At 40.5% G+C, this 66,912-nt stretch overlaps 1 protein-coding gene across 1 annotated transcript; it reads left to right on the top strand.

The window, feature by feature from the left end:
- The first annotated feature begins 1,585 nt into the window (after window positions 1-1,585).
- AP1S3 (adaptor related protein complex 1 subunit sigma 3) lies at window positions 1,586-25,479 on the top strand. The gene is made up of 5 exons (XM_035008332.1): window positions 1,586-1,591; window positions 8,254-8,432; window positions 10,449-10,557; window positions 17,597-17,734; window positions 23,508-25,479. The coding sequence occupies exons 1-5, from the start codon at window positions 1,586-1,588 to the stop codon at window positions 23,541-23,543; spliced, it is 468 nt and encodes a 155-aa protein (XP_034864223.1). The 3' UTR covers window positions 23,544-25,479.
- The last annotated feature ends 41,433 nt before the right edge of the window (window positions 25,480-66,912 follow it).

Raw genomic sequence — 66,912 nt, forward strand, 5'->3', positions numbered from 1 at the left:
ATCCTGGAGTCCCGGGATCGAGTCCCGCATCGGGCTCCCTGCTCGGCAGGGGGTCTGCTTCTCCCTCTGACCCTCCCCCCTCTCATGTGCTCTCTCTCTCAAATAAATAAATAAAATCTTAAAAAAAAAAATACTGATTGTGATGCACTGAGTTTGTCAGCCTGTTTTAAAAGCAATGCTCTAGTTAATGTGAATAAAGCCTAAACTATTGGCTCACGCTTTTGCTCATTCTCCCTTTCTTTATTTCATTGCCAGAATTAAAAGCATTGTTTTGAAGTTACAGAAAAATAACTACCAGGGTCCCCACTTTAGTAGGGCAACAATGACCATTTTTGCATGTTCTTTCCCTACCCTCCTTGTCATTATGCAGGCATGGTCCCATGGCCAGGACACCTGCTGTGAGCTCCCGCCGAGGGGGTGGGGTGGGGGGCAGGGGGTCCTGCAGGATCTCTTGAATAGCCAGTACTGTGCAATCTCCTTGAGGTATAGTTTTATTTGTTGAAAACACTTTGACATTTACTTAGTATTTGACCTTCAGATAGAATGCTGACTGATTTTTATTGAACTTGTTAATATTCTTTTCATTAAGCATTTTTTTTCTAATTATAAAATCATGCATATGAATTTGGGAAATTCCAGGCGAGTACAAAGAAGAAAATAACATTTATAATTCCACTCTTCCAAGATAAACACTATGAACAATTTCGTGTCTTTCTTTTATATAATGTCTCTGTAAGTATAAATTGTTGCTGTAATCCTCCGTGTACTATTTTATATTCTTTTTTTTTAAAGATTTTATTTACTCATTTGAGAGAGCATGAGAGCGAGATTGAGAGAAAAAGTCGGGGGAGAGGCAGAGGGAGAAGCAGACTCCCTGCTGAGCAGGGAGCCCGATGTGGGACTCCATCCCAGGACCCTGGGATCATGATCTGAGCCGAAGGCAACCGCTTAACCAACTGAGCCACTCAGGCGCCCTATATTCTTTTTTTTTTTTTTTTTTGATGTAACATTATACTGTAGGACTTCTCACTTACCGAAATCATTTAACAAATAGCATTTCAAAATTTCTCTATTATTGGTAATTTAGGTAGTTTACAGTTTTATTGTTTGTGTGTTACTATAAAGAACTACAGTAAGCATTAACACCAAAATGTTTATCTGCATTTTAAGGCACATCCTTAATACAGATTTAAACCGTAGGCTTATTGAGTCAAAAGGTGTGGGCACTTTTTGGACTCGACACTGACGGCTGAGTCAAGGTTGGGATTCTAAAGAGGACCGTTGTTTTTTAAACATGAGAGAGACTTAGAATTATTCAGTATCTACATGTAAGAAGTTTCAGAAGAGAGGGCCAGTGTCAGAATGCTGAATCCACATTCCCGAAGACATAGGTGAGGGTGGACGGCCAGGACAGAAGATAATATTGTGTTCTTTGACATAGGGAGAAAGTAAGTTGGCAGGGGTGGGGGTGAGGGTGACTGAGTTTGTCCACGTGGGTGTGTACTGGTGTGGGAGGAGCCAAGGAAACCCTGTGGAATGATTTTTATTCTCTTGACTTTTATCTTCCCAGAGTCAGGGAGTAAGGATGGAGGTAAGGAATAGGAGGGGCTTGGTGGTGACTTCCAATAACCCCTGTGGGGAACAGAAGGGGGAGTTGCTTAGCAACCCTTTACGTGAAGAGGTTGATGGAGAGTTTCCAAGTACCACTGGAGATTTCACTGAGCTGGATCATCGTACCCCTAAAGTAGTACCAATCTGTAGGGTCTTCTGTGATTTTTCTCAGGAGTGCCTGATACCTCGGTAGAGAAGCAGAGATGAGAGTGGATGGGCTGATCTGGGTTGGGAGTCTGTAGGGTGGATGCAGAAGAAAAGGGGCGAAGGCGGTGAGGACTCCAGAAGTAGTGTTGTTTAAGTGATGTATCATGAATTCCAGGGCACCAGAGGAAGGGCCTGTCAAGTGGATGGAATGGGAGGAAAGGAACGTATTCTGTGGGCTTATATTTGCAGCTCAGATCCTGCAATACAAGCCAGCCCTGAATAGGGGGTGTTTGTGAGGTGACAGTGTTGGGGATAGGAAAAGGTTCCTGGATGCCTCTCTTCTTGGAAGCTAGTTGTGGTTCTACAACTCCCTACTCAGGAGCAGGGAGATTTACAAACATTAAGAACCCAAAGTGCTACTGGATGCTTTCACCTTTTATCTTCAATGAGAAGGAAGATGGTAACACTGGTTCAAAGCAGGCTAAGTAGATTGGTATTGGTCTGCTTTGTGCTTCCTGCAAGGCCTAAGGGTATCTCCCGGGACATGCTTCAGAAATAAAATTACAAAAATGCCCAGAGTAGTTTGCATTCTGGGTCAAAGTGACAAATTCAGGCTATACTCAATTAGGTCAAGGATTATACTAGTGGACACTCTGAGAACAAAGAATGCTTGGATTAACCAGACGTGTTTGGATTTAAAGGATCATCTGGTACAGAACCAGACCCCTCAGAAGGGCTTCTGGGAAAGGAATGGGAGATCTTGGTAAAGCTAAGTGTCCACCTGAGGCCAAAACAGTTGGGCTAAATTTAAGAACTTAACCTCGCTCAACATACTTCATTGGATTTTATGGTTATTTCTGGAGTTAGCATTTTCCAGAAGGGTATTACCAGTCAGCCTCTCCATTACTCCTCTTATCTCAGCAGTACTATGGAAGGGGAATGTCTGGGTGTTATTTTCTGAAGTCAGAAGAAGTTTGTTTATGACATCACTTGAATGTAAGTTGGCTTTTTGTAAATATTGAAAAAACCCTTCCAATTGCTTTCTTCCTACTCTTGAGAGTAAATTAATTAATAAATTAGCTAATGCTAATCAATAAAGGTGTTTGATTAACCTCTTGAAACATATTATTCAAATATGTCTTGAATGACTAAACTGATAAATTGGGTAAAATTGCTGGAGGTGATGAACTCTTGTGAGTCACTACAATTCATTCTGCTGGTTCTCTCAAGCCACACCGCTAACTCTGGACGTGACAGACACCAGACACCACAAACACAAGCTATGTTCTGTCTCGGAGCAGAACTCGAGAGGGCTAAATCTCTCAACACTGTCTTATGCAAGGCAATTATGGGATAAATTTGAATCAATTTGTTGCTTCTTTTGAATTTAGAATGTATTTGTATATTTTATATGGGCTTTACAGATGTGTGTATCAGGTTCCCGATCATCCTTTCTCTTTGAACTCATTGTTAGAATAAAGATTTGCTCTTTGTTCATTGCCCTACATTGTTGATCCACGTTTAAGAGGGGAGGCGCCTGATGGTGAGAGACTGTTGCAATGTAGAAGAACTAGAAAGTAATCCACAATGAAACTCAGCCCTACTTCCAGCCTCTCACTGGAACTTTGGGGATTGATCAGAGTGCCCTCAATTAAAAGTAACATTTAGCCTATGGAGAAATCTGGGAGGAATCACAACAAGCATGATTTTGAGATCTGGAAATAGAACCAATAAGAAGACAACATGAAACCAGGGTTATTTCTCCTGGAAGGAAGACAATTCATGGTAACCTGAAAGGCTATCTTCAAATATGTGTAGAGTTAGTTATTACTCCTGAGGTTGTGATATCCTGTCTTTTAATTTACTCTGTGGATAAAATCAGGGAAAAATGGCTTAAACTGTAACAGAAGAGATTTAGGTTAGATGGGAAGAAAAAATCTTTTCTGAGAGGAAATGCAAAGTGAGCACTAAGAAAAATGTGTGGATTTCATTTCTCTAGCGAAAGTCTGACCATTTGCTAGACATTGAGTTGAATAGACTTATCCATTGGTAATGATCCAAAGCTGAGCCTTGTTCTCAAGATCCTGAGGTTTTATGGTTCTATCACCATTCCACCTTGTACTTTTATTTATTTTTAATTTTTTTTCCACCTTGTACTTTTAGAATGTCACTTTTAGGATGATCTCTTCTTAGACATAAAAATACCTTTCTCAATTTAATTCTTAGAAAACAGTGACTGTGTTCCCTTACTGAATTATTTATACCTGTGCTGATAGTGAAATGGGTATTTAAGAAAATGCTCTGTTCTCAGCAGATATTTAAACTTCCACACTGAGGGTGATGTTTCTTAAAGTTGCTAGATGAGCAGAGCTTTCACACTTGCTTTCTCCTCACTTGCGATGTCTTGGTTCTCAAGTCTTTATTCTAAGAAATGTTTTCTTTTTTTTTCTTTTATTATGTTACGTTAGTCACCATACATTACATCATTAGTTTTTGATGTAGTATTCCATAATTCATTGTTTGTGTATAACACCCAGTGCTCCATGCAATACGTGCCCTCCTTAATACCCATCACCGGGCTAACCCATCCTCTCACCCCCCTCCCCTCTAAAACCCTCAGTTTGTTTCTCAGATTCCATAGTCTCTCATGGTTCGTCTCCCCCTCCGATTCCCCCCCCTTCATTTTTCCCTTCCTACTATCTTCTTCTTCTTCTTCTTTTTTTTTAACATATAATGTATTATTTGTTTCAGAGGTACAGGTCTGTGATTCAACAGTCTTACACAATTCACAGCGCTCACCATAGCACATACCCTCCCCAATGTCCATCACCCAGCCACCCCATCCCTCCCACCCCCCACCACTCCAGCAACCCTCAGTTTGTTTCCTGAGATTAAGAATTCCTCATATCAGTGAGATCATATGATACTTGTCTTTCTCTGATTGACTTATTTCGCTTAGCATAATACCCTCTAGTTCCATCCACGTCATTGCAAATGGCAAGATTTAGTTGTTGTTTTTTTTTTTGGCTGCATAATATTCCATTGTATATGTATACCACATCTTCTTTATCCATTCATCCGTTGATGGACATCTTGGCTCTTTCCATAGTTTGGCTATTATGGACATTGCTGCTATAAACATTGGGGTGGACGTACCCCTTCAGATCACTACATTTGTATAATTTGGGGTAAATACCCAGTAGTGCAATTGCTGGGTCATAGGATAGCTCTATTTTCAACTTTTTGAGGAACCTCCAGGCTGTTTTCCAGAGTGGATGCACTAGCTTGCATTCCCACCAACAGTGTAGGAGGGTTCCCCTTTCTCCGCATCCTCACCAACATCTGTCGTTTCCTGACTTGATATGTTTTCTTTCTAAGACAGGATATAACTTTATTAAGGAAGACCTCAAATTCTATAGGTTTGAGGTAGGAGGAGCTCTGAGGAAAGAGCCTGGTTGCTTTTGGTCCTCAGATATCACCACCTAGTGAGTTTTTATGACCTATGCCCTGATATTCAGAGCCAAACCTCTTCAATAAAAGGAGGTGAATATTTTATTTATAAAATGTTTTTAAAATATTTGCAAAAAAAAAATAAATAAATAAAATGTTTTTAAAGGGGCGCCTGGGTGGCTCAGTCGGTTAAACATCTGCCTTCAGCTCAGGTCATGATCCCAGAGTCCTGGGATCCAGTCCCTCCTCATGGGGCTCCCTGCTCAGCGGGGAGCCTGCTTCTCCCTCTTCCTCTACCACTCCCCCCCTTATGCTCTTTCTCTCTCTCTCTCTCAAACAAATAAATAAAATCTTTAAAAAAAAGTTTTTAAAATTTTAATTATTTTGGCTTCCAGTATATATCATTCTCCCCTCCATAACACACTTAACCCCTACTGAATTTTATTTTTTTTAAAAGAAAAGAAAGCAAAAACCTGATGAAATAAATTATGATTCTTTTTTTTTTAAGATTTTATTTATTTATTTGTCAGAGAGAGACACAACAAGAGAGGGAACACAAACAGGGGGAGTGGGAGAAGGAGAAGCAGGCTTCCCGCGGAGCAGGGAGCCTAATGCGGGTTCGATCCCAGGACCCTGGGATCATGACCTGAGCCAAAGGCAGACGCTTAATGACTGAGCCACCCAGGCGCCCCGAAATAAATTATGATTCTAAACTACTTCTCACATGGTGCCTTGAGAAAACTTAATCTCCCATCAAATAAATATTATACCATCTGACAATTTCTGAAAAGCATCTCTGCTGAACCTCCAAGGTACCAAAGTAAATTTCTACATGTTATGGTGTCTTCCATTCATTTAAATCTTTTAAAATGCATTGAAATATAAATCCTTATTTAAAATACACGTTTTGAAACTTAATTGAAAATAAGATTGGGTTGCTTCCAAACATAGCCAACACACTATCTAAATTGTTAACAAATCTATTAGGATGACAAAGACAATTGTTACATGAGATGGTCTATTCTAAAGCTCTCAGCCAAGTTAGCCACAAAGTGGGGTAAAGAGCTTACATTTAAGACTTCGTTTGATCTTCAACAAAGCTGCCAAGAACACACAAAGGGGAAAGGAAAATCTTTCAATAAGTGGTGTTGGGAAAACTGGTTATCCACATGAAAAAGAATGAAATTGGATCCTTCTGACACTCCCTATTAAAAAAATCAACTCAAAATGGATTAAGATTTAAATGTAGGATCTGAAACTGCAAAACTACTAGAACAAAGTAGAAAGAGAAAGCTTCGTTCTGGGCAACGATATTTTGGATATTACCCCAAAAGCAAGGGGAACAAAAGCAAAAATAGACAAGTGAGGTTACATCAAACTAAACAGCTTCTTCACAGCAAAGGAAACAATCAACAGAATGAAGCGGCCACCTGGAAGAAAATATTTGTAAACCATATATCTGTTAGGAGGTTAATATCCAAAATATAGAAGTAACTCAAACCAGTCAATAGCAAGAAAATAAATAACCTGATTAAAAAATGGACAAAGGACCTGAACAGGTATTTCTTCAAAGAAGACATACAGATGGCCAACAGGTATATGAAAAGATGCTCAACATCATTAATCATCAGAGAAATGCAAATCAAAACCATAGGAGATCACCTCCCATTGGTTAAAATGACTGTTACCAAAAAGACAAAAGACAATAGTGTTGGTGAAGATTTGGAGAAAAGGGAACGCTGTTGGTGGGAATGCAAACTGGTGTAGCCATCATGGAAAACAGTATGGAGGTTCCTCAAATAATTAAAAATAGAAGTACTATGTGATCCAGCAATCCCACTTCTGGGTGTATTTTCAAAGGAAATGAAATCAGTATCTTGAAGAGATATCTGCACTTCCAAGTTCATTGCAGCATTATTCACAATAGCCAAGATACGGAATTAACCTAAGTGTCCATCGATAGATGAATGGATAAAAAAAATGTGGTATATATGTGTGTGTGTTTTGTGTGTGCGTGTGTGTGTGTAATGGAATATTTTCAGTCATAAAAAAGAAAGAAATCCTGTCATTGGTGATATCATGGATAAACCTGGATGACATTATGCTCAATGAAATAAGCCAGGCATAGAAAGACAAATACTGCATGATCTCACTTATATGTGGAATCTGAAACATTAAAAGTCATAGGGGCATATAGAGTAGAACCATGATTCCCAGGAGTGGGGAGGTGGGGGAAATGCGGAGATGTTTGTTGAAGAGCACAAAGTTGCAGTTATAAGATGAATAGTAAGTCTAGAGATCTGCTGTTCATGATGATGACTATAGTTAATAATACTGGATTGACTACTGGAAATTTACGAAGAGATTAGATTTCAGGGGCTGTAATCACACACACACAATGGCAACCATGTGAGGAGATGAAATGTTAATTAGCTTGACTATAGTAGTAACTCCACTCTAGATATGTGTATCAGATCCCTCTCTTGTATGCCTTCAATATATACAATTTTTATTAAAAAACAAAAAGACTGAGAATGTAGCCCCTTTCTTGCTTTCTCACCCTTTCCTAGTGCTTTATCTTCCTTTGCCTCCTTTCTCTCCCTTTCCCCCCCCTCTATTATCACTATGTTGCCATAGTTTTGACATGGAACTGGGATGCAATTTTTAAAGTAAACTCTTCCACTGTTATTAACACTTTATTTTTGCCTTGTGAAGGAAGATTTTATTGTTTTCTTAAAAGAGTTACATTCTTCCTTTGTATATTTTTCTGCCTATAATAAATTTGTGACTCCCAAAAGGGATAATTTTTTAAACTCTTATCTTTCCCCTCTAATACCAATAAGCCATGTTTGGGACGCACACATTTCTTTGTTCTCGGATGGGTTAAATGTAATTTTCAAATGAGATAGTTTTCATGCTGGTGAGAATTTTTTCATTTGTTCAGAATTATCATCATTTGTAAACCCTGCCATTTAATTTCCAGTGTCTATGTAGAATGATTTAGCTGATCAAATTCTGTTTTTCTCTGTCCTTTATTTGTTCTAGATACATTTCATATTGCTTTTCAGTCGACAGGGGAAATTACGGCTGCAGAAATGGTACACGACTCTCCCTGACAAAGAGAGGAAAAGGATCACCCGGGAAATTGTTCAGATTATTCTCTCTCGTGGTCAGAGGACAAGCAGCTTTATTGACTGGAAGGAGCTAAAACTTGTTTATAAAAGGTGTGAGTAACTTTATGAAAACTGTCTTTCTCATTATTGCTTTGGATTGTTTAATCCTGAACATTTTTTATTACAGCACCAGTTGCATCACTTACTGAAATCTTTGGAGCCTGGAACCCCAATATTTGTATCAGGAGACTAGCAAAAAAGAACTCTCATTTATTGAAAGGCTTTCCATGTGCCAGGATGGATTCTAGGGATGTAATCTACATGTGGATAATGTACAAGTGCATTCAAGAAATAGCTTCTGGGCACCTATTACATTTCCAGCACTTCTAATGACAGTGGATGCCGTAACAAATGACAGAAACAATGCTGCTCTTACGGGGCATACTCATCGGTTAGGCAAACAAAACCTTATCTGTTAGTAATACATGCTATGGGACAAAATGCAGGTTAAGGTGCTAGAGGGAAGGGCAGCTCTTATTATTGCCATTATTACTCATATTTGCAGAGGAGGAAACTGAAGCCACAGAGAGTTTCTAAGTAATTAGTCTTCAGTCACAGGAACTAAGGGGCAATTGGGAGAGTCAGGATTCAAATCCATATCCTTCTGGCTTTATTATTTTTTTTTAAAGATTTTATTTATTTGAGAAAGAGCACATGAGCAGGGTGGGGAGGGGCAGAGGGAGAGGGAGAAGCAGACTCCGTGTTGAGGAGGGAGCCCGAGTTGGGGCTCGATCCCAGGACCCTGCGATCATGACCTGAGCTGAAGGCAGTCGCTTAACAGACTGAGCCACCCAGGCGCCCCTCCTTCTGGCTTTAAAACTTACATATCCTCTCATTATTGCACCTGCTTGCCATAGCAGGACCATACTGGTGAGCAACTTTAGTTTATGGGTAAGGAAACTGAGACCCTAAGAGGTCAAGCCATTTTGCTCATAGAGGCCCAGATAATTCATGTCTAAGCCTGGACCAGAACCTAGCTGACCTGACCCTGCATTCAACATCCTCCTGCCACTCCCAGAAAGAAAATGCACATTAGGAAGGCTCTTGCAAAAGGTGTTTATAAAACCTGAAAGGCAAAAGCAGAGGCCAGTTGGCAGGCTATATTTAATGGAGTAAATTATGAAGAAGTGCCCGGGCAAAGCTGCTTCCGCCAGGTCCAAGTTTATTAAAGCATTTAGTACTAGCATCCGGAGAGATGTCAGTGAAGGCCCCTTTTAATAAGCATCCCAGGGACGGCAAGGCAGAGTCCCAGGAAGCACTTGTCAACAAGAAGCTTGTCCCTACTCTCTGCCTGCTGGCTTTTTAAAACTTTGAGTTCATTTGTGATTTAAGCCATTGTATAAAGAATAGGCTTTAGCAGTTCTCTCAACAGATATTTGCAGCTCCTGGGAACATGAGCAAGGCAGACTCAGCACCTGCCTTTGGGAAGCCAGTGACCTAGTGGGGCAGAGACAAGCCATGAAATGGGCAGTGAAGAGCACTAGGTGCTCTGTTGGGGGAGGCACAGGTGTGCAGAGCCCGGCATCCAGTCCCGTCTGTGAGGTTAGAGATTTCCCGGAGGAAAGACATCCAAGCTCAGAGCTAAGGCGGGGAGTTGGCATTAACCACACAGATGGGTGTGGGAAAGAGGATTTTAGGCAGGAGGATAGACTGGATGGGCTGAGGGTGGGTCAAATACAGAAGGAGTGTGAGGTGAGAGCCTGGGTCGGGGGCTTGAAGTTTAGAAAGGATGGTTCACAAGCAGGGGAGGGGCATGAACAGACACCCCCATTACTCTGGACCAAGGACTCTGTCTTCCTGATAACAGTTCCTCAGGGTAAAATGGTGTTGAGAGTCTTTCATATAATTAACTGAAATAACCCAATGGCCACTCTGTTTTTATATATTCTCTTTCACATATTGGGAGGCTATTGGATGTGATGAATGATGACTTCTTTCTTGGATTTGGATGGGGAGAGTCTCTGGAGAAGAGGGAGCTTCGCATATTCCCTGCAGAAAACACCATCTTCAGGTTATTGGATGTGTCATCGTATTTTACTTTTCTTTCTTCGTGTTTTTCCTTTCAAGGTATGCTAGTTTATATTTTTGCTGTGCTGTAGAAAATCAGGACAATGAGCTCTTGACACTAGAGATTGTGCATCGTTACGTGGAGTTGCTGGACAAATACTTTGGAAATGTAAGTGTCCAAACTGGTCTGTTTGGAATTAGTCCCCTTTTCAGCTCTATGTCAGTTCTGTCTTTATCGCATTCCTTCTCTCTCTCAAGTCTAAAATATGAATTGCATTTGCACAAGGATCAGAATATGAGGCATTCTCCCCCTTCCTGTGATTCTTTGTAAACAAAGGTTCCAAAGCTTTCAGAGGCAGGCCGTGTCTCTCTCTGTCTTCAGACACAACCACCCTAGAGAGCTCATTCAGTGAACAAGAATTTAGTTGTGAAGGCTTCCTTGATGTTTTCCTCCTCATTCTTCATCATCTGTCATCTCTCTTCTATTTTGACTTTTTAATCCCCTCTCTGGCTTCTTTTACTAAGCTCCAGGTGTTCTTTAATACTATTTATACGTGAAAAAAAAAAAAAAAGCCAAACAAACAAGGAAACCAAAATCCTTTTCCTTCCTATTGCTATTTAACCTCCATGCATTTACTGCCAAGTAGTATCCTGTATGAGGTGCCCCATCCTTAGAACTCATTCACTTTTACAGCTCGGGCTCCATCTTTATGGCTCCCAGGAAATCATAAAGTTACCACTGGCCCCTTCCTACTGGTCAACACCAGTGATGCTTCTTCAGGCTTCCCCTGCCTCACCTCTCTGTAGCACGGGATCCTTGCTCGTCACTGCTTCCCTTTCTTTTTTTTGGCACAACCCTGAGTTCTGCTAATTCTCATCCTGTTTCTAAAGGCCCCTGCTTGGTTTCTGCCCCGAGCTCTCTTCCTCCCCCTGCCCTTTCTACCCTCCTGGAATCCATGACCAGATGGCTCTCTTCCCAGAAGTCTGCTGAGGACAGTCTTCTCTGGGCTTCTCTCAGCCGTCTCCGTTGTAACGTGTCGAGAACTAAAATAATCTTCTGCAAACCTGTTCTGTCTTGTGACTGAGTTTATTATGTCCCAGGATCCTTCAATGCTTCTTTCTTTGTTCTTCCTCCACCCTTTGCTAAAGGCTGCCTTTGTCTATTCAGATGGGACTACAATCCATCTCTTTCCTTCCACTCCCACCAGTACAGGTTTACTTGGGATTGCAGTTTTGCTTTTCTTTGAAACCTCATCTCTGGCCCTTTATGCCTCTGGGTTCTTCTCTGCTTCCCTTTCCTGGCTTGTTAGTTACCGTCTTCCTTGCAATGCATGGATCCAGGCGACGGTTGTCCTCAGCCACTTTCCATCATCTATAATGAATAAAAGCCCAACTTCTTAGCCTGGCATTTAAGCTTTCTAAACATCAGTCCCAGACCACTTCTCCAACCTTCTCGCTGTTCTTTCTTTTTATCCCTGATAGGCTCAGTGCTCCAACCACATGGGACAGCCTGGTATTATCCTTAACTTGTGCACGATTTGTATGAACACCAAACTTCAAGTGTCTCGAGATCATGACCTAGGATTTAGTTGTTTGATTTTTCAACACTTGTGAGCAACTCTGGGCCAGATTTTAGCAAATGTTCCAGAAACATGCGATCCATTTCATGGTCTTAAGAAATAAATCATTGGATTTGGAATATATTTTCTCTCAGTAATGCTCCCTTCCCAGTTCCCTGGGTCACTGAGGATTTCTATTAAGTGTTGTTGGGACAGTTTGCTTCCACAAGACTTTCTGTGCTCTGGTCAATGGAATGAGTAACATTTGCAGCATCGCCAGGGTTTTATCAGATTACTTGCAACAATTTTCACAAGGGTGAGTACTTGAAAGGTTTTTGAAGAATTTTCTTTCCCTCCCTCCCTTCATCCTTATTATTCCCCTTTATTTCCCTTCGTAAATGATGGTAGAAGATGACTTTAAATGTCGCTTCGGAGATTTTAGGTCGTTGGTCAGTATAGAGAGTAAGACAGCCAGACCATTTTTTCTTTCTCTTTCTCTTAGCTGCCCATGTTTATTTTCATCTTTTAGAGAGGGATTCGCAGGTGTATAATTGCATGTTTTTGAACATGAGATTATTTAATTTTATGCTTTCCATTATTCAAAGGAAGCCTGACATTTTGAAATCCACTGCAAACTTGGCCTTTTGTAAAGAAAGGCCTGAAGGTGTTTTCCTGAGGCCCAGGCTTTCCCAGGACCTGCCTTCTGCCCCTAATTTCTGCACTCGGGTTTGACCTGTTGTGTTTTCCTAGATTTCCCTGACTGTGATAATGTGAATGGAGGTTAAATTTTTATGTCAGTCTTATCTGACCAAATATTAGATATTTGAGAACACATTGCTTTCTTAAGAGAATCTAAATCACCTTCACCAAAGCTGAGCCCAGTTAAGATATAAAGAGAATCAGAATGAATTCCTATTTCTCTAACATTAATTTTTCATCCTATTTTGGTGTACCTTTAGAAGCTCTGTCTTTCCCATGGACCAAAATTTAATTCACTAAAAAATTCAAGGAATCTTTTATTAAGCTAAGAGCAGCTAAGAGCAATTCAAGGCTATCTGCCCAGTAGGTGTTCAGTTCTTATTAATTAACTGTGATGAGCAAAGCCTACCAGTACTGATTCTCATTGACATCATCTCAGGAATAATATATTTCTCTTTGGCTTTCTTTTCCTCTTGTGTTAATCCTGAAGGTCTCCTGGAATTCTACCCTTAATATTATCGAAGAGAAAACTTTGTCCCGAGCTTCTCTTATAACATTGGAAAATATTACTTTCCTGTGACAGATAAATCAAAATCTCTGGCTACTAATTTATGTGTTTTTTGAGCATTTTTCAATTCCAGGGAGATTTACAAGGATTAACTGGTTAATCTTTTGATCTTCAGTAAACAGCATTAACCCCAATTTATGGAGGCTAAGAAGAAATGTCCCAGAATCTCCCAGTTGATAAAGGTCTGTCTGAGGATTTGGCCACCTGCATATTTTCCCATTATAGACTATAGTGTGAGTTTTTACAGATGTGCTCAGAGAGTATGGGTGTTGCTGCCCCAGAGAGGTTTGATCTTGATTTAGGAAGTTTTCTGGGAGGAAGAGGAGGGCTCTGAGTCCTGCTGGGTCCTGGTGTCCACTCACTCACTAACCAGACTCATGATTTTGGCTCGGGATAGATCTCTAATTTACATATAAGAAAAATAACACTCAAAAAGATTAATAGAAATATTTACTTTGCTAATCTCATGGGGCTGTTGTGAGGATCGAAGCAACAGTGTAATTAACAATACTTTACAAACTGTCAATTGCTATGTCATTGTACCTTAAACCGTAATTATTGTATATATGGTTTTATACATTTACTGTATATAATTTAAACTTTTTGTATTTACTTTAGAACAGAATTTAGTAAGAGAAGGTTCTTAGACTCTATCCAGAAGTATTTAGTTATTGAAATGCCAGAAATAATCTTCTGCATCATGTATTCTGCTACAAGAATAGACCCTCAGGTCAGATTATAGTAAGGCATAGGCTAAGAGATCAAGGGTAAAATTAAATTATCACTGTTTCTGCCTTTTATAAGCTTTCTTCCAGAATAGAGATACATAAGAAATGAGAAAAGAAATTAACAGTCTCATGTGTTTATGAACATGGAAACTACTTGTTTTTGCATAATTAGATGAAATGCAGTCATTTGAGCATCAAGGGCATATTCCTGATGTACCGGGACAGTACCCTTGAGGTGGACTCACAAGTATTTGAGTAATTGCTCTGCATTTGGTCTAAGGTGCTCTGGGAGATATTCCCTGTTCTTACTCACAGATACAGTAACCCCTTGGGGTTAGGATCAAAGAATAACCAAAGAAGTAGCATTTTGGAGTTGCCATATATGAAATAGTTGCTCATTTGTAACTCTCTATAATTTCAATGGAACTTGTGCATCTGTTTCCTTATGATCTAGAGATAGTAATTGTATATCCAAGCTGCCTCTGTGTGTGTATGTGTGTGTATGTGTGTGTGTGTGTATCTGGCTTTGCATGCCCTGTTACTTTATTCCCATCTCTTGAAACTAGATGCAGTAAATTAATTGCCCCATGGCTGCTGGCCAGCCTGCAGGTTGCCTCTCTGAGAGTGGGGTTTGAGATGGTCCTAGAGAACTAGAGAACTTGCATTAGTATCTGTCAGGTTCATCTTGCAGGATTCTAATTGCTGGTTTCTCCTAATGAGGCTCCTGTCTGTCTTGGACTCCTGGTCTACGCCTGCCTTGAACTCTGAGGTTCCTCAGCTCTTGCTACTATAACTACTGACTTCCTGCCTCTTCTGACCTCTGGTAACTGCTTGCTTCTCGTACCTTCTCTAATGAGCATGGATGCCTGAGCTATTGTGTTTTCTTTCTGTTTATCTGTATTATTTAAAACTGTGTATTTTTTTTACATATCCTTCTAGACATATACAGTTTTATTTTTAAATGGGATTATGCATATTATGACATTATGCATATTATTCTGCAACTTTTTCTCCCCCCTCCCCCCACTTACAGATGTATCTTGGAGTTCTTTCCACAGCCGTCCATAGAAATCTATCTCATTCTTTCCAACTTCTACATGGAATTTCCATGTCATCAGCGCAGGCAGAGATAGACTGTTGAGGGAGGAGGGAAGTAGCTCTAGATATATACACCCACTTGTTGTTGATTTACCCACTTGATGCTGCTTTCTAATGAATGAGGAGACCATGACCTTTGCAGATGAATTAGGTGAGTTTTTCTGAGCTGGCCATTTATGATAGCGGTATTTACCTAACCGTTTACCTTGTGGAGTCTGCAAGCTTATTGACCTAAATGGTAAATGTATGACCTAAACCCTTTGCTAAAATGTTGACATGGGTTTTATGTAAAGTTATAGTACTCAGCAACATCAGAGAACTGTTGGTCTGGGAAGCCATTAATTCCCAGCATCACAGAAACAAGGCCTAAGTGATGACTGACTCATTTATCCTGCAGATGTGTACTGCGTCCTGTTATGTGCGAGATACCAGAGATAGCGAGATGACTGATAAGATAAGGTCTGTGCCTGAGCTCACAGTACTGGGGGGGCAGAGATTGATCAGTCAGCATACACAGAAAGAGAGAACACAGAGCAAGCGGTGTGAAATCCGAATGGGGGAGAAAGGCTTCGGTGGAATCATTGTGCCCCTGACTTTTGAATCTGGCCTTGAAAAATGAGCTTAATTTTGCCAGCAGAATAAAGAAAAGGCCAACTGGGGGTCATTGCAGGAATTGCTGGGATGGGCAAAGGGTAAAGGCATAAGAGAACCCGGTGAGTTAGTGGAGTGTGGGTGTAGCATGGGGTGGCTGAGTGCTGACATGCGCAGCAGATAGCCCACCCAGGCTGGGTGGTCAGGAGTCCTATATGCCAGGCAGAGGAATGGAAGCTTTGTCCTTAACATAAGACCCTACTCAGGAGAGGAAAGAGATCGGCACTTCAGCACAGTGTTAATGGTTGTTGGCCTTGAGTGCGGACGGACACCGCCTAGAAGGTCATTGCAGTGGCCTTCATGAGACGCTGCAGGCCGAAGCAGCGGTGGTGAACGGGGAGAAGACAGGAAGGGCTGGGATTTATTTCCATGATAGAATCAATAGGAATTGGAGACCAGACTGAGAGGGATGAGACTGAAGGAGAGAGAGGGATGAGGGGGAGGGGGAAAGAAGTGGATCTGTGGGATGAATTAGATTGGGCCACAGATAGAGGTTGCAGCTATGAAGGAAAACAGGGTCTGCGGGGAAAAGAATACGCTTAACCTCAGTTTGGCACCTGGTGCCTTGGCCTGAGGAATATCCAGGCAGAGAGGTCTAATGAGCAGGTGGAAATACTGGACTCGCCCCAGAAGGAGATCAGGGCTAGACATCTGGGTTTGTTAAGACACCTGCATGCCAGACACAGCTGTAGAGCGTCCTTGGCATTGTCTAGAATATACGTAGGGCTTTCATGAAAAACACCAGCATTAAAGCAGAAGGTGGGTCACTGGAATGTAAGACACATGCAGCCATGAGGCTGGCTTTGCTGATTCTGTCCCGAGAACTCCATAAATACTTCCTAACCAAATGTGAAGTAGGGGTAGAGATCATCCAACGAGTCTGAGAAGGATTCAGGATTCAGCAGAGATGGAAGACAGGAACAGGCATTGAATGGCATTGCCAAAGTCAGGGAGCAGGGGAGAGGGGATTTTCAGGAAAAAGACTGGTGAAGGGTATCCAGTGTTGCTGAGAAGTGAAGGAGGGGGAGGGCTAAAAACTTGCAGGTGGAAGCCTTCCAGAGGGTGTGGAACCGGAAACAGAAGTGTTGGGGAGTTGAGGAATAAGTGAGAAGGAAAACCTCAGGAGAGTGCCTGAGTGCTGGTCCGGTCAGGGAATTGGAAACAAGCCCTATCTGGATTATTGGGGGAGGGGGGTGCTCTTGTCGCTTGCTTCCCTTACACAGCAAAATCTATCAGACTCTGTTTTGGTCTATGATAGTCGTTCTCCCTGTGTGGTCCCCAGACCCGCCTCATTAGCATCACCTGGGAACCAGTTACAAGTGCAGACTCTCAGGCCTTACCCAGACCCACCGAATCGGAAACTCCAGGGCTGGGGCCCAAGCACTGTGTCCCTTAAGGAGCCTTCTGGGGGATTCGGATACACTCTGAAGTTTGAGAACCACTGGCTTGTGACATAATTTTGAGAAAAATTAGCACAGTTGAGCTAATTTGCCTCTGAAGAGTGAGCTTCTGAGAGTCCTAAAGCTAGGAGCCAAGATTTCCAGCCGGTCGAGTAGGAGGAAGGAGGCGTTGTCCTCTGCCTGACTTGCAATGGGGACTTGGCTTCTATTCGTGCAGATGGAAATATGAGCTCGTGCTGCCTGATTCCTGTCCCAAGTCTCAAATTTCTTGTTGTGACATAAAGAAATATTATTTAGGGACATGGCCTGCTTAATGGAATGTGGTTTTACTTTTGCTAAAGGCCTGGGATCCCCTCGTTCTGTTTCTCGGTCCTTACGATACCATCTGATGGTTTTATCTTTGGTATGCCACATGGGTGTAACTGTTGAGAAAGCTTGAGACACTGACATTTGTTTGCCCTGATATTCCTGCAAGTTTACCAAAACATTTGTTTTTGTCTACCAGGTCTGTGAGCTGGATATTATCTTTAATTTCGAAAAGGCTTATTTTATCCTTGACGAGTTTATAATGGGTGGAGAAATTCAGGAAACGTCCAAAAAATCTGCTGTCAAAGCCATTGAAGATTCTGATATGTTACAGGAGGTCAGTACCCAGCGTTGGTGCCATGGGGGAAAATGATAATGATGATGGTGGTGATGATGATGATATGTTGGCAGAGACTTACTGAGCGCTTCCTCTATGCTGAGTGCAGTTTCTAAGTAACTTACCTGTTTTAACTCATTTAATTATCACAATACCTCTAAGAGGTGGGTAGCATTTTTTGCCCTCATTTTGAAGCTGAGTAAACTGAGACACAGAGAGGTTAAACAATCTGCTTGATGTGACACAGCCAGTAAGTGTGGAATAGAGATTTGAACGCAGGACGCTGGGCTCCAGAATCTTCGTTCTTTGTTTGGCTGAGTTTTTTTTTTAGTGAGGATACCTAACTGTCAAAAAGGTATCAAAAGCTTGGTGCTAATTTTTTTTCAAGGATTTTACGAGAGGTATAAAAAGATTTTCATTAAAATATCTGCGCTACCGGGGCGCCTGGGTGGCTCAGTCGTTAGGCGTCTGCCTTCGGCTCAGGTCATGATCCCAGGGTCCTGGGATCGAGCCCTGCATCGGGCTCCCTGCTCGGCGGGAAGCCTGCTTCTCCCTCTCCCACTCCCCCGCTTGTGTTCCTGCTCTCACTAACTCTCTCTCTTTGTCAAGTAAATAAATAAAATCTTTAAAAAATATATATATATCTGCGCTACCCTGGGAAAGGAGAATAGGAGTACGTCGTTATTTCATTTACCAGGGATATTAGAGCTTTATTATTGAAGATGGCATTTATCATTTTAATTAAAATTTCTCACACCTCCCGCCTAGGCTGCCTGTGTGCTCCTATTTGCATAAATAAATTGAGAATACTGTGGCTTGCTTGCCAAGGTATAAATGGGCCCAGAAGCATCCATGTGCTCCTGGTTCTGTGATATTTATATAAAATACAGTGGGTCTCGGGCGCCTGGGTGGCTCAGTTGGTTGAGCGACTGCCTTCGGCTCAGGTCATGATCCTGGAGACCCAGGATTGAGTCCCGCATTGGGCTTCCTGCTCGGCAGGGAGTCTGCTTCTCCCTCTGACCCTCCCCCTCTCATGCTCTCTCTCTCTCTCTCATTCTCTCTCTCAAATAAATAAATAAAATCTTAAAAAAAAAAATACAGTGGGTCTTTTAGAAGCAGGCTAGATTGGCATTGTACCCAGTAAGGGGACTCACCTACATCAGCCCCTTCACTCCTTCCTCCCAATGACACCGAGAAAGAGCACATCACCCCTCTGACCTTTGGCCTCCCTAATGAGGTGAACCCACCAGCTCTGGCTCAAAGCTGAGCTCTGTCCTGGCTTCACCACCCCTGGGTACTTCTTCCTGCAGCGTCCATGGGTCTTTCCGCTTGCCTGTTTTACAGTAGCTGGTCAGGAGATCCCAGAGGATCATAAACTCTCTCTTAAAAATTGGCATTAAAGCCATTCTTACTGCCTTTTGAGAAAGAAGATACTGACTGTGTTAATAAAACAACATCAGGCATGGTTTCCTAGCCCCTTTTTTGTGCACGTCTCTGAACCGACGAGTTGCTCCTGCCCATCCAGGGGAACCGGTCCTCAGGTGAACGGACCCTGAGGAAGACCTCTGTAGGAGCAGTACCCCAGTGTCTGCGCGTGCCTTTTAGGAGGCCGGTGCATTTCTTTCCAGAGTTGTTCTTGCCTCAAGAAATGCACTTAAACTTTCTGCTGTTTACTTGGCTCTCTCCAAATGCCACAGGAAGGGAATTTTACAAGGTGCTTGAGAACTCAGTGGTTTGGAAATTCCACAGAACTACCTTTCTTAAAACATGCCAGGGGTTATTTATAATTCTATCCTCAGGGCCCTGACTGTGGAGTCTAAGCCTTACAGGAGAAAGGGACTTTTTAGCAGGGTCTTTGGCACTCACAGTAATTAAAGCTTTTTGAATTGGGGCCAAGACACACCTGGATTATTTTGAATTCCTCCTCTGTAAGAAATATATAGAGTTTCAAAGAGCTTGCAGTGAATCTGGTTCCATGGAACTCTGGGAAGCACAGATTTCAGGAGAGAGCCCTTTCACAAGTAAACATTAACTGGTAGTTCATGTCCCTGGTGATCAAGTGGAAGGTCTTGATGGGTAGGCCTCCGGATCCCCTCCATTTAGCCCCGGCGTCCCCATAGTGAGCAGGCAATGCCATGACTGCCCTCCAAATCTCTCTTGGTGAAATCACAGCACCTGCCAAATAGAGACAGTGTTATCAGTGCTCTCTTGGGCTCTGGGTACTTCAGCTAAGTCAGTGAATCAGTGAACATTTGGGGAGCTGATTGAGAAATTGACTGTGTATATCTGATCAGAAATGTTTAGAATGAAGGGGTGCAAGTAACATAATTACATAAGGAAAAACATGACTGCTTTCTTTTTTTCCCTGTTCTCTGGACCTGAGCACACACATGTAGCTATTAAAGGTTAAGGGAGGCCTTTGTAATATTGCTTGTGCTTTTAGCTCCTGGAACTTTCCCCGACTCCTACCCAGGAAAGGTTTCTTAGAATAGAAAGGCTGTCCTCACATATTTAGTAAGAAGATACATAGTCTTAAATCTCCAAATGCTCAGGGATTATTCTGAGTGTACTGGGGCTTGACATTAGTAGTACGGATTAAGAAAAAAACAGTTTAAGTGGTTGGGGGTGACTTTAGGAGGTGCCTTATTTTCAGGGGGACAACCTGTGGGCGGTGGTGCGGAATGAGAAGAGAAAAGAAGCTGAAAGGGAAAGATGGTCCTCATTAGCTGCGGGGGTTGCAATTCCTGGCATCGCCAGCGGGGGCGACCGACAGAAGAGGTTCCCCCACAGGGTGAGAAGCGAGGGTCAAAATGTACCTCATTAGCTCACGAAACAGGATATCTTGCCTGTGTATGTGTGGATGCGTGAGAAATGGCTAGGTGCACCCCAACATTGTCACCCTTAAAAGCACAACTCATGTTAACAGCTAAGCGGAACCATAGTGCAGTAAAAAGTTGTAGTGCACACAGTGCTGAATCCACAAGAAATGTGGGGGTACAAGATGGATAACAGATGGGGTCCTGAGGGACAGATCTGGGTCCTCTTGTGAATGGCCAGAGCAGAGCTCTTTAAGGTTGTGTCATTCTTAAAAGTCTGTTCCAACCTTGAAAGTGGCAAGCTCAAGAAAATACGGACCTTGTGTGCTCTTGGTTCATGTAATCTAGGGAACAGCATGGTTCAGAAAGGGCAGTCCGTGCAGTCTTTAGCAGGCTGAGTTAACCAGTGCTGTGAAGCAGGGCCGATAACTAGAGGCCAGTGAACCAGGAAGTCAGTGGAGTGACAATTCCAGAGCCTTTTGCTGGCCCAAGCCCCTTCCAAGGCTGCAGGCTCATGTGGTGAGATTTGCAAAGGTAGGATATCTAACTGCAAAGCATATGTAGCCATGCAATGAACATATTATAAAGTGTGTCAGGTACTTAATGAATGGAAACCATATGCTGTTGTTCTGAATTCTGCGGTATTTGTCATCTTTTAAAAATTTATCATCCGAGGGATGCCTGTGTGGCTCAGTTGGTTAAGCGTCTGCTTTTGGCTCAGGTCATGATCTCAGGGTCCTGAGATCGAGCCCCGCATCGGGCTCCTTGCTCAGCAGGGAACGTGCTTCTCCCTCTGCATGCTGCTCCCCTTACTTGTGCTCTCTCTCTCTCTTTCTCTGACAAATAAATAAATAAAATCTTCTAAAAAAAATTTATCATCTGGGGGCACCTGGGTGGCTCAGTCAGTTAAGCATCTGCCTTCGGCTTAGGTCATGATCTCAGGGTCCTGGGATCGAGCCCCACATCGGGCTCCCTGCTCTCTGTTTGTCCCTCTCACTCTCCCTCTGTGCTCTCCCTCTCTCAAATAAATAAATAATTTTTAAAAAAAAGTTAGCATCTGTTATTTCTTTTCTCATTCTAAATAAACTTTATACCCAATTTTGTATTTCTTTGTATTCCTTTTTTTTTGTAAGAGAGAGAGAGAGTGCAAGCTGGGGTTGGGGGAGAAGCAGAGGAAATCTTAAGCAGGCTCCATGCTGGGGGAGCCCCAGTGCAGGGTTCGATCTCACAACCCTGTGATCATGACCTGAGCCAAAATTAAGAGTTGGACGCTTAACTGACTGAGCCACCCAGGTGCCCCTTTGTATTCCTTTTTTAATGATATAAACTCCAGATGCTACAAAATAGGCATGGGCCCCAGGCCAATGTGATACTCCGGCTAATTTTAAAGACACCAGCAGCTTCTGTAAGAGGAGATACAGGGCAAAGGTCTTAGGGTGTGGGTTGCTGTTGGCCAGTGTGAGGTGTAAGAGCTTTATAAGAAAGTGTGGATGACTGAGCACAAGTATTTCATCAGAGGAACACTGGAATTCTAAACAGAGCTGGTGAAAACCAGTTAGAGCACTGGATTTCTTTTTTTTGTTTTGTTTTTAAAGATTTATTCATTTGAGACACAGAGATACAGAGAGAGAGAGAGCATGAGCAGGGAGAGAGGCAGAGGGAGAAGGAGAAGCAGGCTCCCCGCTGAGCCAGGAGCCCGATGCGGGGCTCGATCCCAGGACCCTGGAATCATGACCTGAGCTGAAGGCAGACGCTTAACCATCTGAGCCACCCAGGCGCCCCAGAACACCGGATTTCTAACTTCAGTACCCTCTGAGCAATGTTGCTTAGCCATGGCCTTGCTCAGTTTGGCCCATGCTGATCAATGTCTTCCCTGGCAGGTGCAAGTGAATCATGTACCCTGAGGTTCAGGCCTAAGAACAGGTTGCACATTGCTGATTGAGCTGACCCTGGCTCACACGGAAAAGGCAGGGGCATTACCCAAGGCTTGGTACTTGCCTTGAACTTCCTTATTGATTCAACCCAGGAACCACTCTGTTAAACAAATATATATGTTTACAGTAGGAAAGAATGCAAGAGAAAGTCCATTCGCCTTGCATGATAAAGGGCTTGCAAAATCACTGTATATTTTAACTCTACCTCTAATTGCAAATCTGTCCAAACATTTTTTAAAAAGTGCTGGAAAAAAATTATGGCCTTGTGGTATGTTAGCAAACTTGCCAACTGATGGGGATGAAGAAAGTTTGCATACTTTGGAGGAAAGCGTTTCAAAATACGTGGAAGAAATTTTTTTTTTTTTTAAGATTTTATTTATTTATTTGACAGAGAGACAGCGAGAGAGGGAACACAAGCAGGGGGAGTGGGAGAGGGAGAAGCAGGCTCCCTGCCGAGCAGGGGGCCAGATGCAGGGCTCGATCCCAGGACCCTGGGATCATGACCTGAGCCGAAGGCAGATGCTTAACCGACTGAGCCACCCAGGAGCCCCTACATGGAAGAAATTCTTATGAATCGTAGTCTATCCTTTATATCTTGCCAGTAAGTGTAAAAAGATGTTTTGCACAGAATCTGTAGCAGAAACTGAGATTTCTCTAATACATGTGCCTGGAGGTGGTTCTCATGATCGTTTCAGTAGGCATATTTATCTGAAGTCAACAGTGATATGCTGGCCGCTGATGCTTTAGTATTTTTCTTATCCGACATTCTTTTTATGATCAAGCTCAGCTCTTTCTCTGTTGAAAGTTATTTAGTTCCAGCCATATGGAGATGTATGCAAATTATTCTCAAACTCTGAACCACTGTTCTTGATCAGGATGCAAAGATTTATGTCCATATATGTTTCGGGAACTTCTGTTCAGTAACAGCAAAAAATGAGTAAGTAAAAGAATGAAAAAGGTTTCACCTGCTGCTAAAGGCTGTGGTTTAAGGGGAAATTGTTCTAATTTATTTTTCTCTTTCAGACAATGGAAGAATATATGAACAAGCCTACGTTTTAGCTATGCATCTACTTGAAGAGTCCAAGTGCTACACGCTGGGAGCCTATAAATTAGCAAATTCCTGGTGTCCAGTTCTTTGACAGAGCCCCTGGCATCATGCCAAAAATAACCTAAAAGGGATTCTTTGTTAACTAGCAAAGGGTTGTTTAACATAATATATTTATCATTATTACATATCTGTATTATACTGTATATACCTACTTATTGTAGTCTGGATGTTCAAATAACTGCTTCGTGACTCAACTGACTGAATATTTGTTTTGCAGTGTTTGAACCCGTGTGATATTTTTAAGCTAATTTAAATAAATGTGTCACAATATGTTTTTTGTTGCATTTGATCCTCTACTGACAACTGAAAAGTGCATTGTAATAACCCCTGATTTTGAATGTAAAATATATGTTATATCAGTAATTCTTTTCTAAATGTTTAGCTTTTTAAATTTTGTAATAATTCCAAGTTTTGTTAAGAGTTCAGAGCTCATACATAATGCTAGACATTTTTAATATGCTTAGTAAAATGTAACTTCAGTCCAGATACAATGTATCTGATTTTAATGTCCTAAATTCATTTATTTTTCAGGGTTGGAATTAAGGAAAATAACCAAAGGCAATAAGGGACTTAAATGGTTTTGATGTCTTAGAAGCTGCCATCTAGTTGAAGTTTTAATTTTACCTTTTAGTTGAATATTAAGGGCATTCCGATAAGGCTGTGTTTCCTACAAACTCTGTGTATTTAATAAGGATTTGAGACTTCAGAGATACAGTGTCTGTGACTTCCCTTACTATAAAAATAGTATAATGAAGACTAATACCAATAGTAGTAATTATTATTACTACTATGATTTTAATAATTTTTGAGGTTCCAAGCACTCATTGCTTGAGAGATTTTGCTTCAAATATGTTTTATTGTATGCCTACTGTATTAGAAGACTTATTGTTTATTAGACTTAGAGAATTGATTATTATTACAGCCTATATGGTAGATGCTCTTCCTTCTTTTTTATTTCCTCATGCCCCAAATTTTGCTGCTGACCATTATTATGGTGAGTATGTTGCATTCGTGCTTCCTGGAATGAAAGCTCTATATAACCAGGTAGTAAATGTGATCAGGCATTATAGGAAAATAGTTCGTCATACTCTGTCTTGATGTCCCACTTCTGATGTCCTGTCTGTGCATTTTTAATGTTAGTTTTGAGGTCTGGTATGATTCCTGTTGGAGTGGTTAGGAGCCCCTTAGTGCTTTTCCTATGAGAAGAGTATGCTTGCTGTTGTATTCTTTCTCTAGAAGATCCTATATGGTAGATCTTTAGAGAACATGAAGGAAAAATGTCCTCTTTGAGGGAAAAATGTCCTCTTTGGTTCATCTTGCCAGATAGATTTAGGGGAAAATAACAAGACAAGACCACAAGAACAGAAAAAAAAATTGATCAATTCCTCAATAGAGCCATTACTAAAATGAAATAACTCAAATTAGAATGTGAAGGAATTATTGGGCTTTTAATACCTAATATTTACTCAAATTAATCATGTGATTACAATGATGGCATGGCTTGAAGTTTAGCTGTCATTTTTGATCACTTATGTTTATTTTATGTCTTCAGATTTGTGGTTTCACTTTTTTGTTGTCAATATGGTGGAACTCTTTATTTTTAAAAAGTTTTGTAGAGATGGACTTTATATAAATCAACACAGTTTTTCTGGTTCCTTTGAAGTTTTCCACCATTTTGGGGTGAAGGTATTTATTCATGTATTCTTTCAAATTGGATACTTCCACATGAGGCACTGTTGAGCTGTATGGAGGGCTTTTCAGACTCCATGTCAGTGTCTCACCTAGAAAATGAACATAATGATATAGCACACTGTGTAAATTTGAGGGATTTGGGGGACATTTTACATGGGTCTTGGTGAAAATAATAATTATATTTTCTTTATATTATATAATTATAATAAAACTACCAAGTGAAAGATAATAAATGCTAAATTTGTATAAAACTTACAAATAAAATGTTTTTAAATTTTTTAATGAGAAACTTGAGTGTGCTTTATGAATATAATTATTTTTTAGTCTGATAGTCCAATTTTATGCATGAAATTGCTACCCATACTTCCTGGTGAAGTCCCTTTAAAGTGATCTCTTTATTTTCTTGGTACTTACTGTCCAAGAGCAACTTCACAAGCATGTGACAGCAGATGAGAGAAGAGTATTTACTGTTTTGCTCCTATTGACTTCTTTCTCATCATTCACCCACATTTTTCTTTAAAGATTTTATTTATTTGAGAGAGAGAGAGGGAAAGCATGAGCCGGGGGAGGGGCAGGCAGGGTGAGAGGGAGAAGCAGGCTCCCCGCTGAGCAGGGAGCCTAATGGGCTTGATCCCAGGACCCTGGGATCATGACCTGAGCCAGAGTCAGCCACTTAACCGACTGAGCCACCCAGGAGCCCCCATTCACCCCCATTTTGATAATCTGATCTCTTTGCGGGTACTTAGTGATGCAATCATTCTTTAAATCTAGTAATTTATTTTCTTTCATGAACAAATGTAAAGTTGGCATTTACTGTGACAAAGTAAGTGAATCTTCATTCAGACTCATTTTCCAAATCAAGTCTCCCAAAATAATGATAAGGCTTTTTCATCAGCTATTGTTCTTCTAGAAGTTCCTCTCTAGGATTCATATTGTTTGAAACATCACTGTGAAACACCACTGAGGAACTGTGTTTACCTTTACTTTTCTAAGGTTAAATCAATGAACGTAGTTGTTGAATGTTAATGTATTCTTTCACACGGTCTCTGCCGTTCTGGATTAAGTCCAATCAGATGCTATGGGATGTAAGTAAAATAAGCCAATGACCGTTTTTCAGTAATTAACAAAGGAGAGGGCCATTAAATTTTTCTTCAATTCTTATTTTAGCTTTTGACAAACTTGAAAAAACTCGTCCCGGGCGCCTGGGTGGCTCAGTTGGTTAAGCGACTGCCTTCGGCTCAGGTCATGATCCTGGAGTCCCGGGATCGAGTCCCACATCGGGCTCCCTGCTCGGCGGGGAGTCTGCTTCTCCCTCTGGCCCTCCCCCCTCTCATGTGCTCTCTGTCTCTCTCATTCTGTCTCAAATAAATAAATAAAATCTTTAAAAAAAAAAGAAAGAAAGAAAAAACTCGTCCCATAGACAACGTACTTTGGTATTCCAAGTGATAATCTGTTCTGTCACATAGAGCTAAAAATAGAAGGACCATAACAGCTAGGGCTGTGTTAGCTTCACATTTTTTTTTTTTTTTAAAGTAGGCTCCACACTGGGCGTGGGGCTTGAACTCACAACCCTGAGATCAAAACCTGAGATGAAATCAAGAGTCGGACGCTTAACCGGCTGAGCTGCTCGGGTGCCCCAGCTTCACCTTTTGCTAGTACTATTTAATATGGAATTCAGACAGACAGATGTACTTTTACTTCTGATAAGTTCTTTGTGAATAAATTCACCTATTAACTGAATCTCAGGCTTTCTCCTTGCATCTGTACCATCAGTATTTTAGTTTTGCTCCTAACTTACTTGTTTCAAAGTGTTTGTGTACTATTTTGTTAACTAGTTTGTTCCGCTACTTGATAAAATAATGTTCTAAGCATTTCTCTTCTGGGATTAACAGCCTCCTTCCTAACAAAGGTAGATTAATCTGAGGTGATACACTAATGATTTAATCATCTTCTAGATTAGAATGATTTCAATGTGTTTGACACATCCTCTTATCTGTTTACTGATAGTATTATTCAAAAAGCACTTTTGTCTTTCCTCTGGAAAATGTTGAGAGTTTCCAGGAGGCTGATAAAATGAGCAGTTCTGCAATTGTGTGAGTCTGTGAGCTTTTGCTATGGTTAGCATAACCTTCCAACTAACTCTCTGAGCTACACCTGATGCTGTTATAACTTATATACCTGATACTGTTATAACTTATAAGAGAACGTGGCTTCTTAATACTTGCACATGTTTAAAATGCTAATCTTATGCATAAGGTGAATATTTAGTAAAAGGATGCCAGCATAATTGACTTGATAATATTTTGAAGTAAATAGGACATTTAGGCCGAAGCAAAGGAGGTATGAGGTTGCTTGGTTTCAAATGTGAGATAATCCTCATTCTGCTTCAGTAGTAATTTAAACTTTTTTTTTTTTTACTGTTTTTTGGAGGGGGAGAAATCTGTTGAATTTGGGAAGACTCCAGTTTTAATAAATTTTTTTCATTGTGGTGGAAAAATATCTGCAAAATCTAAGACTATATAAATGTAAAGAATAAAGAACTAGTGGACTTGAAGGGGTTTGTGATTCAAAAATTAAGTCTCAAAAAAAAATTGAAGTCATTTGCAGTTTTTAGAATGGCATAAAACTAAATTAAAAAATGAAAGTGTGATAATATAATTTTGCAAATTAATACAGTCAAAATCGAAAGTATTGAAATACTAGTTTTCCTTTAATAAAATAACCAAACTTCTAAAGACATCTTAAAGTATAAATGTTACTTTTACTTATGTAGGAGTAAATATATTTTGGAGAAACTAATGAATTGATTAAATTATGGTTTTCTGTCTATAGAAATAGGCATCTTTTTATTTCTGGAAAAACATTTTTAATATCCAACAATTTGGATAAATATAACAATTGCACTACTAGGTATTTACCCAAATGATACAAAATATTAGTTTGAAGGGGTACATGAACCCCAATGTTTATAGCAGCATTATCTACAATAGCCAAATTATGGAAAGAGCCCAAGTGTCCATAGACTGATGAATGAATGAAGAAGATGTGGGGTTTGTGTGTGTGTGTGTGTGTGTGTGTGTACACACATGATGGAATATTACTCAGCCATAAATAAGAATGAAATCTTGGGGGCGCCTGGGTGGCTCAGTCCTTAAGCGTCTGCCTTCGGCTCAGGTCCTGGGATCGAGCCCCTCGTTGGGCTCCCTGCTCAGCGGGAAGCCTGCTTCTCCCTCTCCCACTCCCCCTGCTTCCCTCTCTCGCTGTGTCTCTCTCTGTCAAATAAATAAATAAAATCTTTAAAAAGAAAAAAAAGAATGAAATCTTGCCATTTGCAATGAGGTGGATGGAACCAGAGGATATTATGCTAAGTGAAATAAGTCAGTCAGAGAAAGACAAATACCATATAATTTCACTCATATGTGGAACTTAAGAAACAAAATAAATAATAGGGGAAAAAAAGAGAGAGGTAAACCAAAAAACAGACTCTTACCTATAGAGAACAAATTGCTGGTTCCCAGAGGTGAGGTGGGTGGGGGATGGGTGAAATAGGTGACGGGGATGAAGGAGGGCACTTGTGACGAGCACCGGGTGTTGTATGGAAGTGTTGAATCACTAAATTCTACATCTGAAACTAACATCACACTGTATGTTAATTAACTGGAATTTAAAAAAAGATTTTTAAAAAGCCAAAACTGACACAATGGATGGATGAATGAATAAGCCAAGGCACATAGTAAGAAAAATGAATAAAATCAATTACGTTCTACTCGGAATACCTAATCTCATACGATAATAGTAACAGTTACTAAGAGAGCAGTTTGTACAGACTTTGTGTATTCATTTAAAACTTTATTTAAAATGTAATTAACAGCATAGAGCAGGTTAAGTTGGAAGAAAATTTAAATCTTTAGCAGACACAACCTCCAGAATGATAAATCATAAATTAAAAATGAGACTAACGCAGTAGTTTAGAAAGTGCTACATCTGCACTTTTTTTCCCGCCCTCTGCCTTTTGTCAGTGTGTTCTGTATTCAAAATTGTAGGAGCCAAAACACATAATTACTAAATATTTCTGAAGTGATTTCTCTGAGGCAGCCATCCAAATACTATCCAAACATAATTTCAACTGTTGTGAGCTTTTGAACTTGTGGGAAATAATGGCTTGATTTTTTTTAATATCTATATAATTTTTTTAATCTCTGTATAATTTTCTATATAATTTTCAGCCATCAGTCTCTCTGAGCAGACACGCAGACCATTACTCACTGGTTGGGACCATAACTTACTGTTGGGATTTTTTGAGCCATAAGACTAAGTATCGTATTTGTGGTCAGAGCATCAGAATGGACTAGAAATTGGAGACCTTTATACCGGTGCTGGATGTACTGCTGAGAAGGCTCATGAACTTGCCCTTTGGAATGGATTTGGAAAGTCAGAGTCAGGATTTTGGAAGTGAGCTAGTCTCTACTACTCATTACACAAAGGAAAAAAAAGAGTAGTCAGTGCATTAACATTTACACTTTGATCAGGTCTCAGTGCTAAGCAATTGCTTAATTAAACCTGGTCTTTTTCAAAGGTGTTACCTCATGAAAGTATTTGATGAGCTTGTTTTCCTGGGATGAAATACAAGCCTAATGACATTTAAACATGTTTTTCACCCCTTTTAAAGGATACAGACGAAGTATATTGAGTGCACTTTGAATGAGGGATGCCTTTCTAGTAGAAAAAAGCTACTGCTGGAATATAGGAAAAGGGTGAATTGCCAGGTTTGTGTTTGTTGAATTTTGGCGGTAGAACTTCTTACATGTTTCAGAGGGAAGGGAGTACAGAAGAGGAATACTTTTTTTTTTTTTGGCTAGTCTTGAATAAAAGGAACTAATGATCTGGAAAAATCCTTGAATTCAGTGACTGCCTCCTGCATATAGCTAAGACTTATCATTGCAACCCTCTTTGTACCTAACTATGAAAAAAAACCCTTTGCCTTTGGTTCTGAGCTGAGGAGCGGGGGTGGGGAGGTGGGGGGGATGAAACCAAGCACTGCCTGAAAAGGAGGCAGATACCAGCTGCTTATTCTCCAGCTCATTTCCTGTTTCCTCCTGGGCACACAGCTGGACTTCATCTCCTGGCCCCTCTTCAAGTGTGGCTTCTCCACGGCGAAATGACAGCCAGTGGAATGTGGGTTGAACTAACAGACCCCCCACTCTGCAGGTCTGGCTCGTGAAACACTCCCACACGTGACCCTCCATTTTCGGGCTTTCCCTGTTATAGCTGAAGGAAAATACTCCAGGATGCAGAGAAAGCAGAGCCACGAGATGGAAGGAACTAAAAAAGGCTGTCAGGAGGGCCAACCAGGTAGAAACAGCCACACTGGACCTCTCCATGCGACAGAAAGAAACAACTGTGAACTGAACTCCTGTAGTTGATTTGTTTCAGCCACGAGCCCACCCTAACACGTGGAACCATCATGGGCTACCATCGGCAGGATCAAGATAGGGGTAATCAAGTTTATTTTCAGATAATGGAGAAACATAGCCCCCTTTAGAGCTAATACAAGCAACTAATTATCCAGAAGAGGGTGGATAGTAAATCTGATTGGGAGAGTAGGCTGCTGAGAAGTAGAAAGATTTTGATGTTACTACCCACACACTGCACCAGTTTTCTAGAGGGTCCAACTGGGTCCCTCCCAAAGGGTACCCTGAGCCTGCATACAGATTTTGTTTGGCTCTCACTGGGTGAGAAAATTGAATCAATTCAGTGATTGCACATGGAAATTAGATTTTTTTTTTTTTTTTTTTTTTTGCTTTGCTTTGCTTTGCTTTGCTTGGAAACTTGTAAGAACTGGCCACTTTGGGCTTGCAGCTCTGCATGGCCAGAATCAGCTGGAGCTGGAGGACATGCACCGCTGCTTTCTACAGTCCTCACCATTATACCTGCCCCCTTCACTGAGTTACAGACTCGCCCAGCTTGGGGTGGGGGGGAGCATTTTCTTTTTGACCCCTGCGCTACATTTTCACTCTGCTTCTGTGGTTGCTGATGCAGCTTCTTAGTTTGACTTTTGAGACCTTTCATGATCTTTAAGTCTCCTATGCCATGCTCCTTCACAGTTCAGCGTGTTATTGGTGCTCGTTCCCTTTATTCCTTTACCTGAAGCTCTGTTTGCTTCAATTGTATCCAGATTCTTTAATACACAACCCGAGTGTCACTTTCTTCATGGCTCTCCTTTCATTCCATCCTTCCTCCCTTTCTCTGTAATCCCTTTGCGTCATGTACATGCTTCCCAGGGCACTTGTCACTTTAATATTATAGTATAGATATTTAAATACATGTCTTATCTCTTGCTGAAAAATACTTGAGAGCAGGATATGTGTATATGTGTGTGTGTGTGTGTGTATGTGATAGAAAGAGAGAGATCAATCACTTTTTTGACTCTCCTGAAGGGCCTGTTAGTGTCTTGCATACATGAACAAAATTATCAACATCTATCAGATCAGAATATGAAAACCTCCCCTTTAAAAAGGTACATTTTCTTTAACACTCCCTCACTGGAAGGTTTTGAAGAACCATAAGAAGTTTATGAGGCCAGCAAGCACTGCCCATTTCTAGACTATGTCCCCACAAGAGTGTATTGTTGGCCAATGTTGTATTGAATTCTGAAATAATGTTAAAATCTTACATTTCTGATGTATGACTGGATCCCTGAAGCTTCAGATGACTTGTTTGATTTCATCTCCTGCTGGGTCCCCGGCGCCCTTAGCCGTGCCTGAGACACAGTAAAATATCAAGAAATGTTTGCTGAATGGGAGCTGAGTGATGAAAGACTGGGTGCAATGTGCCAGTGAATTGGCCACGGTTGTTTCTGGGATTGCAGCGAAGTGATTAAAAGTAAAACTGAGCACTTAGCAGCGGTACCAGATGGATATGTTTTGTTTCTTGCGAAAGAAGACACAAGAGAACTAGTGGGTTGGGACCAGAAGGGAAGCCACCACGCTTCCGGGCCAGCCTTCATTCAGCACCATTTCCGTGCATGGCACACCAGGCTTCTATGTTGGAGCTACTCCTCTGGGGGGCAAACCTGTCGTCAGAGTCTTACCAGCGTGAGGAAGGAGAACTGCGTGGTTTGCTGATGTGGTTGTACACAGAGGAATAGCCTCCTGAAACATATGCATTTTACTTCTACCCAACAATTAGTATTTTCTGTATTTTTAATTGGGTCACATGGATTAGACTCTGCTGCATGATTATGACAGAGCATGGCTTTTTGTTAGAATGGAAATTTCCTTTTTGAGGATTTTCTTCTTGTTGTTCTTCTTTTTAAAAGGCTTTATTTATTTACTTGAGAGGGAGAGAGAGCGCATGGGTGCGAGCACGCAGACCAGCGGAGGGGGAAGGGCAGAGAGACAAGCACACTCCTGGCTGAGCGCGGAGCCTGAGGCAGGGCTTGATCCCAGGACCCTGAGATCATGACCTGAGACAAAGACAGACACTTAACTGACTAAGAGCCCCTGAGGATTTTTTTCTAACTCATGAAATAGAATGCACTGAGGTGCTAAGTCCTCTCTGTCTCTTCATTCCCTTTGCCCTCTGCTGCAAAAATGAGTTGACTTGCTTTTTGGGTACCATGTAAGATCTATGTGAATTTAAGTTACACGAAAACAAAGCTATGAAGGCACATCTGTAAACAGAAATGAAAAAACACCTTTTAAAGAAGCTTGCTGTAGCAGAAAGTGGTATTTGCCGTAGGAATGATTGACCACCAGTTGTATATCACACCAAACCTAGCTAAGATAACGCTCATAAGGGATGAGAAAGGCAGTTTCTATTTTAAAAAGATTTTTAAAATTTAGAACAGCTGAGGAGGTATGGAAGAACAGATAGCAGTAAAAGAGAAAATGATTATTTTCTGCTGGCAAATGTAAAGATTCCCCATTTATTGATTCTCTCATTTTGTGCTCCTCTTTATAGATGGAGAAGTCATAAAATAAGAACTTAGAATGAACAGCAATTGTAAAGGAGGTCTGAGAGCCAGATTGGGTTATTTTTCACAAGTGCCAGGATGTACAAAGGTTGGGAGCTCTGCCATAAACCACTTGGTAATAATTAGCCTTACAAACTTTACCTTACAGAGAGGACTTAGAACAGGAGCCTTCACAATATGACAGTCCAGAAACCCCAAATGCACTGAGAATTCCTGTCTCTAATGCATGTGCTGAAGCCTTGACCTGAAATATCTTACCTTTCTCTTTCCTGCTCTGACAGTGCCCTACTCGCTCTTGACCTGGCAATTCTTGGTCACCATCCAGGCTCCAGTTCAGGTGTCAGATCCTGTAGAAACTGCCCCTAGTACTCCCTTCCCCAGCACTGATGGATCCCATGGGTGCTAGGGGAGCAGAGAATGTTGTGTGTGGCTCATAGGGATGTGACCACATGCTGACAACATGGTGCCTCTTCCGCAAGACTGGGAGCTGCCTCAGGGCAGAGGCTCTGAGCTTCACACTTACATAATAAATAAATAAATACATCACACTTTCATATTTTAGGTGGAAGGATGCAGCTAAAAACCTTGACTCTGGGGTTCCCACCCACCACATCCTGCTGGACACAGTTGACTATAGACTCAGGGTCCCACTGTCCCTTTTTATTCCTTGATAGTGTGGATGGAATCATTTTAGGAGGTATAACTTTTTCTTGGATGATAATGTGTATAGGAAAGGGTTAACTCAGCAGGTCTGGGTCGCTCCAACCCTGCACATTCGACATAAAAACCTGCCTCCAGAATGGGCTGGCTCTTGAGGGCATAGCCTCTGAGCCCTTGGAATGTTCTGCCTGATAAGAGTGGTTTCACATGTCCGAGGGCATGGGCCATGATCTACCAGTGTGGCCAGACAAGTTTATCCTGACAGTGTGATTTATGGTGAACGCTTGTTTTTGCTGTGGGTTAGGGGCTGGAGCCTGAGTACCTGAGATCAGTCACATGGGCCCTGTTTACCAACAGGACTGATCCCAAATGAAACCTCTGGACACCAAGGCTTGGGGAGCTTCCCTGATTGGCAGCACTTGGCATGTGTTTTTGCACATTGTTGCTGGAAAATTCAGTGTAGCCCCATGTGACACCATTGAAAGGGACACCCAGAAGCTGGCGCCTGGTCTCTCTTGGACTTCACCCCATGTGCCTCTTCCCTTTGCTGATTTGACTCCATGTCCTTTGACTGCAACAGTGGTTATAAGACTTCTGAGCCCTGTGAGTCCTGGTACATCACTCTGGGCACTCCCAGCACACAACCCATTCAGATGCTACCGTTGGGTAGGATGGTATGGGAAAACAAATAATTATGGAGATCAGAAAGGGGAGAATCTGGAAGGTGTTTTGGGGGCTGAGTGCCGTGGGTTCTCTGACGGGGTTGGGTCTTTCCACTTTAATGGGAAGACTCTCAGCTTTGTTTCTTTTGACACAAAAAGTATCTCCGTGTTCCCAAGGGAAGGAAATGAAGTGAACACAGGGTACATATATATAACTGGCAATTTTGCAGATTTGGGGGTTCTAACTCTGCCCACGGCAGCCTGTCCATCTAGGACTTCTTCCTCTAGGGAGTGGGAAAGGCAGACCTGCATGGGAGTGAGGGGAGAGGTGGGCCTTTCTCAGCCTTGTAGGCATTGTGTCAGCTCTCTAAGACCAGGGGAGTCTCTTCACATAGGCCATTTTATGAACTCTTGATATTAGCACCCAGAATCTCCGAGTTGGTTAACAAGGTGGGTTTTGCCCCCAGAGTCTCAGAGTTCCTATCCTGATGCTGTCCCTGCCTGCTTGTGACTTTGGGCAGGAAACTTCTGCCTGCCTCAGTTTCTTCATCTGTGCTCAGGACAGGGTCTGGAACCCAGAAAGTGCTGATTACATGTCAACTGCTGCTGTTGGTTTCTCTTCTGGATTTATCTGAGAGGCATCAGGAGAGCTAGGCTAACTGTATCACAGGGAAGAGGGTTCATGTTGTTTAAAATAGCTTTCTGGAGCTAAAACAAAGAAAAGGGACTGCAATGGAGGTCGACATTTTGTGAGTTGATTACAGAGATTGAGCATGAATACCATGACTTAGATATTCCATTCAAGGAAGATGATTTCTTTATGGCAAATCAGTTGGGGTGTGTTCCCTTGAGGGGGCTTCCTCCTTCCCTCATCCCTGGGGCTCCTTTCCCAACCCCTGCCAACAGCTGGCCAGGACGAATTTCTTGCGTCTCCAGACAAAACAAGTATGAGGTTAATATCACCCCTGAGGCCAAGAGGGGCAAACCGACAAAATAAGAACTTTAATCATAGACAGACTCTTGGTTTAAAGTCTTTTTCTTTGACATATTTAGGATAATCCCCAAATGATAGAGCTCATTTTTGCACACATTTGAAAGGCCACGGGCCAGTGTTTTCTGGAGCATCATATCCTCAGTGTGCTGAGGGTCTGATGTGACATGATCTCCTATGTGATTTGGTGAGGCTGTCCCTCCACAGGACAGTAAAAAAGAAAAAGAAAAAAAAGGCATAATGAGGCATTTTAATTCTCTAGGGTTAGGTGCTCCATTTCCAAATTCTTAAAAGTTTCAGTAAGATTGGCATATTTGAAGAAACGAGTAAGAATTCCTAGCACATTCTTTCACAAAAATGCAAATCGTATTTAGCAGAAAAAGGAACACCAAAAATGATACCCAATGTCGGCTGACAGAGGTGAAGAGCATAGACTGCCAAAAAAGAGTTTGTTAGTGTGTGTAAATAACACTGTCATGATCCTTTGACCCAGGGATTCTGAGAATCGAATGCAGAGGTTGGCAAGTTGGCCCATGCAGATCCAACCTGTGGCCTGTTTTTGGTATGGCCAGCAAACTAAAGACAAGTCTGCAAGGTTTTAAACTATTTTCAAAAGGGACAGGAGAAGAAAGAGGAGGAGGAGGAGCGAGAGGAAGGGGAGACAGACTGCCTGGCCCACAGAGCCCAACATTTTGACTATCTGGCCCTTTTCACAGCCATCTGACCTAAGGAATAACGCAAAACATGGAAAATCTACATGAAAAGGGTGATCTTTGCAGCGGTTAATAGTTCAAAAGACTGAGAACAATTTAAGTGCCCAAGAGAGAAGACTAGTTCCATAACTATTAAGTGATTCACATAAGAGGATATTTTACCACAAAGTGATGCCTCAGCAGGACCACGGATCTGTGTGATGCATTTTGTCCATCTTAGGAAGCCTTTATGGACTGCCAGGCTCACAGACCTTCTTCTCACTCCTAAATGCTTAATGCAGATATGGATAAACAGCACATTTTAAAACTTCATGATATTCTGCCTTGAACAGGAAGGTCTTGACTTAAGGAATGGACCCTGACAGCTCCTGCTACCTGTGTTCTGGCTCTCAGGACCCTTCGTAGCAGGAAAGTTACACCTAGGGTCACACAACCCACTTGGGAACATGTTCTAGCTCAGGACGCTCTCTTCTCCTTACTTCAGGAAGCTTTTCTTTTTCCGGGCAGCCCTCAGTACCCCTTCCTCCATATTCTGCAGAGTATGGTGTGGGTGGGTAGGATTCTTACATTCTTGCGTTGATTTCTATGTCCTTCTGAACCTGGATACCATAGGGCAGGTTGTATATATCTCATTACATGGAAGCTTTGTGGTTATTTCTGTAAAAGTCTGGCTTCAGAGCCTTGGCCAGGAATATGATCACATTTTTGTTTTGTTGAAAGACATCAGATAACATTTACATTGTTGGCTCTTTTCAGAGAAAGAGGCCATGTCGATTGTTTCAGTCTTTCTAATGAAGACTTGAGAGGAATTCTCTAACCCAGGCTCTGCGCCAGCGATTTCTTTATGATCAAACAAAGCACCGCTGAGCTACAGGTCAGATCTAGTCCCCATGTTACCTTTAATCCTGTTGTGGATCCCTGGTGCCCGTAAGATAATGTCCAAGCTCCTGGTGTGGAACTAGGTGTTACCACAATCTCTCCAGCCTCACCCATCACCGTGCCCCTCATTCAACCGTGCCCCCAACATGTGATATGCTCTTGTTTTCTTCTGCAATTTTGCGTGTTTGGAACCTACAGTTTATATGTCACCTCCTCAGAGAGTCCTTCACTGATCACTCCAGTTGTCACTTTCATCTTTTTTTTTTTTTTTAAAGACTTTTTATTTATTTATTTGAGACAGAGAGAGTGAGAGACAGAGAGCACGAGAGGGAGGAGGGTCAGAGGGAGAAGCAGACTCCCCGCCGAGCAGGGAGCCCGATGCGGGACTCGATCCCGGGACTCCAGGATCATGACCTGAGCCGAAGGCAGTGGCCTAACCAACTGAGCCACCCAGGCGCCCGTCACTTTCATCTTATAACCCCATTTTCTTTTCTTTATAACACATGATTTGAAATTCTCCTATGGCTTTGTTTGTCTGTTGATCTATTTATTTACCTGTGTTTGCATGTATTTATGCATTTATTCTCCCCCTCTTCTCCCTCACTAGAATGTATGCTTTTTGAGGGCAGGGACCCATGTTCCCAGCCCCTAGAACACAACTTTAAAGAGAGCCTGGTGGGCAATGGGTTCCCCAAATTTCCATTTTCCATCATGTGCCAGAGGATATTTCCTCATGTGTAGGACCTAAGGGTCACCTTCCCAGACCTTCCAAGGTGGAGGAGGATGCCTCATCTTCTGTGTTCTGCCAACACAGTTCTTAAGTAGCTGCCATGGTCAGGTTATGCATCAAATCCCCCACTAGACTGTGAGGAGCCTGGGAAGGCAGAGATTGGCCCTTTGTGTCCACAGCTCACAGTCTGGCATTGAGTAGGGAAAAATTTTTATTTCCTGATTGGGCAATGAATAAATTCATAGTAATTTCCCAATTAATACTTGTTATTATGTTGAGTTGACTTGAGTCTACAATTTCTTGATTCTTTCTTCTTAAAAAGGAACAAAAAATAAAACACACATTGCTATATCTATTATCCTAATATCATGCTATATTTATTAGCTTAAATTATTATTGTTACTCAAGTTTAAAAATATTGCCTTTATGGAGAATGCTAGCTTGGTTTATATTTGGTTTAGCTTTTATTTTTTTATTTTTATTTATTTATTTATTTTGCCTCCATCTCTCCTAACTTGACAGACAACCAAAAACTCTAGAAATCATGTGAAGGCATAATACTTCTGGCTATTATTTTGCCATATTCACCTCTTGTCCCCTTTTACAGTCACAGAAAATAGAGTTGGTGAAGCAGCTTCAAAGAGTTCATTTCGTGATTCCATCAGATGAGCTTATATTCAGGCCAGCTACCTCACACACAAAAAAATAGGAATTAATCATAATCAGGGCTGCACAGTGGTGACATAAGGTCAGGGCTCAGGGGCAGACATTGTTCAAATGTTTAAGATCCAGAAAATATGGGAAGATTTTCACTGATTCATTTCTTTGTTTGCTAATCTGCTTACCCATTGATACACCTCTTATTTAGTAGTACCTCACTTAAGGATAAAAAGAACTTGGAATGAATCATGCTCATGGACAAGAATCAAGGAGTTTGTAATAGAGCAACAAGCTTGGGCTGGGAGAGGTCCACAGGGGACTCAATTTCCGAGCAGGGCTGGTCCCAAAAGAACAACCGCAAAGCATTCTTCCCTTATTTGCCTGCCTATTCTTCCCACCTATGGTGTGGCATAGCCAGAAGGAAGCCAGCCCATGTGAAAGGCTCAGCAGAGCTGGGCTCGGTAGCCATTCGGCACACCTCTAGTTACTGACTATTCTTAAAGCTGAAATGCCAGATCATAAGATCCAAATGAATACTGGCCTCATGCTGGAAAGATCTATGGTTAGTCCAGTCTGCTGCTATGGCTCACAACCATGTTGGAATTCCTCTTCCGGAACTCACCTCCAGAATGCCACACTTTCAGCCAGTTAATGACCAAATGAATATTGAGCTCCCACCACATGACCACTGTTTGTGCCCTCACTCACTAACTGAGTCTGTGCTGTTCCAATTTTACAGCTCAGAAAGCTGAGGCACGGGAAGTGATTTACCTGAGCATGGTCATACAGGTGTTAGGAGGTAGCACTGGGACTTCTTCCCAAATCTAATCACTGGCCAGCAATTTGATACTTGGAAGTCTTTGGACGTCAGGTCTGGTGAATATGGTGGAGGGTTGACTTAGGTGCAAACCTCTGTTTAGGTGAAAATAAGGCACGTTGATTTAATGAGACCGGTTTTCTTGTGGGAGTCATCAACCGAATTCGAAGGCAATTTCAAAAGATTCATTCAGAAAGAAAGAAAAAGAGAGAGAAAGGAATGGAAAGAAAAGTAATAGAACAGAGAGGAAAAAGAAAGAAAAGGAGAAGAGGGAGAGCAATTGGCTGGCTATCAGAGAGCACACTGATGGGCAGTCCAGGAAATCAGCTGGGGGAAGGGCAGAACCCAACAGAGGGAAGCAGTTGCTCAGAGTCACCCTACTGCCCGGATTGTGCCCTGGGCCCCACATGGCAGAGTACAAACTGCCTACAAGGAAATGAGAGAGTTTTGGAGAAGGGGGATGGATCTTGGGCGCTCAAGGACAAGTGTTCCAGAGGAATGTCCAAGATGGCCTTGAGGGGCTGAAAGGGAAAAAAATATATCCAAAATATTTCATTGCAACTATTTTCAGAAAGAAAAATGCAATGGGTACCCTTTTATCTGTGTACTAAATTTAGAAAAAACAAGCACAAGGACCACAGACTCTTGGAGTTGACAGGGCTTTAAATATGATCATCTCATAATCCCTTGTCTTTATTGTAAATGAGAAAGCTTTAAATAAATGTAAAATAAATTTCTTTTCAGCGAGTGACTTTCCCATTTGGGTAATGAATTGCAGAGTTGGAACTGGAATCCACATCTCCAGATTCCTACTTTGGTGCTGGAGTTGGACTAGAATTTCTTGTTCAATGTCAAATTCAATGGTTTGAATCCCAGGTCTGCCACTTACTTGCTGTGGGATCTTGGATTTTACCCAACTTCTCCATTTTTTCATCAGTAAAACTGGGGGTGGTGGGGGAAAATCTCCTCCTCTTTGTTAAGATTCTTGGGGGAATTACCTGAAGTAAAGCTTGTAGGAGTTTGGTTCAATGCCGGAGAATTAGAAAGTGCTCAATTAAGGTCAGAGCTAAACCCAGTTATGGGTACTTGGATGAGCAGGATGGACCTGTTGCAGTGGCATCATTCTGAGACATCCATACTGCAGTCGAAAAATAAATTGATTTGTGATACTGGTGAGTGGGTGGATGATAAATGTGTTGAGGAACTTTGCCAAAGAAACAGCTGAGTGAAAGGCCAAATTCCTGGCTCACGATGTTTTTAAAAATGGACTTCTGTGTGTTCCTAGATTGGCCAAGAATATGCTCAAGACAGAAGAATGGAACTTCAAACATAGGAGGAGGGCGAGAGAGGAATGTGATTGTATCTTTCAGGTGCTTCAAGGTTCTGGCTGTTTTTGGAGATACCCAGGTCCTGCATTGGCTCCTCTGTGAACTCGTGACCTGGGAGGAGAGAAAGTGTGGGGGGCTCCAGCTGAGCCTGTGCAACAGGAGAAACAAGCTATTCACCGTTGGGGTCCATCTCTGGCTCTTCTCCCCACATTCCTGCCTGGAGCCCTGTCCTCCCCACCCCTGCCTTCTCCAAGGGGTCTCTACATGTTTGCTGCTCCAGAAGTACCTGCCTTGCACCTGCCTTGGTGCAGTGACCTGTTTCTATCCATTGGCAAATCCATACAAACGTCCTAATCATCTAATCAGTCCTTGCCTCTGAAACACCTTGCTCTTCGTACAAATAGAAAATGCCAAACCAAAGATAGGGGCTAGGCCCTGGGGCCCCAGTTCCATGGTCACAAGGTTTGCCTTGAGGCAAGACTGAACTCCCCCCATCTCTGATGCTCTGTGTTCGACATTCCTCCATTCTCCCTCTTCTTCTAGCTTTGGGGCTCTTAGAGGTAGGGTTCCACCTATGATCTCTGACCTCAGACTCTCTGCTTGCATTGTCCTCCCAGTTCCATGTGGCTCTAGCACCTTCCCTGGCCTTTGATTTCTTGGAGTTGACCTCAGAGTCCATTCCTCTGCACCACCCACCTCCTCCCTTGTCACACCCACTTCCCTCCAGAGAGGTGAGTGGGTTAATGGTTATTTCTGCTGAGTGTTGACCACAGGTGCTTAGGATATGCTGCTCTTACCACAGTACTTCCCAGGGTGTGACACATCCAAGTCATTGAAGGAGATACTCTATAAAATAAGGTCCTGTGCTGAAAACTGCCTTAAAAGTCACAGTACATCTGAGCTGGTTGCAGGCTCTGGAATCCCCAATTGTGAGGAGACATTTTAACTTGGTGTTTTATAGTTGTATTTGAATATAGGAACATTTTCCCAGAAAGTATTTATTAACAACCCAGAGAACTAATATTTCATGGAGAATGTTGCCTTCACTCCATGTGAAGATGGCACCCCTAGGGGAGAGTGTCACCCATGGAAGGTGCTTGCTTAGTCTTGTAGCAACCCTATAAAGTGGAATGATTACCCTCATTTTATTTTACCATTTTGTAAGAACTTATTTTATTAGAACATTTTTAGGTTTACAACAAAACCTAGAGGGAAGTACAGATATTTTCCATACACTCCCTACCTTGACACAGGCATAACCTCACTCACCAGAATGATACATTCCTTTTTTTTTAAAACCAAAGATGAACCTATATTAATACATCATAACCACCCAGAGTCTGTAGTTTACCTTAGGCTTCACTCTTGGTGTTGTATTCTGTGAGTTTACACAAATTTATAATGAGATGTATCCATCATTGTGATAACATACAGAGTATTTTCATTGCCCTAAAAATCTTCTGTGTGGGCGCCTGGGTGGCTCAGTTGGTTAAGCGACTGCCTTCGGCTCAGGTCATGATCCTGGAGTCCTGGGATCAAGTCCCTCATCGGGCTCCCTGCTCAGCAGGGGGTCTGCTTCTCCCTCTGCCCTCTTCCCTCTCGTTCTGTCTGTCTCTCATTCTCTCTCTCTCAAATAAATAAATAAAATCTTAAAAAAAAAAAAAAAAAAGAAAATCCTCTGTGCTCTGCCTATTCATTTCTCCCCCAATCACCCCTGGAGAACACTGATCTTTTACTGTTTCCATAGTTTTGCCTTTTTCAGAATGTCACAGAGTTGGAATCATGCAGTACATAGCTTTTTCAGGTCAGCGTCTTTCACTTAGTAAATCACATTTAAATTTCCTCTGTGACTTCGTGGCTTGATAGCTCATTTATTTTTAGCACTGAATAATATTCTGTTGTCTGGATGTATTGCAGTTTATTTATCCCTTTGTTTACTGAAGGACAGTATGCTAACTTTTTAAAGAAACTGCCAGACTGTCCTTCAAAGTGGTTGTACCATTTTGCATTCCCATCAGCAATGAATGGGAGTTCCTGTTGCTCCACATCCTCGCCAGCATTTGGTGCTATCAGTGATTACTTCCATTTTATTTTATAATTTTTAAAAGATTTTATTGATTTATTTCTTTGAGAGAGAGAGAGAGAGAGAGGGAGAGAGAGCACAAGTGTGGGGGAGGAGCATAGGGAGAGGGACAAGCAGACTCTATGTTGAATGCGGAGGCCAGTTGGGGCTGGATCCCATGACACAGAGATCATGACCTGAGCTGAAATCAAGAGTCAGATGATTAACTGACTGAGCCACCCAGGTGCCTTGATTACTCCCATTTTAAAGAGGTGAAGTAGTTTTACAGAGCTCACACTTAATCTTCCCACTGGCAATCACGGGTGAGGAACACATCATCTTATGTTGAATCTGCTGGTGCCATGAAAGTGGCAGAAGAGAGGCAATGCCCCCTCTCTGGACAAGTGTCTGGGGCAACAAAAGGGACCCACTCTATGTTGCTGTAGGGCTGAGTGGTGAGTTCAGCTTGCAGAACCCGCTTTTGGGTTATCTCTCTCTCATTGACCCACCTCCATCCAGTCCACCTGTGAGACATGGTGGCTTATCTTCAAAAGATTCTTAAAGATCTCTTTTCATCACCTTTGCCTTTACTACCCTAGTTCAAGCCACCAGAATTTATTGCCAGGATATCATAAAGGCCCCTTAGCTGGTCACTTCCACTCTCGCTTCACTGCAGTCTACCCTGTAGTAACGAGTGATCTTTTTCAAATAATAATTACATCATGGCACTTTTCTCAAATGTCTCCAAAAGCTGCCCATTACATCTTATATCAAATCCACATGAATCTGGCTCCTGCCAACATCTCTGTCTTCAGGTCTCTCTCCTCTTTGTCTGTTTTGCTGTGGCCATGTTGGACTTCACCTCTGGTTCGTGAGTCCAGCCAAGATCAGTGGAACCACCTAGGCAGGCAAGCCCACAGACGCGGGGGCAGCACTAGCTCAGTGTTTGATTCCAGATAACTGTGCATGATTTGTTATAAGCACCGTTCGGTAAGAAAGAGCCAATGGTCTGGCTCCCTCACTTTGCTCATTTACATTTGAATGCCTGCTAATCAAAGGGGCTTTTCTTGGCTATTCAATCACTTCCTATTTATTTTTTATTAAAATAAATTTTATTTATATTATCAGTTTATCCCTATTTCTTCACTTTTTTTGCTTTAGTTTCTTTTAGCTGTTATCACTGCCTCAATCAAGAATATATATCTGTCTCAGGAAGCTACTGGAGGGCAGGAGTTTTGTCTTATTTATTACTGTCTCCCCAGGGCCTATAACAATGCTTGTGTAGATGAAGAGCTCAATAAATATTTGTTGAATAAAAGACTGATATTAAAGTCTTTATCTCAGTATATATCATCCTCAGGAGGACTTCTCTGATCCCCACCTGCCCACACTCAGTGGGGATTCCCACCTGCCCCACTCACTGGGGATCCCACTTCCCCCACTCAGTGGGGATCCCCGCCTGCCCCACTCACTGGGGATCCCACTTCCCCCACTTAGTGGAGATCCCCGCCTGCCCCCACTCAGTGGTGAGTACTCAGGCTTAGTACTTTCATACTCTCTAATGCTTCCCTGTCTTAGCATTTCATATTGCTTACCTATTTATGTGTATTTCTCTCTAGATTCTAAAACACCCGGGGCTCTGTCTTGGTCATTTTATCCTTAGAGCTTAAAATAAAGGCATGGCAATGGTCACTAAATATTTTTCTGAAGGTATGAGCATATATTCAGCACATAGCCCATTCTGGGTTGAATGACTTTGTCTATTGTGTTAAGAGAGGAAGCAAATAGAATAAAAATACCCCAAAAAGAGAACAAGGTGTTTTTATGCCCACTTGCTTTATTTGTACAGGATCTATTTTATGAAAATTTAACAATTTTACTTTTAGTTGGCTGAACTGTCTACCCACAGATAATTTAAAGTTGTCCCTGGAGAGGGAATGACGCAGAAAAATAAGAATAACTGGTGTTGACATGTGAATTACACCCTGGAAGGCAGCAACAGCTAGTATATCAGTTCCATCAGGCTCCTCTTAGTTACTGTATTTATGATGTGGACTTGAATTCAGAAAACCAAACATAGCAGCAAGAGCCCCAGGCAATTGATGGGAGCCAAAGCCAAAAGTTTATCTCATGTTTCCCATCAAGCTCCTATTAGAACTTACCCCTCTTGTATTGGCTTTTTATCTGGTTTTATCTGGATAAACCAGGAGCAAGGAACATTTTATTAAAGATATCATTATTTAAGGTTAAAAAGCACCCCTACCTGTGACTTACAGTGTAGAACATATTCAAAGCAGGATTGGTTTTTGTATGTTGTCACTTTTTCTATTCTTTTCTTTCTCTCTTTCTCTCTCTCTCCTCCCTCCTTTCCTCCCTCCCCCTCCTTCCTTCCCTCCCTTCCTTCCTTTCTTTCTTCTTTTCTTCCTTTCTTTCTTTTTCCTTCCTTCCTTCCTTCCTTCCTTCCTTCCTTCCTTCCTTCCTTCCTTCCTTCCTTCCCCTCTTTCTTTTCTTTTCTTTCTTTTTGTGTGTGAAATCTTTTTTTTAATTATGTTCAGTTAGCCAGCATATAGTACATCATTAGTTTTTGATGTAGCGTTCAACAATTCAACCGTTGCATATAACATCCAGTGCTCATCACAACACGTGCCCTCCTTAATACCCATCACCTGGTTACCACACCCCCTCCCCCCTCCCTTCTATAACCCTCAGTTTGTTTCCTGGAGTCCATAGTCTCTCATGGTTCATCTCCCTCTCTGACTTCTTCCCATTCAGTTTTCCCTCCCTTCCCCAAAAGTTTCCAAAAGTAAATTTGTTTGACTATTTGCACAGGGATGTCAGAGCTTTGTTGAATTGTGACCCGGGGGTTATTTGACACACTTGAACCTCTGTTTGAATAAGTATCAGAGTGAGTGGTGGCATTGCCCCATGTGTAAACTGGTAAAGCCCTTGGAAATTTGGCAGTGAAAGGCAAACTGGAAGTGGTCACTGTTAATATGTTGTAAGCAGATTGTTACGGACCCCATGTTTGGTCCTCCCCGCAGATCATACATTGATATGTGATGGTATTTGGAGTGGGGCCGTTGGAAGTTAATTAGGCTTAGAAAGGTCATGATGGTAGAGCCCCCACGATGGGATTAGTGTCCTTAGAAGAAAAAGAGGCCAGAGCTTGCTCTCCACCTTGTGAAGACACAGCAGGAAGGCAGCCCTCTGCAAACGAAGAAGGTCTTCATGAGACATGAATTCTGCCGCCACCTTGATCTTGATCTGCTGGCACCCCTGCCTCCAGAATTGTGAGAAATAGATGTTTGTTGTTTTTATATGGTATTTGTTAGAGCAGCTAGAACTAAGACACAAATCAGTACAAAACACTGTATGCCTTCAGCATTTTCCAAAGGAAAAGAATTCACAACAAAAATGTGGTATCGCTTGACAGGAAGAAAAACTCCTTTTGCCAGTTTTTCAGTCAGCTTCATAATGAAATTGGGGTTTTCACAGTTTAAACTTTCTCTGGATTGAAATCATCACTGCCAGGCGGGGGAGGAAGAAGCCATTATGACCCGCATGGGACTCAGGAGGGCATCTGGGTCATTCTACCCAGGACATTACCATTCCCTTCCTACTCCTCCGAAAGAAACAGAGGCTGGGCGTCAGGTGCGGGTGAGTCATCTTTCCTCTCAGGGGCTCTGGCTCGGATCTGCAGGCTGCCTGGCAGCAGCAACTCTGTTAGTCATTCATAAAAAAGCGTATTGGAAGAGCTGAAGGGAAATGCTGGGATGAACAAGTGATTAAATTTCTATTTTCATGGCTGTGAATCTGCTTGCTTGCTCACAAAAGCAGCTTCATCCAGTACCAGGCACCCTGAGGGCGCTCAGTAAATACTTGTTGATTGACTGACAAAAGGATCTCCCTGGGTCCTGGTAAATTGGGGTGTTGAACTGAATTGTCAGATGTGATTATGTAGTTGGTATACAGAAGTTTGTGCTTATTCACTTCACCGAACCGTGAAATGTCAACTCAGATTGATCAGATTTACATAAAGAGTTTAGTAACACTGCTGACCCCACTCTCATGAACATCCCTGAAAGGAAAATGAAAAGGGCCCTTCCTGGAGCTTTATCTGCAAGGTTACGTGCGGGATTCAGCACACGGAAGGTTGAATTGTGTTGTAAGAATTATGCTTTGTTTTGCTCTAGAAGGCCCTCCCCAGTGTTTCAACCTGTTTCAGAACCTGTTAGGGAAAAGAATAAAAATATCTCCTTCCTTGCCAGGAATGCAGAGGAACAATCAAGAATGAAGGAAAAGAAAGAGGGTTCCTTCCTCCTGGCTTCCTTCAGCCTGAGGCAGGCAATATCTTTATTGCTTTGCTACCATTTAGCTGATAGGGAATCTGAGACCCCAGGAGGGATGATGAATTAGCCAGCAATGTCTAGGAACCATGGAACATGGTTTTTTTTTTTTTTTTTTAATTTTTTATTCTTATGTTAATCCCCATACATTACATCATTAGTTTTAGATGAAGTGTTCCATGATTCATTGTTTGTGCATAACACCCAGTGTTCCATGCAGAACGTGCCCTCCTCAATACCCACCACCAGGCTAACCCATCCTCCCACCCCCCTCCCCTCTAGAACCCTCAGTTTGTTTTTCAGAGTCCATCGTCTCTCATGGTTCGTCTACCCCTCAGATTTCCCCCCGCTTCATTCTTCCCCTCCCGCTACCTTCTTCTTCTTTTTTTTTTCCTTAACATATATTGCATTATTTGTTTCAGAGGTACAGATCTGAGATTCAACAGTCTTGCACAATTCACAGCGCTTACCAGAGCACATACCCTCCCCAGTGTCTATCACCCAGTCACCCCATCCCTCCCACCCCACCCCCCACTCCAACAACACTCAGTTTGTTTCCTGCGATTAAGAATTCCTCATATCAGTGAGATCATATGATACATGTCTTTCTCTGTTTGACTTATTTCGCTCAACATAATACCCTCCAGTTCCACCCAGGTCGTTGCAAATGGCAAGATCTCATTCCTTTTGAGGACTGCATAATATCATGGACCATGTTTTTATTTCTTTGCTCTTAGGGGATCTCTGTGGCTTTCCAGACCATCTGCATGTCGATGACTCTTAACATTCCCAGCTCTAGCCCTAAGCTCCAACCTCACATATATAGCTTTGTGTTTTACATCTTCACCTGAAGGTGAGAGGTAGCTCAGACTTCACATTCAAACTGGAACTCATGACTTTCCCCTCACGAACTAGCTCCTCCCTTCCCTCCCTGGGGACAGACCACCAATTGTAGTCATCTGAGCCAAAATGTCTAGGAGTCATCTGTGGTTCCCCTGTTCTTCTCATTCTCTACATCCGATGCATTAGCAAGACTTTTCATTTCTAGCTCTATTCCCTTCTCTCCGCATCCAGTGTTAGTACCCTACTATAAATCACGGTCATTTCTGCACTGATGGCAGTCACTCTGAGTTAGTCTCTCTTCTTTTACTCTTGACTCCTTTTATCTATTCTTCAAACAGAAGTTAATGTGAAATTCTAAAAATATTAATCAGATCCTTTTTACCCTGGTTCTTGCTTTAAAATGTCCACTGGCTTCCTGTTGTCCTTCAGATGACCTTCAAACCTCCCACTGGGGCACAGGGTCTTACATGATCTGGTGTATCTCATTCCACTTTCACCTCGTTGCTCTGGCTTCTCTTAGTTCCTCCCACACGTCAGTCTTGCCCTCCCTCGAGATCTGTGCACTTGGCAGTTTCCTCTGCTGGAAATCTTTTCCTTACCTCTTCACAGAGCTCTCTTTTCTACCTTTTAGATTTCAGTTCTAGGACCCCTCCCCTGGGAAGCCATTTCTGAAAACCCTTTTAAAAGTGGTATTCCCTGCTCACTCCCATTCCTTAGGTACCACCTCACTGTTTAATTCCTCTGTAAAGTTAATCGCACATACCAACTCTAGTATTTATTTACTGGTTTATTGAATTTCCACTATGCTCTCTGCCTCTTTCCAAGGAGGATGTAATCTCTATGTGAGCAAGAGCCTTTGTCTGTCTTTTTTGTTTTAAGAGTTTTTATTGATTCATTTGAGAGAGAGAGAGCCTGAGCAAGGGGGCGAAGGGTAAAGGGAGAGGGGCAGAGGGCAAAGCAGACTCCCCGCTGAGCAGGGAGCCTGATGCAACGTGGGGCTCAATCCAGGCCCCTGAGATCATGACCTGAGCTGAAGGCAGCTGCTTAACTGACTGAGCCACCCAGGTGCCCCAAGCCTTTGTCTGTCTTAAAAGAGACAAGATGGAATAGTAGTTAAACTCTCACACTCTAGGGATAGATGTCTTTTTTTTTAATTTACTTTTTCCCAGTTTTATTGAGAAATAATTGACACGTATCACAGTACGCTGAATTAAAAGCCCAGCTTTGCTACGCATGTGACCCTGGGGAAGTTGTTTAACCTCTCTGTCCTCACAGGTAAAATCATGGCAGTAAAGGTACCTGCCTCATAAAATTGTTGTGAAGAGCTCCCTTCCCAAACACCATAGCTGTCACAACGATGTATACGCAGCAACTGTCAGCTGTCAGTATTGTTAATTACAAACCTGCTTCACACGTATTTATTTGTTGAATGGCCAATACATTAATGTTATGTATTCAAGGAACACTTCTGCTGTGTCACAGATCAGTCTGTAGAACACGCATTGAAGGAGGGCCCCACCTGGAGGCTGAGAGAGGAGTTTGGGAGCTGGCTGGGTGAGCAGCCGCTGTGCAGAGGCGGGACGTAGCATGTGGAAATGGAAAATGATAGTAATAGAAGCCAGAGTTTATTTAGTACTTATCCTGTGTTAAGTACAGTGACCCATTTGTCCATTTTTTTCCTCCTCAAAATTTCTGATGCATTACTGTGAAGTTATCTTATGAAGCACTTCTGATGGTTCTTCATTGCATCGATCTTCCCCCTCCTACAGAAGCTGGGTACAGTCCATTCCCCTGCATGATTACCCTTCCCATCCCCTGCCCTCATGCCTAGTTACCACGTACCCTTCCTCAGCTCTCAACTACAATGCCATTTCCTTAGAGAAGCCTTCTCTGATCCTGATAGAATGTTCTAGATCTCCCTGTAGTACATGCTCATCATGCCACCTACCTTTCCTTTCTTGCATGTACCATTGCTTACATTAATTTACATGATTTTTTAATTAATCTGTCTTCCTGACTAGATTCTATACTTTGAGGGGGCCAGGTCTCTGTCTCATTTTTCTCACCATGGTATCCCCAGAGCCCAACCACTTTGGCACATAAGAAATACTTGCTGAATAAGTAAGTTATTGCAGCAGATGATATTGCAGCAGAATGAAGTGCCCCCAAATCTAACTGTAACTCTTCTTTGAAGATTAAAAAATGCAAAAGCCAGTTTATTTGAATTGAATTTTTGTGCTTATCAAGTCCCATGCTTCTCTAACTTCCTTCCCTACTGAATTTAACCTGAGATAATGATGGAAAACAAAATTTGTCTTAAGTTCTAGAAGAAAGAGAAGTCACAAAAAGAAGGAAACTGGTGAGAGCTGTGGTAAATGAAGGATAAAACCAGGATACTTTCTAGCATCTTTCAACTTTTACTCTATTGAGAATATTTCAGAAAAAAAAATTTATAAGTGATTGCATTTTCCTCTTTGAAACCTAACAGACACAGTCTCATCTGACTTCTGTACAGAGTATCTGTACATTCATTACAACCCCTCTAGAAGAAAAGCTTGATTTTCTTTTAATTTTTAGGGGACAGTAAAAAGAACTTCTGATATCAAATTTATAAATGAAAAAATAGCATCCATCTGATTAACATTATTCCTTAAGAGTCTGGTTCAACAAAAACCCAAGGAAATTCAAGAAAAAAGAATCATCAAGGAGCAGTAGTTTTAATTATCACTTGATAACAAAGGTCATTCCGTACTTTATTATTCTCATTAAAATAAGAATGACTAATTCAGCATGAACCATACAAATTGTTTACAACTTAAGATTATTCATGTCAATAATTTCCACTAGGGTTGATTATGAAACTAGCTGGAAGCCTGATAGAATTCAGAGAAAACAGAACAGTCTTACCATGATGGTAGTATCTTCAGAGATGGCAAAAGTAGGGAAATTACCAAAAGAAGCTATTGTTTGACCCACTCCCCTACTGGTTCATAAAAGAATGAAACCAATGCTCCTGAGGGGAGAGATCAGAACACTGAAATGACTCCTCTAGAAGTTCAGAAGGAAATGTGACAGATTTGAGTTCAAAGACAATTCATAAGACACTTGTCAAGTCAGACTGTAAAGGCACCTATTTCAAATTTAAAGCCAAATCTCTTGTCTGGAATTTGGTTTTTTCCCTTGCCTTTAACAAATTAATATTTCAAGCAAGGATAAGATTTTTCGGAGGTGTATATGAAAGGTATATTTACCATTAGGGATTAGGTATAAGAAAAATGAACTGAAATTACATTATCAATGAAGTTACTGGAGATCTCTTAATATGAATTGGAGCCCCAAGGAGAAGTTGATGTAAGAAAATTCTTTCTGAACCAGTGTTCAACCTAAGAAATAGGGACTTGTATGAATGGAGGGAAATAGCAGAAGAGAATGACAGGAAAAAAAATTAAAAAAATCAAAATGTGAAGAACTACAGAATAGTTGGTCTCTCATCCCCTCTCCATCATTTAAAATTTTTCTTAAAGTTTCTTTCTTTTGATTTTTATTTTTTAAGTTTTAATTTGTACAAGCAATTTAGGAACTGTCTCTGTTTCTTCTACAGAAATTTATCTATGAACTCTCTATCTACTGGGATCAATTTTGGAAAACCATATTTTCCTAGATAATTATCCATTCATCCAGTGTTTCAAGTGTATTGTATAGAGGTCGCAAAGTAGTCTTATTTAAAAAAGAAAAATTCTTCTTTTTCAATGACTTGTTTCCCCCAATGTCATTAATTTTCTGTATTGTGCTTTCTCTGCTTCCCCCCCTCAATTTAGTTAGCTAGTATTTTATTTGTTGTTTTAAGAAATTCATATCTCATTTTATTAATTAGATCTGCTGTTTTTCTGTTGTTTTTCTCATGAATTTGCTTTCATATTGATTATTTCTTTCCTTGTGTTATATTTTGGTGTACTTTGTTACTGTACTGATGGCTGTTTTGTTTGGCTTTTATGAGTCTGGAATTTAGCTTAGTTTTTCATTCTTGTCTATATATTGATAAAGTGTTTAAGGCTATGAATTTTCCCCTACAAACAGCTTTAAACACATCCCATAGATTCTGAACTGTAGTGTTTCAATCATCGTAAAGATTAAAAAGGGACAGCGTGTGAGTCTTCTTTGGGCTTCCCTTGCTGGTAGCTCTGGCTGTCTATCAAAAGCATTCAATCACTCAATTTTGCCATCATAATTCTTTAATAGTATGGCTTTTTAACATTGGTTTTGGTATACAGACTCTAGGAAGGCTAATATATTTTAGAGATTTTATGAATGATAAGTAAGCCTGTTTGGTCATGTCTTACAGAGTAATTAATACATATCTACATTAAAAATAATTTTTAGAAGGGCTGCTATATTGCTTGTATATTTCCTTTTACTTAATAGCTATTTGAGAGAGTTTTTCTTTTTTTTTAATTTAATTTAATTTATTTATTTGACAGAGAGAGAGAGCAAGCAGCAGAGGGAGAGGAAAAAGCAGACTCCCTGCTGAGCAGGGAGCCTGACATGATGCTCAATCCCAGGATCCCGGGATCATGACCTGAGCGGAAGGCAGACACTTAACTGACTGAGCCACCCAGGCACCCAGAAGTGTTTTTCAATTTAAAGTTTTCAAAACAAACTTGATTTTGAAATAATTTTATGCTTACAGAGCAGTTGCAAAAATAGCGTGGAATTTCCATATACTCTTCAGACAGTTTCCCCTATTGTTAATAGCTTATGTGATTATGATACATCTGTCCAATCTAAGAACCAATATTGGTACATTACCGTGAACTATACTCCAGACTTTTTTGGATTTCTTCAGTTTTCCCATTAATGTTCTCTATCTGTTCCAAGAATGAATGTAGGGTATCACATTGCATTTTGTTGTCATGTCTCCTTAGTCTGCTTTGGCCTGTGATAGATTCAATAGTAATTTTTAAATTTCTGAGGTGGGGGGGAGGGACTTTTAGCTTTTTAAAAAAATAGTTATTAATAATTATCAATTTTGGGGCACCTGGGTGGCTCAGTTGGTTGGGCGTCTGCCTTTGGCTCAGGTCATGATCTCAGGGTCCTGGGATCAAGTCCTGCATCAGGCTCCCGGCTCAGCAGGGAGTCTGCTTGTCCCTCTGCTCCTCTCTCCCCACCCCCCGCTTGTTCTCTCTCTCTCTCTCTTTCTCTCAAATAAATAAAATCTTTAAAAAATTATCAATTTTATTGCATTGTCATCAGAGTGTTATTTTTTTAATTTTATGTGACTTAGTGTTATTTTCCTGTGACCTAATATTTGATTGTGTTTGTAAGCATTCTATGTGTGCTTGAGAGGAAAGTGTGTTCTCTCTTATCAGGTCAAAGTTCAGCATAGATCATGAGATTTGTCTTATTAAATACGTTTTTTAGGTCTTCTATATCTTTGTTTATTGTCTACTCGATCTATTTTGTGCTGAGGGTGGTGTCTTAAAAGTCTCCTGTTTTTAGTATGTTTCTACCTATTTCTCTTTTTTGGGGTTCTGCTTCATAAAGGTGGTTTCTATTTCCTTTGGTGCATGATATTCATAACTGTTTGAACTTTACTGTGAATTTTAAGACTTAGTATTTCAAATGGTCCTTTGTTACCTTTAATGACTTTTGGCTTGAATTCTATTTATTTGATACATCACAATCTGAAAGCTTGCTGTCTTATTATTTCCATTTGCCTGGTTTACCTTTGCCCATCACTTCATTTTAAACCTTTCTGAATCACTTTATTTGTGTCTCTTGAATACAGCATACAGTTAGGTCTTGCTTTGTGAGCATCACTGAGATATTTTTTTCTTGTAATAGATAAATAAAGCCCATTCACATTTATTGGTATGACATTTGCGTTTGGTCTTTTTCAAATTATTTTATAAATACTATGTGTACTATATTATGTTTTTTGTGGTTTATTCTCTATGTGATGTGTTTTCTTTTTTAAAAAATCGCTTTTGATATTTAGGAAGGTTTTATTTTTTCTAGTAGTTACATATTCTACTTTTCTTTTTTTTTTAGTAGTTATTTTTGTACTTTTTTGGGGGGAAGGGTATCTTTTTTAGTTCCTTTTAAAAATGTTTCCAGTCCATGTTTCCTTGTTTAATCTTTATTATCTGGTTTATGAGTTTTTAATGCTATCCTATGACACCCACCAATTGCCTCTTAACAAAACAGTGAACTCACTCTGCTTTCCTCTTTACCTCTTTCTTGTCCTCTGATGTTTTAATTGCATGATTTATACCTCATCAGAACATACAACATTTAAATATCATTCTTCTGTCTTTTGTTCTCATGTTTGTTGAGTCTTAAATCTACAATTGTTTATTATTAAGTGCTCACCCTCCATTCTTTTTCTGTTGTTTACTTAGTTATCTCTTGGTTCGGTGAAGCTCATCTTCCAGGAGATCCTCAGGAAGGGTGTATGTGTACAATGTACCTGAGTTCTGCCACACTGACAACTGTTTTCTAGAGACACCTGGGTGGCTCAGTTATTAAGTGTCTGCCTTTGGCTCAGGTCATGATCCCAGGGTCCTGGGATCAAGCCCTACATCGTTGGGCTCCCTGCTCAGTGGGGAGCCTGCTTGTCCCTCTCCCTCTGCCTCACTCCCCACTCCTGCTTATACTCTCTCTCCCTCAAATAAATAAAATCTTAAAAAAAAAAAAACCCGTTTTCTATAACCTGATAGACAAAGGACATCTTCTGAATATAAAACCTTCATTTCATACTTTCTTTCCATGAAAGCAGTCCATGTGGGTGCATACCTGAGTGGCTGTCAACTAGACAGTTTGCTGGTGGTAAGGGGGTGACCAGAATCATTTGTATTCTCTATGCATATTCTCCAGGTTGGCAAGAAAATCTCAGATGAATATTTAACTTCAGTTAGACTGGCCTAGGTACTTGTTAAATATTAGTTCTCTTATGGGCTAAGTGCTTTAGATAATTTAATCACACAGTCCTCTATGTATGTATAATTATTTGCATTTTCTGGTGAAGCTCAGAATATTATATGTCACAAATGCACACAGCTGAAAAGTGACCAACCTGGCACCTAAGCCCTAGGTCAAAAGGTACCCAAAACTGCACACATACGAAGGGCTAGCTAGTGTAGTGCTCAAGATCACAGACTATGATGCCAGGCTGCCTGGGTTCAGATCCTGGGATGAGGATGAGGATGACTTCAGCTTTTACCCCATGGAGATGCTGTGAGAGGGGCAAGTGCATGTAAAGCATTTAGAACATTTGCCTTCATGAAATAGTTCACCTTCCTCTCTAATATTAATTTCCATCAAAATTCATCCATCTATCCATGAGTCCAACCATCTATCCATCAACCTACCTTCATAGTGATTATCATATTTTACGCAATACCCAAATACACTGCACTCTTTTATATCTCGGTTCTTTTCTCTATGTTCTTCCCACTGCTTGAAGAATACCTGTGCTGTGCTAACTCCTACTTTTCTTTCAAAAAGTCAGCTCTGAGGGCAATTCATGTGAAGTTTTCCTCAGGCCTCTCAGGCTGGGTTAGGTGGCCCTTTCCTACTCAGCCCCTCAACACAATGCTTGAACCATCCCCAAAAATCTAGTCCCAAATTAGTTTCCAGCTTTGTCTCTCCCTGTGGTCCCTCACAAGTTCATAGGCAGGACTGCATAGCAGTCAAGACAGAGGGCTCTGATATCAGATTGCAGGGACTGATACCCTGCTTGTGTGACCTAAGCCAAATCCTAACTCTAATCCTATTTTTTTTTGTCTGCAATATGGAGGTTTTAATAGACCACCACCCTCCTGATATCAGATTGCAGGGACTGATACCCTGCTTTGACCTAAGCCAAATCCTAACTCTAATCCTATTTTTTTGGTCTGCAATATGGAGGTTTTAATAGACCACCACCCTCCTGATAAAATCAGGTATCGTGATAAATTGTCCCACTTACTAAACACTTTCCATATATTAGCTATTATCATTAGTAATAGTACTAGTGTGTCTCATGCTGAACTTTGCTTAGTTTTTCAAAACTGATTGACATTGGAAACTCAAAACCTGAAGAACAAGAACTTTTACCATGTTAAAAGTTCAACAGAGAGATAAGTACACAGAGAGAAGGAAGTCAAGATGTGTATAGTGATAAAGGGAAGGCAGTAGATTCAAGCCTGAGAAAACATACCAAGAATGAGTTAGGACGTAGAAACAAAGTGATTTATGAAGCTTATTCTAGGGGTGGAGAGAATTTCAGTTGGGCCAGAGGAAGCATTGGCATCAACACAGGAATAGTATAAATTAGAACTTTACATAATGAGCTCTTACAAGTTATCCTTAGAAGAGGCTTTGGATTAGATTATAATGAGATTTATTTTAAGGGACTAAAAGAAGCCATCAAAGTTTATTTTATTTTATTTCATAAACCGGATTAGAGATATTATATATTGCATGTATTTTATGTTTCAACTAAAAAAAAAACAAAACAACCCTCAGGTAATTCACATATTCTGATGAATTTTCTTTCTCCTTACGTCAAGCATTGGCAAAATAAGATGGGTGGATTGGGATGATCTCTAAGGCAGACTATAATCTTTAAGATGACCTCTATCTCTGACATTCTATGACATTTAAAAATTTTTTGTTTTTCCTAAGAAGATTACTATGGTAGAGAAGGAATTGTAATGTAGCCACATCCTTCTTTTAATGAGTTTTCCTCAATGAGATGTCACTTAGAGTTTAATGGGATTAATTTGGCTGACTTGTTCAATTTTAAAAGAAATTTCTGTTCTTGTGCCAACCAGTATGGCTTTTGACAGGCAAAAAAGCTCCGACCCTGCCAATTTCCCCCAAGCAGTGTCTCCTGCTGAAAGTCACTTGCAGACATGGGTTCCTTAGCTGATAAAATTGACAGTTAGATGAGGGGTTCCTGGGCTCTCAAAAAGAGCAAATACTCCTGGTCTTCCAGGTTATCCAGCCCAGTCTCTGGGAGCTTCTTTCCAATCTGTGCTAAGAGGACAATCAGATTTAGAGGGAACAATGTTCCACTACCCCAGGTCTCAGGCACAGTTGAAGATGAACTTCATACCAAGGAGGTTCATTCCAAAGCAAAGGCTCTATCATGGAGGCAGCATGGGCAGCCCTACAGTTTCTCTCTTCCCTTCTGGCCCTTCCTTTTCTGTACCTTCAGGCTCACGCAGAATAGCTTTCTGTTCGTGACATGGGTATTTTCAACAGCAACTACTCCTTTATCTTCCTCCAGTGGAGGCAGGGCCATTTCTCGTTTAACTCCAGTTGTTTTTCATGCATTTTAACTTCTTCCTATGGAGAAGAATGGTCTTAGTGACTGAAGGGCAGGGCAGCTATAAATAATTAGGGCCAACTCAGCAGAAGCTGAAGCCACTGGGATTCCAAATGGGTCTTCCTCTGATGAATTAGCTAAAGTATCACCAGTTAGCTAGGATACATTCCATTTTTATCTATCTTCTAAGGCTGGGGGTGAAGGAGAGCACATCAGAATAGACCAGGGATTGATCCCTGGAACACATTTCTGTGACCACCTTGGTTTTGCACATTGAACTTAGTTGATTTGCGAGGACGTGCCCTGGAGCTGAGGAACAGGGATGCCATTAAGCTGCAGATGGCCTCCATGTCGGCCCCTGGAAGGTATTACTTGCCCTGATTAAGACGTATACTTTAGACTTGGATTTGATTGTCTCCCTTTTAAGAGATGTTCTGAGAATAATCCTATTAGGCTAGAAGCCTGCTAAGCTTATCAACTCCAGACACATTTCTCTACAAAGGGGAGAAAATCCAAATAGAATTCATGTGACAAGTAAATGTTGATAGAAAATATATATTTAACCTCAGAAAATAATCATCACATTATATCCAAATGTCAGTTTCATGACAGGAAAAATTTGAAGACCTTTTAAGATGTAAGCTTTGATAGCATGAAAAATGTTAAAATGAAACATTTTTCATTTTAGATGAAAAATGAAAAATTCAGTCTAGCTTCAAATAGTTGGATCAGTGTGATTCTTTAAATAGTCATATGCATTTTTTTTAAATTAAGGGGAAAATGCCTTTCTATATTTACCGAATATTTACCAATTCTGATGCTCTTTATTATTTCCTGAAGATTTGGGTTTCCATCTGGTTTCATTTCCCTTCAGCCTGAAAAACTTCCCTTAGCATTTTTGGTAGTGCGAGCCTGGAGGTTGTGAACTCTTAATATTCTCTTATCTGCAAATGTCTTTATTTGACCTTGATTTTTGAAAGATATTCGTGGAGATAAAATTTTACATTGACTATTTAAAAAAAATCTTTCAGTACTTTAAAGATAATTACTTCTGATGAGAAGGCAGTGGTCATTTGAATTTTGCTCCTTAGTGTGCAATGTGTTGCTTTTCTTTGTTTATTGTTAAGATATTTTTCTTTATCTTTGGTTTTCACCAAATTGACTGTGATGTGTGTAGGTGTAGGTCTCTTTGTATTAATACTGCTTGGTGCTCACTGTATATTTATGGCTTTTATTAAATTTGTAAGAATTTCAGCCATTATTTCCTAAAACATTTTTTTTTCTACCCCCATAGTTTCTCTTCTCTTCTCCCGGGATTCAAATTGCACACATTGTAGACCTTTTGATATTATCTCACTGGTCCCTAAGGTTCTGTTCCTTTCTTAATTTTCAATCTTCTTTTCTACTTTTTTTTAGATTGGATGATTTCTATTGATCTATTTTCAAGTTAGCTGACTTCTCTTCTGTCACCTCCACTCAGATGCTGAGCGCTTCCAGCAACGTTTTTATTTCAGAGATAGCATTTTCTAGCATTTGATTCCTTTTTAGAGTTTCTATTTTTCTGTTGAGGTATCTGAGTTTTCACACAATATGAGCATATTCTCCTTTATATCCTTGGGCATAATTATAACAGCCGGTTTAAAATCCTGGTCTGCTAATTGCCCAACACCTGTGTCATCTCAGGATTGGTCTGCATTGATTGTCTTTTCTCTTGAGAATGGTCTGTGTTTTCTTATTTATTTGTATGTTGAGCAATTTTGTATTGTATCCTCAACATTGTGGAAAATGTTATAGAAACTCTTGGTTCTATTATATTCCTTTGAAGAATATAGATTTTTTAAAAATCAGGCTGATAACTTGGCTAAGCTGAGATTGAAAATTTTTGTTTCCTCTGTAGCAGGTGGTAGCTCAAATACCAATTCACTTCTTTTGTCCTTGTGACTGCCTTCTATCAGAAAGTTATAAAAACTGGAATTTTACCCAGTGTCTGTTTTAATAAATATCATCTCCACTCCATTTTCTACCTGTTTTTGTTCACCCTCCAGTACCTTTAGTTGGGTGTTTTTATATCTTGTCCAGAGTTTATAGTTGTTATTTACTGGAGGGTCAGTCTGATAAGAGCCACTCAACCTTAGCAGAAGTTGAAGTACCACCTCTTTCCCCACTCTCCTGAAAATGGAATGGCTATTTCCACGAATTCATTGTCTTGAACACTCTCAATTTTTTTTTTCCATTGCCTTCCTGAAAATAGAGTGTGGTCTTGCATAAGAGAAGGATAAAATGTTTGAGCAGATGACAAGAAAGTATCCACTCTGTTAGTTGCTGTTCTCTACACATCATTAAACTGCAGGGAATTTGCCTATAGCTCTGGGTCGGTAATACCTCAGGAGGGAATGCATTGAGTATATTAGGTAGATAGAAGTAAAATGTAGTGCAAGTCTCAATTGCAGAGATTTGAAATCTGCTGCTTTTCTTTATGCTGGGAAGGCTAATATTATCTCTTTGACTAGAAAACCACAGGTGATAACTATAAGAAAATGAATTTATAAAAAATTAAATGCAATACACTAGTCACTATTATCTTGTATAGCATTTCCCAAATTTTGTTTAGATGAACACATACCCCAAGATATGTCTTTTGAAAAGGGCTATGTGGTTGAATAAATTTGAAAAAAAATACTTGAGGAATAGGAATGTGGGTTTATTACCAACCACAAATTATAAATTTACCAAGATTGAGAGTACAATAAAAGTCCCCTTAGCACTGGTTAACTAAGCTGAACAAGATTTGTTCATTCTTGGATGATTCAGAAAGTACATCAAGATCTTTCTTTGTCTTGTTTTCCCTTTCTACATTCTCTGCCTAGGTGATTTCATCCATTTCCGTGGCTTTAAATGCCATCGATGAGCTGAGGACTCCCACATTTATCTTTTTAGTCAAAACCCCTTCTCTGAGTACATTCAAAGAGCCCTGACAGTTCTTTTTTGATGTTTCATAACATTTAAATATTAACATTTCAATACAGAAATTTTAATTATACCCCTCATCTCCAAATATTCTCCTACCAGTCTTTCCCATTTCAACAAATGGCATCACCATTTACTTATGCTGGTAAGTATTGACTCTTCTGTTACATCTGACCCATTAGTGAGTTCTGTTTGCTATTGATTTTCCTCCAAAATATATCTTGAACCCATCTACCAGTCCAAGACATTACTATCAGTTGTAAATAAGGAGGGAAAAATGTGTATCATGTTATTCTCTGAGAAATTAAAGCCCTATGAATGATTCTCATGCCTAAGATTTACTATTTTATACTTTTCATTTCCTCATTATTACCTGCATTAATGAAGAGTCGGAAATATAAAATCCCCTGAGATAATTTAGTTCAGGTGTCAGAAAACTATGACTATATGCCATATCTAGCCTGTCATAGGTTTTTGAAAATGAAGTTTTATGGGAACACAAATGAGCCCATTCTTTTAAATATGGCCTATGGCTGCTTTCATGTTTCAAGAGCAGAGTTGAGTAGTTGTGACAGAGGCTGTATGACCCACTAAACCTAAAATATTTACTATCTGATCTCTCACAGAAAAGGCCAATTTGCTAAAGCCTGATTTAAATAACTACTGTAATGCTTTCAAGATAGTGAATCTTTAGTATAAAAAATTAGTGAATCTGGGGCACCTGTGTGGCTCAGTCGATTAAGCATCTGACCGACTCTTGGTTTTGGCTTAGGTTGTGATCTTGGGGTCCTGGGATTGAGCCCCATGTCACTCCGTGCAGAATTGCTTGAGATTCTCTCTCTCCCTCTCCCTCTGCCCCTACAGCTCATGCTCTTGCACACACACACTCTCTCTCTAAAATAAATAAATAAATCTTTAAAATAATTAGTGAATCTTTGAGTCATTATCATTTTCTTTCTATATCAGATGAGGTTACATTTCTCAGTGGATGTCAAGGCATGAAGATCATCAATGGAGAAAGAAAATCTTGAGTATCTATTTGATAACCTGTCAAAAGTAACTTGTATATCCTGCCAACACCTTTAGGTGATGATGGTTGATCAAGGGTTTTAAATAAATGTGAATATACTCAATGTTTGATGTTGCATATTGAAGCCAACTTTTCTCTCCTTTTCCAATTATACTTAGGATCTTATACAGCAATAATTGATGGTAGAAAGTGTGTGGGACATGGATCAAAAGATCTACATACCACATTCAAATATATCCCTTATTAGCTAATGACCATGATCACATTTAACTCTTTGATACTCAACTTTTGCATCAGTTAGGTTGAGACTAAAAATACCCAATCATAGGTTATATGAAGAGGTTCTGGGTAAGAAGATATATTTTTAGAATCTTATACAGTTTTTGGCTGCTAGTATTATTTCTCCTAGCCTCTCCCAATTCCTTAGCCATGCAGATCACCTCACTATTCCTCTTCAATAGATCTATTCTCAGATTTTTTGTTTTTTCAGTGGTGTGCTGAATATTCTCTGCTGGACTCCCAAACTCCCACAGAGATACTTTTATCTGTGAGTGAATGTTGAAAGCAACGTTCTGTGGGAAGATGATGGTAGAAAACTCTTATTTTGCCATCTTGCTGATGTCACTCTATAATATTGCCCCTTTAATTCCTAGCAGAAATTCTCCATTTCCATATAGCTTCAGCAATTAGTGTCTTTCCCCAGCACTTTCCTTCAGGGCACTGCCTAGGGAAAACAAAAACTGATGGAAAGATAAAGACTTTCCCAGACAAACAAGAGCTAAGGGAGTCAATTATCACTAGACCTCACTTATAAGAAATGCTAAAAGGAGTTCTTCAAGCTAAAATGAAAGTATGATAATTAATAATAAGAAAACATGAAAGTATCAAGCTCACTGTTAACAGTAAATATATAGTCAAATTCGGAGTTTTCTAATACTGTAATGGGGAAGACCTGAAACTATAAGACTCTTAGAAGAAAACCTAGGGAAAAAGTTCCTTGACATAGGTCTTTGCAATGATTTTTTTTTTGGTATATGACCCTCAATGTATGGGCAACAAAATAAAAAATTAGCGAGTGCAAGTCCATCAAACTAAAAACCTGCACAGAAAAGGAAACAATCAACAAAGTTTAAAGGCAACTTACAGAATAGGAGAAAATATTTGCAAACCATACATCTTTTAAAGGGTTAACATCCAAAATATATAAGGAACTCAAACAACTCCATGGTAGAAACACAAATAACCTCATTAAAAATGGTCAAATAAATTGAATAGACATTTATCTACAGAAGACATACAAATGGCCAGCAGGTACAGAATAAGGTGCTCACCCATCATCAGGGAATGCAAACCAAAACCACAATGAGATATCACCTCACACCTATTAGAAGGGCTATTATCAAAAAGACACTAGATAACAAGTGTTGGCAAGGATGTGGAGAAATGGGAATCCTTCTGCACTGTTGGTGGGAATGCAAACTGGTGCAGCCATAATGAAAAATAGAATGGAGGTTTCTTAAAAGATTAAAAATAGAACAACCATATGATCCAGGAATCCATCTCTGGGTATATTTGTGAAGGAAACAAAAATCAGTGTTTCCAAGAGATATCTGCACTTCTATATTCATTTCAGTGCTATTCACATAGCCAAAATATAGAAAGAGCTAAAGTGTCTCTCAACAGATAAATGAATAAAGAAAATATGGTAGATATAGATAAATAGATGATAGATAGATAAATAGATAATAGATAGAATATTACTCAGCCTGGGAAAGGAAGCAAGTCCTACCATTTGTGATAATATGAATGAACCTGGAGGATATAAGTGAAATGATCCAGACAGAGAAAGACAACCTGATATGATTTCACTCATATGTGGAATCTTAAAAAAAAAAAAAAAAAAAGTCTTGTTAAACAGAAGAATGGTGTTTTTCAGGGATGGGGGAGGGGAAAGGGGGAGATATTAGTCAAAGGTACTGATTTTCAGTTATAAAATGAATTAGTTCTGGAGCTGTAATGTACAACATGGTGACTATGGTTAATAATACTGTTTGTATATTAGAAATTTGCTAAGAGAGTAGATATTAAGCATTCTCATCACACACACACACACACACACACACACAAAAGATAACTGAGGTGATGGATGTGTTAATTTTCCTGGACATGGTAATCATTACCCACTGTATACATATATCAATTCCTCAAGTTGTACACTTTAAATATGTACAATATTATTTTCAATTATATCTCAATATAGCTAGAAAAAAATAATAAACTCTCATTGTCTTCATGGTCTTACTTTGCTTTAAAAAGAGATATTTATTCATCATGAATATGAATCCAAGTGTTTGGATGGATATAAGAGAACCAAATACAATAGAAATTTAAGACTATTTTCCCCTATAGTATGAAAAATTTGATGTTTTGTATTTCATTGGACAAATTATCGAGCACTTTCTAGACCCCAAGGTGGTATATTTCATGATGTGGCTGCTGCATAGTTGCCATGATTGGATTTTTCAAATAGTTAATTTAACTTCTTTTTAATATATATGAATTTATATGCCCCACAGGAAGAGAGCATAGATTATATAATTGTATTTATGAGTTTCCTGTTATTTTAATAAGTTCCATGATCGATGCAGATGTTTACTTGGAAAAAATAGAAGAAAATCTAAACCTCTTGGCTTCTGAGAGTGAACTTCATTATAAGGTTCAATCCAAAGTTATGAGATCAAGAAATATATTTTATGTTGAAAAATGAATAAACTAACAAGAAAAATAGTATTCAAGAAGTTTACTTCTCAACTATCAAACTGTGTGTCAGATGGGCTGAGTGTGATGCTGAAGCTCAAACAGCTAAATACACCATCTTATGACTCATTTCCTCTAGTTAGGCACTGAGTCATAACTCATCTTTGCTCATCATATCTACGCAAAATGTCTTAAGATGAACTCCAAAGTACCTTATGTTCTTCTTAATGAGGTGGGGAGGTATTTAAGTACATTCCCATTTTTTTTTCAAATATGTATTAAGTTACTTTGATGAGCAACTACATGAGATGCCATTAAACATTGACTAGATGGTTCATGCTCTTTCTCATTTTCCTTTCTTGTAAACTTTTTCTCCTTTAAACTTCCTCTAGCCTTTATATCACCCCTTCTGCCTCTAACACAATCCAAGTAAACTAACTTTGTTGGCTGGAACTGATTTGAAATTTCTTCATGCCTGAGATCAAGTTTGAAAACAGAGTCAAAACTCCCCTCTCTTTCTTATTTACTTATTTATTTAAATTCAGTTAATTAACATATAGTGTATTATTAGTTTCAGAGGTAGAGTTCAGTGTTTCATCAGTCTTATATAATACCCAGTGCTCATTACATCACGTGCCCTCCTTAATTTCCATCACCCAGTTACCCCATCCCCCCACCCACTTCCCCTCCAGCAACCCTCAGTTTGTTTCCTATGATTAAGAGTCTCTTATGGTTTGTCTCCCTCTCTGATTTCGTCTTGTTTTATTTTTCCCTCCCTTCCCTATGATTCTCTGTTTCGTTTTTTAAATTCCACATATGAGTGAAATCATATAAATGTCTTTCTCTGATTGACTTATTTTGCTTAGCATAATACCCTCTAGTTCCATCCACATTGTTGCAAATGGCAAGATTTCATTTTTTTCGATGGCGGAGTAATATTCATATATATATATATATATATATATATATCACATCTTTTTTATCCATTCATGTGTTGATGGACGTCTGGGCTCTTTCCATTGTTTGGGTATTGTGGACATTGTTCCTATAAACATTGGGGTGTAGGTGCCCCTTTGAAAAATCCCCTTCCTTTCAATGGTTACTTTCTTTTAGCTACCTGACAATTATCCCACCCACTCCTTAGACTTATTTTCTGAACCAAAACAATAATTTCTCCCTCTGTTGCAACCTAATGTACCTCCACCAGAGATGGGATGATGGAACCATTCCCAACAGCATGTGGTGATCAGATTCAAACACTAAGGCAGAAGTCAGAGAGGGAGACTACTTGAATTTGTTCTTGTACTATAATCAGGATAATAAAGGCATTAGCTCGACATATGTGCACAGACTTTATTACTCTGACAAATCTCCATTTCCTCTATTGGAGAGAAGGAAATCTTAGAGAAATTTTGAAAGGCCAGGAAAAAGAAAAAATGCGTGCTGGTTTTTATGGAATTGGGGGACCTCAAAAGATGCTAAGAACAGATTTGGACATATTTTGTAACAGTATTTGTGCTTGTTTGTAATGAACAAAAAAACCTGTCTTCTTAATTAGGATGAATGTAATTTGGAGGTAAGAAATAATCTCTGGGAAAGGAAATGACTTTGGATCAATATACCTTAGATCTTGGCTTATTCTAAGAGTTTATACAAAGTCATTTTGAAGAATATATCCTATAGTTTCTCCTTCCTTAGGATAGTCATAACATTATTTAGTTATCACACAAAATCTGTGAATGACAATCAGAAGCATTTCCAGGGGAAGTTCAGGATAAGCAGTCTTTCTCCTTGAGCACATTCTACAAATGTGGTTTTTTGTTCCCGCAACATTTTTATAAAGGGTATGTGCCTAAAGTTAACACTGTATTATACACTTAAAAAATCTGTTAGAAGGGTAGATTTCATGTTAAGTGCTCTTAAAACACACACACACACACACACACACTAACAACAAAGAAAAAAAAATCCAAAGGGCAGGTGGAAACTTTTGGAGGAGATGAATACATTTATTACCTTGATTGTAGTGATGGTGTCACAGGTGTATGCATATGTCCAAACTCATCAAATTGTACACATTCAACAGGTGCAGTTCCTTGTATATTATTCCAAAAAGCTATTTTTAAAAAAGAGTAACATGGTGGCGCCTGGGTGGCTCAGTCGTTGAACGTGTGCCTTCAGCTCAGATCATGATCCCAGGGTCCTGGGATCGAGCCCCACATTGGGCTCCCTGCTCCGCGGGAAGTCTGCTTCTCCCTCTCCCACTCCTCCCTGCTTGTGTTCCCTCTCTCGCTGTGTCTCTCTCTCTGTCAAATAAATAAACAAAATCTTTAAAAAATAAAAAAATAAAAAAAAAAATACAAAAGAGTAACATATTAACTCAAAAGGGACAGCTCTGCTGAGAGCATGGTAGAAAAAGCAAGACTGTGTAATACAAGGTAGTTATGGGGATGGGGGGGCACACATAAGTTGTTCCACCAACTAAGGACAGATCCCCTGCCCCTCACCCCACCTGATCCCAAGTATTGCTCACCTTAAACTTAGACTCTTAGTGTGCCTTAATGATGATGTAGGTACATAAAGTAATAGGTAATCTACTGCCTACATCAGGAGAACAGTGAGGATCTGTACTCTAGGCACAGGTGGCAAAACCATCCTTGGCCTCCCTCTCAGAATTGACCCTGGGAGCTGCTGTGTCAAGGGAATTACCCTCCTGACCCGCAGGCCCAGGTGAGTGTTGTGCCATACACCTTGGCAGACAACTTCTATCATCTCGTTGTAGATATAGATAGATAGATAAGTAGGTAGGTAGATAGATGATAGATAGATAGATAGATGATGATAGATGATAGATAGATAGATAGATAGATAGATAGATAGATAGATAGATAGATAGAT

This window comes from Mirounga leonina, unplaced genomic scaffold (genome assembly GCF_011800145.1).
Source record: "Mirounga leonina isolate KUSES-001 unplaced genomic scaffold, KU_Mleo_1.0 Mir_151, whole genome shotgun sequence".
Lineage (NCBI taxonomy): Eukaryota > Metazoa > Chordata > Mammalia > Carnivora > Phocidae > Mirounga > Mirounga leonina.

Bases quoted from the DNA above. Each gene is read 5' to 3' on its own strand.
- AP1S3 (XM_035008332.1), top strand. The intron at 8,433-10,448 runs GTGTGAGTAACT...TTTCCTTTCAAG, and splicing joins CTAAAACTTGTTTATAAAAG to GTATGCTAGTTTATATTTTT. The intron at 10,558-17,596 runs GTAAGTGTCCAA...TTTGTCTACCAG, and splicing joins TGGACAAATACTTTGGAAAT to GTCTGTGAGCTGGATATTAT.